This window comes from Neolamprologus brichardi, chromosome 13 (assembly GCF_056152115.1).
Source record: "Neolamprologus brichardi isolate AB-2024 chromosome 13, ASM5615211v1, whole genome shotgun sequence".
Taxonomy (NCBI): Eukaryota; Metazoa; Chordata; class Actinopteri; order Cichliformes; family Cichlidae; genus Neolamprologus; species Neolamprologus brichardi.
Window position 1 is genome coordinate 651,181 of NC_142116.1, and position 68,900 is coordinate 720,080.

Here is a 68,900-nt window from a genome sequence, read left to right on the forward strand (position 1 = left end):
TAATGTAAATATAATATGGCCAATATTATAGTTATTGTCAGATTATTATGATATGTATATATATTTATGTATATATAGATAAAGATATATATATATATATGTAGAGGCTTTAAAACCAAGTTAACGCTGAAAGTACAGACATCACTAATGTCGCACAACATGTGGCCAACAGCAATGGGTCGTGGAATTTCAGTGGTACAGACTGCACTCCAAGGGCGTAGATTTGGCGTGGACGGAAGGGGCGTGTCCTCACCAATAATTTGATCTCTTCGAGTAAAGAACAACAAGAAAAAAAACGATCTGTCAGCGTCTCATTCACCCAGCGGTGCAGGAAGAGTTAAATTACGTTCTCTACTGGAGTCCTGCGTCATGTGACAAATATGGCCAATGTGATTGGCTGAGCCTTTCAGGGAGCTCTGTTTAGTTTCAGCAGCGGCAAACCTGCTGCGAGGAGGAGAGGAGGACGGCAGCAAAGAGGAAGAACCCGGATATAAGAAAGTGTTTTTCAAAGAAACCTGTAAGTCACTTAAAGCCAAATTCACTCATAAAATGTGTCACAATAACGTTACAGCTATGCTAGGCTTTGGCCACATCAGGCTAAAACTGTAACCATGGATACCGTGTTTGGAAACTAACAGCACAACAGCAGCACTATTAGTTCTCTCAGTCTCAGAGCAGCGTTTCTCATTTTGATTGAAACTGTCAGAGAAAACGGAGCCTCGAGCAGCAGGATGTTAGTTTACAGGCTGTTAGGATTATATGTCTAACATTAAAATGTTGGTGACACAATAATTTCATCCTAATGACACTGACATATTTATAGGGTTAATTTTTGAGACAAAATATCACGAGGTAGTCATGATTGTGCAAATATCCACCTTGTAGTGCAGTTTGCACAAATTGTTGTAAAAATGCACTCAGCCTACAAACATTACTGACGAGTCAAGATCTGCACAAAGTGACAGAAACACTGAAGCAGCTCGTTTTATTCTTATTGTCATGTTTGTCCTGTTTGTCAGCTGACAGAGGCAGCTCTGCCATGTTGTAGCTCAGAGGTGAAGAGGTCAGAGGTCACTGATGATGATTTGGTGCTATAGATTAACTAGTATTTATTATCATGACAGTTGTCAGGCTGCTGATGTAAACTGATTCATTAGTGTTTATTTGACAAAGAATCTGAATTGTCTCACTTTTTATATGGCACCAATCAATGTGTTATTTTATCAGGTAACAATATGTCCCAGTGCAGTCAGAGGGGAGGAGCCAGGGTCAAAGGTGAGGCACATCAAGCACAGAATAATTTTAATCTGAGGATAAAATGCAGGTACTGAGGCTGGAAGAAGCTTCAGTGCTCTCAGAGACTAAACGCATAGCGTTTTTTTAAAAGCCGAGAAATGCGCCGTATTTGATAGCTTGCTGCGAGACCTCACACCGAGCACATCTACTGCGGGTGTGGTGCCTGTTATCGACCCGGAGTTAGCAACATCCCCCAAAAACCCGAAGAGGAGAGTCCTGGCCCCTAGCCCTGCCAGTGTAGCAGAAATGATGAGGATGATGATGCAGCAGCAGCCGTTCTTCTCTGCGTGAGTAGCTTCATGTTGTTCGTGTGTAATTTAGGTTGAGTAGGCTAACCACGTTATTACATTAATGCATGTAAGGTGAACTAGCAAACACCATCATAGCTACATGCGGCTGTCTTCTTGTTTGATGGCAGATACTCCCTTCACCCTGGACAAAAAGGCTAAAATGACCAAAGAAAAAGTGGAAAACAGTTAAACATGAGAGGTTTTTGGACAAAGTTTGTGTTTTTTCCATTGTTTAAGCACCAGCACCGTTTCAAAAGTACCGGTTTGGCACCGGTATCGGATAAAACCAGACGTCTCACATCACATCCGTCTCCAGGTGCATTAATCCTGTGCCGACACTTTTTGTTCGCCTCTTGGATCAGAGTTAAAATCCTCCTGCTGACAAACCGCGAGACCATGAGCTTAGCTCCTCCTTTAAACTCACCTCAGAAAACGAAGGAACACTATTTATATTTGGTTTGTAAACGGCGGCGCGACCACATGGCGGGCAGGTCGCCGTCTGTTCATTCTGGTAAACGTTTATTTTTAATTCCTCTCTTAAGCACGGTCTGATTGGCTCATATTCACATCAAACATACGTTTAGTTTTGGTATCATCGCTTTATTTTTGAGGCGCTGGGATCGTCCATATCAGGCAGCAGGCGTGCTGCGTTTCAGACCGGACAGAAAATGGGAAATTCCAGTTTCCAGAATGGAGAAGAAGCAGCTCAGTGTGAAAGTGAAACAACAGATTTATTGATCATCCACCCAACTTTTCAAAAAGGTTATTGACACGACACACATACTCTTTAATAAAGTAAAATTATTACAGGAAAAGGAAACATAAGTTAAAAAGAGCACGCTCTGACATCTATGGTACAGTTTCAGCGCCGATTCGTCCGTCCTCTGTTTTATGAAAAACTTCATCTTGATTCGCTGAGCTGGATTTCAAATGTTCGTCTCGACCCTACAGGAAGCAAACGTTTACAGTCCGATCTCCGAAACCCGCCGCAGGTTTCTGATGGATCGCAGAAGGATGGTGCTCGTGACGCACTCGTCACTGCACGCCCGCGGGCGGCTCCACGTCCTCCATTGGTTGGCTGCCGAAGCCGCTGTCGACAGTGACGTCTGATCGAAGAGAAGAATAAGAACGAGGTGAGTGGGTCTGTTGGACGTAACGAAACGTAAACAGCACTTCGATGTTCGATGTGAGACTAAAAACAGATTCCAGTCGTCGCTGTTCTGCACATGCTCAGTACCGCCCTGCTCTACCGCTGCGGCGTGTAAAACATCAGACCTGAGCAGAGCTAACGGACGCCTCCGTCAGTTACCTGTGTTGTGTTTGTCGTCTCGGAGCTCGGCGTTCCTCAGCAGTCGGACTCCTTCTGTCAGACCGAGAGACTGCAGAGCTTCAACCAGGCCTTCGACTGCACCTCCACCCAGCTGCAAACACACACACGTTTAATCTGAGCTGCAAACACACACACGTTTAATCTGAGCTGCAAACACACACGTTTAATCTGAGCTGCAGACACACACACACGTTTAATCTGAGCTGCAGACACACACACACGTTTAATCTGAGCTGCAAACACACACACGTTTAATCTGAGCTGCAAACACACACACGTTTAATCTGAGCTGCAGACACACACACACGTTTAATCTGAGCTGCAAACACACACACGTTTAATCTGAGCTGCAAACACACACACGTTTAATCTGAGCTGCAAACACACACACGTTTAATCTGAGCTGCAAACACACACACGTTTAATCTGAGCTGCAAACACACACACGTTTAATCTGAGCTGCAAACACACACACGTTTAATCTGAGCTGCAGACACACACACGTTTAATCTGAGCTGCAAACACACACACGTTTAATCTGAGCTGCAAACACACACACGTTTAATCTGAGCTGCAAACACACACACGTTTAATCTGAGCTGCAAACACACACACGTTTAATCTGAGCTGCAAACACACACACGTTTAATCTGAGCTGCAAACACACACACGTTTAATCTGAGCTGCAAACACACACACGTTTAATCTGAGCTGCAAACACACACACGTTTAATCTGAGCTGCAAACACACACACGTTTAATCTGAGCTGCAAACACACACACGTTTAATCTGAGCTGCAAACACACACACGTTTAATCTGAGCTGCAAACACACACACGTTTAATCTGAGCTGCAAACACACACACGTTTAATCTGAGCTGCAAACACACACACGTTTAATCTGAGCTGCAAACACACACACGTTTAATCTGAGCTGCAAACACACACACGTTTAATCTGAGCTGCAAACACACACACGTTTAATCTGAGCTGCAGACACACACACACGTTTAATCTGAGCTGCAGACACACACACACGTTTAATCTGAGCTGCAGACGTCTGCAGCTTAACGTGGAAGACTGCCCTGAGAGTCCCGCTGCTGCAGTACCCACATACTCCACCAGGAGGAGCCCATGACATTCAGTTGGTTTCAGTTCTTATTCTACAGAAAATCACCTCCAGGTGCTTCACGCCGTACGTTAGAGACTCGGCAGTAATAACAGGCGTCGCTGCTCACAGGTATCACAGGTGTGTCTGACAACCTGATAAACAGGAAACGTCCCTCACAGAGCCTTCCTCTGAATAATAAATGATGCTTCCTGTTTGTGTGGCAGAGCCGGGACAGGTGAGCTGTTACCTGCAGCTGATTTCAGGTAAAGACCCTAAAACGGTGGCGAGGACGAACTCCCTGTTAACAGGAAGAGACCTCTAATTGACTCGGGCAGAGGGAGAGGCGGACACGTGGGGTGCCATCACGTGAGGCCGGCTGTCAGACCCGATGCAGCCTCAGTGAGGCACGTGTGCGGTGGGCGTGGCTCTCACCTTGTAATGGCGCAGCAGCTGGCGGCAGGGCGCCGGACTGTCCTGGTACAGGTGAGTCAGCGTCATCATGCCCAACTTCTCCGCCAGTTTCTTCCAGGGGACGTCGCCGACGCTCAGCACGTCCACGAGCCGCGACAGCGTGTCCTCGTCGAGCCCCGCGCGCTCCCCCTCTGTGGCGGCATCGCAGCGTCACGTTAGCTTGTTTTTAGTAACATCTGAAAGGCGATCAGCTAAAAAGAGAAAAGCGACGAACCTTCAGCGCTGCTGGTCGTCGGTCTGATGTTCCCGCCGCCGCGCCGATCCGACTTCGGGCTCTTAGATGGCGACAACACTTTCCTGACCTGCAGAGGTGATGTAGCCACACACAGCTGTTAGCGTCCTCACAAACCGACGTTCAGAAAACGCCACCTGAGCGTGTACTCTGAATCGATTACCCAGCTGTTGGTCGATCACATCTGTCGTCTCTACATCTGGAAAAGATGCTTTTATTTTGAAAGTACAACTTACCTTTTGACATTTAGCCAGGTCCAGGGGGGTGTGGCCTCCCGCAGGTCTCTTGCGGGGATTGGATGTCTTTGGGGCGAGCTCTCGCTCTTTCTCTTCTTCTCTGATTGGTTCATCTTCATCGTCTGAGGAGGAGGAGCTGAAGAAGAGCGGCTCGTCGTTCTCGATGGACTTATCAGCACCTGAGGAACACCACCTTTAATCACCTGCTCGTTAAACGTGGCTCCGCCTCCCCATGTGTGCGCGTCTCACCTGCAGCGATGAGCATGGAGCAGAAGGTCGGCGAGCTGAGGCTCGCGGCCAGGTGGAGCGGCGTGTTTCCTCCAAACGTGCAGGCGTTAACGTCAGCGCGGAGCTGGAAACACAAAGACGTTGATGACATCAGAGTCACGCTGCAGGTTGATGTAAACAAGCTCCGCCCCCTGCTGTCGCGTTACCTCGGTGATGAGCAGGCAGGCCACCTTGAACAGGTTTTCTCTGACGGCCAGGTGGAGGGGGGTGTTCCCGCTCTTCTGCTCAGGCTCGTTTATTTTGGCTCCGCCCTCCACCAGCAGACGCAGGCAGCGCTCGCCGTCCCTCCTCACGGCCAGGTGAAGCGGGTGGAGGCCTGACGGAGAAACGTTTCGGTTACTTTCAGCCTTTTATATTTCTGTGGGGGTGTGTGAGGGGGGGGGGCGTTCTCTCACCGTGGAAATCGGGCATGTTGACCAGGTGGGCGTGGCATTCTCCCAGGTGAGCCAGCAGGAAGCGAAGAATGTTGTGGTCCCCGGCCAGCGCCGCCAGGTGGAGGGGGGTGCGGCCATCTTTGTCCACCAGGCTGGGGTCAGCCCCCGCCTTCAGCAGCACCTCCACCACCTTCACCTGCCGCGTGATCACCGCCAGGTGCAGGGGAGTCTGAGGAGGAGGAGTCAGGGTCACGTGATGAGCATGTTTGCAGCTTCCTGCAGCGCCCTAACCTGCCCGACAGGTGTGTGCGCCGCTGCGATCAGAGCACAAACAGGAAAAACTTCCCGGGACTTCACCTGCTGAAAACACCTGATCTGCCAGTTTCTGAAGGAACAGACAGGAGGGGGAGGAGCTTACCTGCTGGAGGTGGTTGGCGGTGTTGACGATGCCTTGCTGCTGGCTGCTGAGCAGCGTGTGGATCAGCTGCTGGATCACACCTGTCTGATGGTGGATGACGGCGAGGTGCAACGGCCTGGGAGGAGAAACAAACACGTGAAGCCATCAAACAAACCTCAGAGGAGAAACGTGCTCTGATTGGTTCTCAGAAACACTCACGTGTCTCCGTTTCCATCTTGGATGCCACACAGGTGTCTCTGGATGGCGAGGAGGACGCGAGCGTCTCCGGTGCTGCAGTACTGCAGCAGGGCGGTGGCGGTCTGCCGGGCGCTCTGAGAGACTCTGCTGTTGAGGGCGGCAGCTGGAAACGCAGCACAGGTGGAGGTTCAGGTGAGAGAGCGTGCAGCGGCACGCCATCGGCGTACGGCGAGACGAGAACACAGTTTAGCTTCTTACCGATCTGAAGGAGCTGCTGACGCAGCGGCGAGTCGCTCTGTCCTCCCGTCTGTCTGTCGGTCTGCTGCTGAGCAGCACCTGACTGAGGGGCGGAGCCTGACATCTGAGCCCCTCCCCCATTACCAAAGCCAGGGAAAGAGACATTAAAAAAGCCTCCCGTTCCTGCTCCGCCCCCGGCGCCGTTCATCTCCTGGTGGAACTGAAATCCTGCAGAAAGAAGATTCAAAACTCAGGACGAGGAACGCCTCGGCGCCGCGCCCGTTTGTCTGACGCCTTCCTCTCATGTTCATGCGAGGAAATCCCCCTCTGATGCCAATCTGAGAAACATTCCTACCTCCTCCTCCTGATCCACCAAAGCCCCCGGCTCCTCCTCCTCCTCCTCTTCCTCCTCTCCAGTGCTCATAGTGAGGCAGCGGCTTCTGCTTCTTCCTCAGCACCTCCTCTTTGTCTGCGAGGGAGAGAAGACGAGACGACGGTGACGGAAAACAAACGGCTGCTGCGTAACGAACACCTGAGTGAGTAGGTGAGGACTGAAAGTCTGTGCAACAGTTTCCACTGTGGGAAACCCCAGAGCTGTGACCTTTAACCCCAAACATCTGCGAGCCTCTGTGGGGATTTACCGGCGGCGCCTGGTTAGAACGTGCTCGTGCAGCGTGGCGGCTCACCTAGGACTTGCGGGATGTAGGTGAACTGTTTGGGGTCACTGCTGTCGCCCGCCTTCTTCCTCCTCAGCTGCAGGAAGACGGTGACGGGCCGCTCGATCTCTGTGCTGTGATAGGCCGGCGTTTTGAACACGATGGCGTACTGCAGAGAGGAGACCAGTTACTCAGTGTTAAGTGTTTTCTTCTTCGTGGCCTCTATTAGACCAGCTTTGCATGAGTGAAGGTTCGAAATAATCCTTCTTTACATTACACAGCCCCTCAGATCACCCTTGGCCTAAAATAAGCTGTTGTAGCTCCTCCCCCTTTAAGACAATGCCAAAGAGCCTCCAACACCACGGAGAACTGCCGTGTATGGTCTTCCTGTTCCACAGGGGGCGCTCTTGAGCTGGTAAAAGCGTCTTTAACAGTGAACTGAACACTAAAAACCACTGACAGCCGTCTGTGTTCACTGTCACAGCTGCAGTGCGTCACATGACGGCGTGCTGTGCGTCGGGGCTTTCCTGCTCATCGGAAAAAGCCACCGACACTTTATTAATATTATTTTCACAATTTTTAACGTCACACACCACAAACCCACAAACTGCAGGTTTATTGTGTTGAAGGCTGCTCTGTTGGTCTCTCGGCGACTCAGACGTTTCCTACGAAGCAGATCTGAGACGGCAGAGCTGCTCCTCGCAGCTTCCTGTTTCCCCCAAACGCAGCCGAACGCTGCTGGACGAGTTCAGCTGCCTCAGCTTCAGCTTCAGGCAGCTGAACTCGTCCAGCGGGCGATGTTTGGAACGAAGCGTCTGCAGCCTGATTGGAGGATTTCCCCTCAGAGCGCGCACACACACACACACACACACACACACACACACACACACACACTTACCTGTTTGTGGACGTCCGTGGGGGAGAAGTCCCCAAACGCCTCCCAGCATCCGTCCTCGTCCTCCTCGTAAAACCGGATCTCGATGTCATCTGAGGAGCACAGAGGCATGATGGGATACGTCTGCAGCGGCGGTGAAAACAAAGCGCTGACGGTTTGTCGTTTACCTTTCTGGACTTTGTCGCAGAGCAGGAAGATCTCGTCTCCTCCGAGCACCGAGCCGCACGTCTTGTCCATGCGTGAGATCTTCAGGTTGGAGGCGTTGGGCGACTCTGCAGGAGGAACAGACGTCAGAGCTGAGCGGCTCGTTTTCAGCTTCGTTACATCGTTGACTTTAATAAACAAACTGGTTACTTCAAACACGTCTGCAAACACAGCTCATCGTTACAAAGTTCACAGCGCTCAGATCAGCTGAGCAGGACGCTCAAGCCTCCGTCCAATCAGAGGCCCGAGGACGCCGCAGCACAGCGAGCTCTTGTCTAAGCAAACCTTTACTCACTGCTGTCGTAGATGGGGTTGGAGACGACGGGCTTCAGCGCTCGGGTGAAGGCGCCGGTGCTGTCCTGCAGGTAGGCGGTGAACTTTAACCTGACGATGTTCAGGTCCATCGTCTTGCCGAGCTCCTTGGCCTCCTTCACGATGGCCGACTCCTCGACATCTGCAAACACGCACGAGTGCGACACCTTTAATTCTGCTCGTCTGATCGTTACGTTTACGGTCTGACGTTTGTGCGCGGACATGACAGCGCGGCGTGTTCTGACGCTTAAAGAAACAGGAAGTTCACAAACTGAAAGGAGGATTCTGACTTTCTGTTTCTGAACGTCTGAAACCAAAACGATTTCACGATCACAGCAAACCACGAAACGACGACTCTGGACTGCTCAGGTGAGTCTACCTGTCAGGTGACAGTGCGGTCCTTTCAGCCGCTTCTTCTCTTCTCTCAGCCTCCGGCTCAGAACTTCAACCACACCCTTCTTGGTCACATGGAGGATCCCCAGGTTGCTGAACCTACAGGAAGTGACATCATCCATTATGCACAGTGTGTCTTTTCTACATAAAGGTCGTGACTGCAGCGAAACACAGTCAGCGATGTGTTCAGGGTGTTTTCATTACAGTAAAGATTCCCAACACTTTACAGAAAGCTGCGACTTCCTCTTTGGACTTTTCCAGCAGCACAAACGCACAAACGCACAAACACACAAACACACAAACGCACAAACGCACAAACACACAAACGCACAAACACACAAACGCACAAACGCACAAACGCACAAACACACAAACACACAAACGCACAAACGCACAAACACACAAACGCACAAACCTGCCTCTCTGTCTTTAAACTGACACTGAATCCAAACTTTAACAAAACAACAAAAACACATTTAACTGATAAAGAAAATGAAATAACAATAAAATAAATATTAAATAAAAAGATTCAAAGACTGACTGAAGCTGACTCTGAGGGGGTCGTTGTGTTTTTAATAATAATAAGGCCAGGGGGAGGGGCTAATAATGCTGTGATGTGATTGGATACTGACGAGGCGGTGAGGTCGTTGGGGCCAATGTCGATGGTGCAGGTGCCGTTTTCGACGCAGTGGCGTCCAACCAGACTGTGGGCGTGGACGCGAGGAGGGTCGGTGTGCGTCACCAGCTGGACCTCGACCCGGGCCAGACCCACGTAGTTATTGATCTGAGGAACAAAGACAGCGTTACGGTCTGCACGCCACAGGCGGGCGTCAGGTTGGACTCCATGAACAGCTTTGATAAAAATGTGGATGTTCTGGTTACAGGTGTGTAATGATGCAGGCTGGAGGTTCTGTGTAACAGGGTCATGAATCACATTGTTATAATTACACAAACTGTTCCTGTTATACCTGACCTTTAGGACCTCCAAGCCTGTAGTTATGTTCATTATCAGTTAGAGCCCCTCCTCATTCTTTTCTTCTTCTTCTTTGGTGCAATCCTATAAATACAGTGTACCCCTTTTGCCTCTCCCCTTTTCTACAATTCCCCTGTGGGAGAGGTGGGTGTAATTTCTTTCCAACACTGTAAAACACACATATAATTCATATTTAGTGATTTTAGTTCAATTATTGTCATTATTAAGCCTGTTTTTGTTAGATGTTATAAGTGTGTAGTATGTGTGTATCATAAATGTGTTTTAGGTGCCATAAATGCTAGCATGGATATATACTCCTTGCTAGCTTGGAAGTTGAGCTAACCCTCTTCCCCACTGTTTGTATTTGGTCGTAGGAGCTGGAGTGGGCAAATGATTTACTTGGAGGCCTTTCTTTCTTTTACCTTTTTTGATCAGACACAACGCAGAATCACACCGGTTACATCTGCAGTGTGAACTTTGAGCCACGTGTTGCACAATTATTACACAAACATCAGAAACGTTTAAAACCTGCTGTAGGACACGAACGATAAAGAGCCCAGCACGGAGCCCAGTGGGACACGCCGGCTCTCTGAGGATAAACATGTTTGTTATTGATGAGAGCTCCTCCGAGCGTCTCCACGGGGAGATCAGGTGTAGCACCGAGCTGTTTCCCCAGACGATCCCCCGGCTCTCCCACATTTCCTGTCCCGATAAAAAAGCTCCAAAAAGTCTTTAACTGTGACTGTGGAGAGAGCGCACGAACAGGGACGCTCATCCATTCACTGTTCGTGAAGAACATTTGTTCCTCAAACTGTGAAGATCGGTACAAATGTGGCGCTCGCCCCCACCTGCCTGGAAACTCCACATTTCCCGATCAGCACTGATTGATTATCGGATCGTTTATCCAGAAATAAATGTCCGACTGAGTTCAGGTCGACGTACAGAAACATTGAATGCGGCGAGGCTGTTATTGCCGTGTGTTACCCACCCTCACTGTGGGGTACGTCCTCTTGTTCTTCTCGCTGGAGGCCCCCGGGAGCCCGCCGTGTGATGGCCCCTCGCACTCGTAACGGAAACGAAACCCCCTCTGTGAACACACACACGCTACAGATGAGCACAGCAGTAAAGACGAGGGAACATCTGGATCAGTTTGAGCCGTCACGCTCACAGTTTCACTTTCTCTTTGTGATCAAAGCAGCGCAACAACGTTTACAATCAGACGACGTCTGAAACTGTCGTTTCAAACAGCTGCTGTGTGCACGACTCGTGATCTTAAACTTTATTGAAACTTTATTCTGAAGAAAAGCTAGAAATGCGACTGCACATCAGAGCGGCGTGCAGGCTGTGCTGCTGCGAGCGTTTGCGTCACTGCTCTGGTTGCGTAAACTCGGCACTTCCTTTGTCTTCAGAGCAGAACTGAGCGATTTGCATAGAGACAGTCAGCAGACGCAACCTTTGGCAGCAGAAACTCCCCGTTCGTGCTCGCCGGCTCTGTCCCGCGTGCTTATATGACTGTTGGGAAAACCCGGGATAAAAGGAAGTGACTGTTGTGTTAACGTGTGGATCAGCCCACCGGGGAAGCACCGAGTCTGAACCAAATCTCTGCTTCCTGTTTGAGCTTCAGGTCGCAGCTTTGAGCTCATCATCACCTCACGCTGTTCAAACACTTTGTTTGTTTGCTTTGCCATGCACACAACAACAAACACAACAACAAACACATTTGTGTGTCGTGCTGCTGGTGTTACGTCATCACGCTGCATCCTGCCACAGCTGTAGACGTTGTATTGTCAGAGTTTTTCTACTTTAAAACATCAGGATGAGATGTTAGTGTTATGATGTAAACTCAGGCTCAGGGGAATCAAACTGGACAAAGCAGAGACTCTGATCCCTGCGCGACACCATCAGCAGCACTTAATGAACGTTCATCGGTAATGCTGGCGTCTGTTAATCACGCCACCTGACCAACAAAGGAACAATCACGTTTAAATTGTTAAAGATCTGAACCACCAATGATCCAGGTTTATCAGGCCGTCTGCGTCTTATTGCTGCGCTACGTTGTTGACGACTGCTTCGATCTTTATCTTTGTCACCTCCGTGTTTCCGCTGCTGCCTCGTCGTGTTTGTAGAGAAACAGGAAGTACGATGTGAGTCTCACCTGTTTGGGCTCTTCGATGATCTGGATGTACGGGCCGTGAGCTACAACACAAACACAGGTGAAGAAGAAACACTCGTCAGGCGCTGTGACTGATCGTTTCTCAAAGTCAACTTTCACTATTTCATCAGCGAGACGCAAAATGTTACCAGACGAGTAAATTCTAGAAGGTTGGAGATGACCAGGTGTTACTCTGTTACTCGCTGGAGTTTCTTGTAACATGTTACAGCACTGATGCCCACTAACACACTAACACACACACATACACACACACACACACACTTCTGGGTATGAAACCCAGACTGTACATGTTTCTAAACTGAGGGGGGGTACTGGGGCGCCCCCGGGGCAGGATCAGAGAGTCACCCTGAGCTGTTTGAGGTTGTAACAAAACCTAAAGATGGTGAAAGGCTCTGGACAAGGCTTGGGTTCAAATACACTCGTGTGTTCTCAGTCAGACCCGTCACCTTTGACCTTTTTAAACCAGATGTTGTGACACCCAGTGAGATGCTTCAGACAGGAGGTCAGTGTGTTAAAGGCAACAAACTGACTTAAACAACAGAAACACAAACGAGAGTCTGCAGATTGATGCTGTTTCCTCTGCATCTTTTGATTAAGGAGGCAAAAACGAGCTGCGACCTGCTCCATAGTCTGACGTGACGTCCTGAACGCTCACCTGTCTCAGGCATGAAGGGCTCCGTCTTTATGTCCACTGGAATATAGTCGTACGGCATGAACTGCTGCAGCTGCGGACGAACAAGCAGAAACATCTTTAAATGGTAAATGGCCTGTGTTTATATAGCGCTTTACACATCCAGTCATCCACACATTCACACACTGGTGATGGCAGCTACATTGTAACCACAGCCACCCTGAGGCGCACTGACAGAGGCGAGGCTGACACTGGCGCCACCGGGCCCTCTGACCACCACCAGTAGGCAACGGGTGAAGTGTCTTGCCCAAGGACACAACGACTGAGACTGTCGGAGCCGGGGCTCGAACCGGCAACCTTCCGATTACAAGGCGAACTCCCAACTGTTGAGCCACGATCGCCCACGCTCAGACCGTTCAGCACCCTCACACTGCTGTCGGTGTGAAAGCACACGTTACAGGTGTGATGTAAAACGGCAGCGGGCCCAGTGTCGATCCCTGTGGAACACCTCCATCACACAGGAAGCGGCTCGTTCGTGGCGCCTCGCTCTGTGGCGCCTCGCTCTGTGACGCCTCGCTCTGTGGCTTACGATTGGTCGCTGGCGGACATTCCAGACTCCAGTTGCCTAGGTAACCCTTGCAAAACAGTTTCAGGGGCTTCATAACGTTCCTGTGAATCATCGATTTATCGGCAAACTGACACATCTCTGGTATCAACATGATGATCAGTTAAACGTGAATCATTAGCCTGTAAACCCCCTCGCAGGCCGCGCAGGCCCTCAGGTTTCTGCTTCTCAACGAGTTTCAAACGAATCGGTGATTTCTTACCGTAACTTAAGCGCTCTGCTCTTTAACTGCCTCCACGTGTTTTACACCTTCCTGCATGATTCAGCTGCACAGAATTCCCTCATAGAGAGAATGAAGAACATTTTTGGGATGCTTCACCAAATCTAAGCTTGTAAGCTGCACATTAATCCTGAGTCTGCTGCCGTCCTGACAAACGCACCGCGCTGAGCTCGTACTCCAGCTGCTAACCTGAAGCAGACAGTGCAAACATCTGGAGCCTGTTTGTGGTGGGGCCTCCTCGAACAACTTTATTCAAACGCGTTGTTGTTGCATCAAAGCGAAAACCGACTGAAGCTCTGCGAGGCTTTGTTGTGTCACCTCTCGCCTGGTTAAATACAAAGCTGCGCTTCTCTGAATCCTCTTAAACTGGAAACGGTGTCGTTGCTCCTGAGTCAACATCCAACACTGATCCTCGCGCCGTATGAAAAGTGTCTGGACTGGTGTTGTGTCGCTGCTTCCTGCTGAGGTCTCCACAGGGTTACAACAAACCGCACGCTTTGATTCAGGCTTTGATGTAAACGCGTCTCTGCGTCTAGACGTCAAATAAAACTTCACAGATGTGCAGAAAACCTCTGAATCCATTCAGGGTGATGTAATCAGAGGAGACCTGAAATCATCTCGTGTCAGAACGAACGGTTAGAGCGAGGCTCGGGCACGCTCGCTGACCAGCTGGATTAAAAACACACTTCCTGTGGTGGAGAGAATAAAGACAAATGTAGAGAAGTACTTACGTCGTGCTCGTAGCCGCCGATGAACTGGGCTTCAGTCATCCTGCAGCACAAACAGAGACAGAAGAGAAGCGTAGAGAAGTCAGAGGCGTGTCGGAGGAACCATCGGCGAGCCGCGTCGCTTTAAGCCCCTCAGGCTGAAAGTCCCGAGAGGCGAACAAAGACACGAGCGCAGCAAAGCGATCCAAAGTTCAGCAGTTTCACTTTCACGCACTCAAACGCTGCACGCCGTCTCTCCTTCTCTCTGCTGTTTGTCTCTAATCTCCCCCCTCGCTCTGCCCCCTCCCCTTCCCGTATCTCGCTCTGCTTTCAGTCACTTCCTGGAAGTGGCTGAGCCGAGGAAAACCCCCAGAATCCCAGGCCTGCTGAGAGAGGAGGCGGGGCTACAGCTGCTGATGTCACTCTGCTGCTGCCGGTGAGGCAGACGAGGAAGAAGAGCAACAACAAACATAAAGAGAAACAGATAAACATTCGAGCTGAAGAATAAAGACGGAGTCGACATCCTGAGACAGTTAAACTCTAAATAACTCATGAACGACTTCAGCTTCGGTTAGAAGCAGCTGTGTGGAGAATAACCACAGCCGCACTCTCACAGCTCATTTCACCTCGAACCATCAGAGCGTAAACAGCTGATGAGGTCTGCAGCACGGTCATGAGAGAGCGCCCGACGGCGTTCAGCCGTCAGACCCGAGCAGTGTAACACCGAGACAAATCAGCTGATTAGAGCTGAAGCCCAGCGTGAAGCTGGAAGCAGCAGACGGGGACGAACCTGCAGAGGTTACAGCTGTGTACGGCGCTCTGTCACGGCGCTCTGTCACGGCGCTCTGTCACGGCGCTCTGTCACGGCACTCTGTCACGGCCGCTTCCTCTTTGCTCTCTTTTCTGTCTTTTTGCTGGTTTCTCCTTCGACTTCCTGTCCCTCGTCTAACGCCTCTGACTCAAAACTGATGCGAGGCTCACTGCTCTCCCAGCTTCAACCCGCTGCGACGGGACAGCCCCTCTCAGCGCATCGGCCAATCAGAGCGCTGTGCAGAGACAAACCCACAAAGGTAGAGTACGAGCGAGATGAGAGAAAACCCGAGGGGAAGTCTGCAGGAATCCACAGAGGTTATTTCTTTCATGTTTCCCTGAAACCGCTTCAGTCATTCGCTTGAATTAACCTGATGAAACATTTCTTCACCTGCGGCGTGAGAAGCACCGAACACGACGCAGACACACAAACAACAGCTGAGGATGTTTGTGACCTCGAGCAGACGTCCCAGGCCGCTTCCAGCTTCAGCTTGTTTCCCGAAGCATCCGGACGCTCTGCAGCCGAACAGCTTCGGTCAGAAGAACAGCTGACAGCAGCTGCAGGGATCTTTAAGACCTGCAGTTTAACTGGTGTGTGTTATCTGGCTTCATGGATACATTCATACATCTTCTTCCCTCCCTGAAGGACAGCACTCGCTGTCTCCAGAGGGCACGCAGCGTCCTCCGGGACGGCACACACCAGGACACCGGCTGTTTGAGCTGCTGCCGTCTGGCAGGAGGTTCAGGCTGCTGAGGTCCCGAACAAACAGACTCAAGGAGCCCTGATCAGTGCAAACAGCTGACCTGATTGGCTACCTGCCTGAACTTTTGGGGGCGGGGGAGGTAACAACAACAACAACAATAATAACAATAAAAATGTGCAATAAAACATGCACTCATCCCTTTTATTTCTTCCTTTTAGTTACTGTGTTGTTTGTGTGTCGTACTGACACGGGACAGTTTCGTTGTACTGGTGTTCCAGGTGTGACTGTGCAATGACAACAAAGAGTTACCAGTCAGAGTCATCAGCATAGAAACGATGCACAACATGTGGCAGCACATGCAGTGAAAAGACGAGTGGTCCCAGACCTGAACCCTGAGGCCTCAGAGATCAGACGGTTCAGGAGATCCAGATCATGTGATCCTCTGTATCAGAGCAGCACCATCAACAACACATGCCATCATTAACAACAGACAAAAGAGCAGCTGCTGGAAAACCACGTCCTCCAGACGAAGAGCAGGACGAGGGTGGAGATCTACAGGTGGAGCGTTTCATGCTTACGTAGACCGTCCCTCAGACTCACAAACATTTCTAAATGTTCAAACAGACGAGACGGCGATTTACAGGCAGGAGGACTCGACCTGTCAGTAACATTAGAAACGCTCAACGTGATGGATCAGAACGTTCGAGCCGATAAGAAACTGAAATAATCTCAAATCAGATCCAGATTATTCACAGAGCTTCTGTCATGGAAACAAACATCTGGTAACCGCCTCGAGTATTAAAACCTTAAAAGCTGAACTTTTCCATTCAGATAAATCAGATTGTTTCCACCAGAGCAGAAATATTTATCACCATATACATTTGAAAATTTGCAATAACGATATAACTGACGATATAATTTAAAAATACTTTACAACTCCTCAACTTTATTAGTGCAAAAAACCCATCACTGTATTTTCACTTAAACAAGCAGCTGTTTTTTATCTGCATTAAAGTTATATATAAACGTAACAGTGCAAATTCCTTGCTGACAGTTTAACCAAAAGGCATTTCCAGTGGAAACTGGCCGACATGTCCTCAGCATAACCATGTATAATATCCACAACACTTAAAAAGAGGTTATACACACACAATACGGTAACATTATGTTGAAGCACAGTACGTATCACTCCGCGAGGCTCCGCCTACGATAGCCGTAATGCTCCGACAATCCATCAAGCGGTGCGGCTTCGTAGCTTAGCAAAGTCGTACTGAAACATCTGACAGATTTTCGAGCGCCGTGCACATAAAATCGTCTCGAGGTCAGTAAACACAACCAGAGTTCATACATAAGGCACACGGGATTATAAGGGGCTCTGTCGACTTTCAGAAAAATCAAAGGATGATTTTAAGTGTCGTATTTTCCAAACAACACGGTAATAACGACGGCCCGCTAGCATGCGCTACCAAAAATAGTGCTTTGTTGTGTATCTGACGAAAGCTAAACCAGTTCCACACCAGTGAAGCTGCAGCATTTTTACAAACCAGTTCAGGTTCATCTGTTTCATTCAACGATCCACTTTCGCTCTTCTCGTTCTGCGTCACTGCCGTGATTTTTCCGCGATGTGCGTATGAAAACAAAGGCACTGCGCATGCGCGTTTCACCCGTATTCTATCGCCATATTTCATTTTCCTATCGTTGCCCAACATTACACCGGTGTTACCGTGAGCGGTGTGATGTGACGCAGCACTGGTTTCCACACTGATAAACACATTTATGTTCTTTTTACTGCAGTGATGCGAGCGTCTGAATCCACTGTTGTTCTGTGATGAGAAGTTCAATGGAGGCGTGTAAAATCAGGAAATATTTGCCATGAGTCAGAGAATATTCCCCACATATGAACTTCTAAATAAACAGCAACAACGTCGTCTTTGCTGCCTGTTAGCAGAACAACTGCCAGAAGAACTTTAATAAACCAGGGTGTGTGTCGGCTTCACGGGACACAAACGCTGCTCTTTTAGTTTCTGAACTAGAACGACTCGAATACACCTGTTATTATTCTCACAACAACATTATTATTTCCTGTTGTTATTATTATTGCATACATACACTGAGCTGATACAGGAGTGATGAAGAAAACCGACAGCGTCTGACAGGCGCAGACAGCATCACTTATAATCCAAATCTGAGGATGAGATGGTTCGTCAGTTTTATTTTCTTATCCTGACTCGTATTAAACTGGCCCCTGCTGTAAACATCAGGCGCTTCCTGCAGCTTGGCTCTGATTATGAGGAAGCAGCAACAAACTGAACGTCAGTCTGCATCGCTTTCAGGTGAGAGCCATAGAGAGTCAAACTTTCCGGTGCGCTGGGATGTTTTGTAGCAACCGCTGTTTCAGAAACAACCTCCATGCGCCTTAACGAGGTGTTAGTCATCAGCTGCTGGTTGTCACGGAAACACAAAACAGATCGAGGTCTCAGCTGGTCGGATGATTTATTTAATCTAAAACAGGCTGCTGTCGGCTTGGGACCGACGCATCAGCCCATCCTCCGTCTCAAACAGGCTCCTGTCGCTTTAAAAACATACTTTTCTCTGATTGGACAACTTGTGGAAGCCTGCAGAGGGGCACTACGTACCTACATGTGAGCTGTGCTGAATGATTTATGCAATCCACGACAGAAAGCATGACGCGCTTCAGAGCGGCGGTTTAAAAATGATTTCTTTCCTGCAAATCAAGTCAGGGGCGAGGGGGTGGAGCCTACAGCCGGGGGACGCAGACACTATTTCCTCAGGTGATCGAACACAGCTGGAAACCCACACAGACACGTGGAGGACAAACACACCCGAGTGCACCAAGCGTAACGCTGTCACATTTTCACGACCTTTAACCTTTTGATTCATGTTTGTGTTTGTTCTCATTCATCAGCTCACGGTCGATGTTTCACTGTCAGAGGGTAAAAACTCGTTTGGAGGACCAATCACATCGCTGCTCTTTATGTGTGTGTCTGTGTGTGCTGTCCAAAGCGCTGTGCGTGCAGTCGGTGTAACGTTGAAGTGAAGTCGTCTGATTAAAAATGGTAAAAGAACATGGACCCAAACGTCTTGGGTCGCAGCAGATGGCCCCGCCCCTCCCTGAGCCTGGTTCTGCTGGAGGTTTCTTCCTGTTAAAAGGGAGTTTTTCCTTCCCACTGTCACCAAAGTGCTGCTCATAGGGGGTCATATGATTGTTGGGTTTTTCTCTGTATGTATTATTGTAGGGTCGACCTTACAATATAAAGCGCCTTCAGGCGACTGTTGTTGTGATTTGGTGCTTTATAAATAAAGTTGAATTGAATGAATATTACTAATAACAACAACAATAATAATAATAGTGCCATGACGATTTAAAACAAAACCCTGGCGCTGCGGCGAGCAGGACAGGAAGTGAGATACACAGCCTGCTTTAACGTCAGTGCACAACATACAAAACAAACCAAAACAAAAATCACTTTTTGGAGCTTCAGGGCTTCCGTAGAAACCACAGAAACATTCCTGTGCGTCGCTGCGGTTTGAGCAACAGGATTCCAAAACATCTCACAACAAACAGGAAACGCATCACAGCACATTACGGGGTTAACAGCAGACGTACCGCAGGGCTCCTGCCATGGCTCAGCGCTGATGATGATGATGATGATGATGATGATGATGATGATGAGGAGGAGGAGGCAGCTGACCTGTTCTTCCTCCTTCAGGGATTTTCCTGTGGATGGTAAGCGAAGGGTTAATGACACAGCTCGGTGCTGATGGAGTCACATCAGTGGGAATTTCCACCCTCCTCCTCTCTGATGTTTGGGGACGATCAGGGAGCTCAGGCCCAACAGTCCGCCTTCACCACAGCCTCAGTTTCACAAGGTTAGCTTAGCACAAACACTGAGAACCAATGGAAACTGTTAGCCTAAAAACACAACAGAGCCCCTGAAGTGTGCCTGTCAGCTGAGAGGAGGAGCAGCTCTGGAAAGGTCACATTTACATCTGCTTTCATGTGTTTTTGGAAAAATGTTTTTCAAAAGTTTTTCAAGCTACTCAGAAAAATTCATCTTTCAAAGAAAATGATGAATTTTTTTCAATGATTTGCAAACCAAACGAGGCGTTTAGGCGCCGTCAGAACTTTCTGTTCTACAAACAGACGAGGAAGACTTTCTGAACTTGTGACTCTCCTCGGCCTGATTTAAACTCTCCTCAGCTTCTTTAATCCGCTTTGATATTTTCACGTCTGTAAGGCAGAAATTCTCCTTTCATTCATTTTTCCACAGCGGACAGAAAAGTCTCATTTTAATGCAGCACCATCAGCACCATCAGCACCACACCTGTGCTCCGCGAGCGTCACGTGATTGTTGGCTGCTGTCTGTTGTATATTTGTGAGTCTGTGAGCACCTTGAGGCGACTGCTGTTGTGTTTGTGCTTTATAAATAAAACAGACAGGAATATTAAATCTTGTGAACATCTCTTTTGATCATATTTACAGTAATGACGTCTGCGGATGTCATCAGAGCGCCTTAAAGGAAAACTTCAGGGTCAGAGTTCAGTGTCATAACGATGAATGTTCCCTAACCCTGCAGATGTCTGACGTCAGCACGGCTGTTTCACGGGTTCGTTTTGGGGAAATGTGCGAGCAGAGCCACACGCGTTGGATCCAACGTGAACACCTGGATGGAGATGATGCAGGTGTGGTGGAGCGCCGACGGCAGGGCTGGCGTTCAGCACGCTTCCTGTTAGAAAGGCCTTGTTTCCTCTGGAACGTCTTTCAGGTACATCTGAGACGCAGGTGGGCCACGCTGAGACCACCACACGCCACACTGGAAGTCCTCACTCCGCGGCCCCTCGGCAGGCTTCCGGAAACTGGCGAATCTGAGGGCTCGGTGTGCGGTAAAGGATCATTTTGACCTGTGAAGCAGCTCAAACCCCAGGAGCCGAGCGGCTATTTAACTGGATTCTTTGCGCCTGACAACAAACACGAGCCTGGATTATAGAAGCAGAACGAGCCGGTTTAAACATCACAGCGCAAGCGCAACACCTCAACACGTCATCTGTATCAAACACAACCAGCGCTGAAACAACCCAATAATCGATCATCAATAATCCTCAGTGATCGAGTAACAGCTGCTCACGTCACCCCGAATGTTTGTCACGCGAAAATGAGGCACATTAAAGTCCGGCTGTGGCGGAATCACCTGTTACAGGTTCCAGCGCTCGGTTATTATTTTATTTTATTGATCAGCAGTTTGACTTTAAATGAAGTTAAAGAAACGTTACCTGCGTGCAGCTCTCAACGTTCCCTTCAGTCTGGAAACTCCAAACTGGATTCAGCAACAAGACCAAGATCACAACCCCGAGGTCACGTCCTGCTCCCGATTTTCAAAATAAAGGTAAGAACCCTGCACCTCTGATGTGAAGCGAACAGGAGAGAAATCTGTGTGAAAAACATTCAAACGAGAAGAGAAAAAAAACAACAAAAAAGGAGGACAATAAAACAATAACAGTCTCAAAAAATATTCAGGAAAATTAAAAAAACAGCATTTCAAATGTTTTTTTAAATTTATATATCAAACATTCATATTATCTTAATTATTATTTATTTCCTCTGAACTCACCGACTGTAATACAGTCAGTTCAGAGATATCACTGTTTTATTTGAATTTTTAGATTTTATGTTTATTTAAAATTCTCCAGATAATTTTATACAAATTATTAAAATAATTAATTTAAGGAGAAAAGCAAAAAGATACAAACTTTTTTACACAAACAGAAAAATTAGAAATATAAACAAAAAAAGAAGCTTTTAATGCTTTGTATAAAAAAATAATTAAACTAAATTATATTTAACTATTTCACTATCCTTTCAAAATGTGCGGTAAAATGATGCTTTTGTTTTGATAATCAGGAAGTCATGTCCCGCCCTCCGCGACAAACTTGACTTAGCTCAGCTCGGTTGTCATGGTGACCGCAGGCAGGCAGTCAGATTGGAAAGCCCCAGAGCTGAAGGGGAATTCCGGCACCACGTGGCAAACTCTACCCACTGATTGGTGGACGGTAAAGGGGAGCCACGCCCACCCAGGCAGAAAAACAAGAAAAAAAACAAAAAGGAAACTTGTTTTTTAAAAAACGAATAAAGTTAAAAACTTTACAAAAATAGTAAAAACAAATGAACGATGATAGAGAGAAAAATACAAAGACATGAAAAATATTACATATATTCTTTTACTGCTCCTATACAGCTGTGAGTGTGTGTGTGCGTGTGTGTGTGCGTGCGTGCGTGCGTGTGTGTCTGTGTGTGTGTGTGTCTGTGCGCGCGCGTGTGTGTGTGTGTGTGTGTGTGTGTGTGTGATTGCACTCAGGTGTTATCACGTTCACAGCACTGTGGCATGAGCTGAGCCGGCCTGTGCAGGTCAGTCGGGAAAGTACCCTCTTGTGTATCTATGAAATCCCTGATTCGTCATCGCTCATCAGCTCAGGCTGAAAACGGCGTGGAGGGAGGTGCACGCTGTTTCCCGCTCTCCACCTGGATCATGAATCCAGGTAAACGTCTCAGGTGTTTCTGCACCTGCAGCGAGTGCTGACGTCATGCTCAGCCGATGAACCAATCAGATTCTGTCTTCAGCTCGTTCTTCAGACCCGTGTCCATCCTTCAGATAGTTTTTCTGTACTTCAGCAGGTAAACTTTATCAGACAACACTGTCAGGACCATGAACAGCAGCCAGTGATGCAACACTGCCACCTTCAGGTCCAGCTGTGAGACGCCACCTGCACGTCCACATGTCAGTCACAGCAGGGAGCAGAGGCCGTGCTGCGACAGCGCCCCCTGCTGGCTCCTCTGCAGCACTCCTTACATTTTACGACCCAACGTCACCATTTATTGACTTTTGGTGGTCAGAGTGACTCATTCTTCCTCTTCTGCATCACAAAGTTGATTTAATATTTATTGTTTGTTTATCAGCATGTAAACAAACAAACGTCTGTAACGAGCCAACATGTGCACACGAGCTCACTCCAGTGTGTGACGACCAGCTCTACACATCAAACACTTTGATAACATCGTCAAAGGAGCTTGGAAAGAAAAGCGTCTGGACTTCTTTAAGTTACTTGAAGACGTTTCACCTTCATCCGAGAAGCTTCTTCAGTTCTAAGGTCAAATGGTGGAGAGTCCCAGATTTAAGCCTAGTGGGAGTTTCCCCCCACAGAGGGACAAAAGGACCCCTGATGATCCTCTAATCACATGAGCCAAGGTGTGAAACTTGTCGGATGAAGGTGAAACGTCTTCAAGCAACTTAAAGAAGTCCAGACGCTTTTCTTTATAAGCTCCTTTGACTACGATGACCTGGATGACTGAGAACCTTCAGACTCGTTGATAACGTTGTTTTCTTATCAACCTGCAGGTTTGCCTCACAGCACTCGCTCCATCCAGCTTTTCAAAATGATTTGGCAACATGACAAAAACAACTGGAAACAAAACAAACTTCAGAGATTTTATTTTGACACCAATACAAATGAAACTTTTGCATTTTTTAAATGATTATTTTCCAACTGGACCTGCGGCCAGACCGGACCCTGCACCTCTTTGGTTCCTAAATATAAATCGTATTTGCACTGAAACAAACACTGTCAGCTGGAGACTGAACAATAAAGCTTGATTTAAAAAACGAATCGCATTCAGGCGTCACTTTGTTTGGATTTTATTTCTCTTTAACGTAAAAACTCCACAGAAGGAACAAGTGTTTGACCCCGAGAGGCAAGGCTGCCAGGGGGCGCTGTGACGGCGAGCTCGCAGGGAACCGTCTGTGTTTGCATAGTTTGTAGTTTCCACAGCAGGTTTCTGATTTTTCAGACATTTCAAAGAAGAAGAAACAACTTTTGGTCATTATCAGGAAATAAAAACTAAAGCTGGAATGAATCAGACGTCTTGACTGAACGGCACTTTATCGGCGCAGATTTCCCCTCATTTAACAAAAACGAACTTTTGTGAAACTTCAAATTTTTGAATAAATTTTGTTTTTTATGTGCAAAGTGAAAAAAACTTTCTGCAGCTAAAGAGGAAATCTTCTAAATTAATCTACAGATTTCAGTGAAAAATAAATCTCGTCTCTTTGGTTGAGTTTTTCCTGACTGAATGTTTTGGGTCTCGAGCTCCGGCGGCTGGACCGATGATGAAGTTTTCTCTGCTGTAAACGTCGGCGTTCAATTGGACATTTTTAAATTTCATGATGGCTGTAAACTTATTGCTCTTAATAAAGTGACTGTGGGCAGAAGAACATTAAAGCGACAGTCCTGAGGCACATGCGCACGGCGTCACAGTAGAAGAAGAAAAGCACGACACATGGTCAGAAGTATGTGGACACCCACAACGAACTGATCTGGGATCAGTGTTTGCAGCAGCAGACGTTCCCTCCACGATACGAACCGGGCCGTTAACGGAGCATCAGCCTGAGGGAGGCGACCTACAGACCACTGTCACTCGTCCAGAGTTCAGCCTCGCTTCAAGTTTTTAACCTTTCGACAGATAGAAAACGATTCATTTAATCCTGAATTTATAATCTGTGTGATCTGTGACAGCACCGATCCCAGCGTTCCCACAGAGCGCCGTCACTTTCCCACATTTACAGACATGTCCCGCAGCACGTCTCCAGGTTTATTCAGTGATTGCACCTGTTTCTAATCATCCGTGTTAAACCGACACGTCAGCTCAGTTTGTTCATGATTCAACCAGAAAACATTAATAAAACAATAAAAAAAACAAATATTCTGTTTTTTCCTGAAGCTCGTTTCATGACTCGTCAGCTCGAGGCTTTCAGGACCGCGACGATCCAGAGAAAGGAAGCATTTCATCTGAAAGGCTCCGCCCACATCATCTGTGGCGTGTCCACATACTTTTGGCCAGTGAGCTCAGATAATTTGTCATTTCCGTGCAGGAAGCAGCGATTCAGGTAAGCGACCGCGGCGTTAAAGCTGCCGACCGCAAGTTTCTTTGGTTTTTTAAAGTTTAAATTCAAAGAAGGACACAGACATGAGGAGGAGGAGGAGGAGGAGCAGCGACTGCACCAAGACGAAGCATCCCAGAGAAATTCAGACACACGTGGAAACTAAACTCAGGTAGGACAGACAGACGGACAGGTGGATGGAGGCGGGTCTATGTGATGATGAGGCCGGCCTCGCGGTAAACCTTGAACACCTTCTCGATGGCGTTGACGTACGCCGCCGTCCGCAGGTCCAAACCCAGGTCGTACTTGTTGGCTGTTCTCATGATTTGCTGCATCGGAGAAGAAGAGACAGGAAGTGACTCAAACACGTTTGTTTCATGAAATCAAACATTACAGACTTTTATCAGCGAGCACGCGACGCATTGATTCATCTGTTATTAACCCTTTAAAGCCGGTCGGAGCAGCACGCTCTGTTTTGCGTAACTATTTTTAAATCCCGGTAGCTCTGCAACCACGTGAGCTAGCGCAATAATTTTTTTTGCATATGAAACCGGAGGAGTTGTACTTACATCTTATGCCATCAGCTTGTCCTCGGTCACAGTTTCCTTCCACATATAACTTTGCAAAAACTGCATAAAAAGCACTTGCAGCAACAAAAACATAATATTCCAGAAACACGCTTTGCTGATCCGATCAGCTGTTTGTAACACTTCCTACGTCCATCAGCGCGAACTATCGCATGTCCGCCATGACCTGCCCGAAACAGGAAGTGACGTCATTTTCGCGGAAATGTAGTTTTTTTACCATCAGAGCCTCATGAGCCTATACTGGTGTTTTTAAAAGTTATGTTTGACTTTATGACTTTCTGTGTGGTTTCTGGGATGCTTAGGACTCATATTGCACTGCTGGAAATAGTTTGTTTTGATGCATATGCTGCTTTTTTGCAAATTTGCACTATAATATTTATTTTCGTTTTTCCTGCAGTGTATAAAAATTGGTGTATTTCAAAAATAAAACTATGAAGACACTCAAAATAAATTTCCTGTGGTGGGAAACTATTTTGTGCAACTTTTTTGTATTTACAGTTTTGAGGGATAAGCCTCTTAAATTTCTCTAACTAGAAATATATGTTAAAAAACAAAAACGATTTTCAATTTTTTTGTAGTTTATTGCACTTTTTTGCAATTTATGTAATTACTATGCACTTAATGCAGACATATTATTAAAATCTGGGCTATAATGGTTGTATTGATGTATAGCAACTTGAAATGCTCCCAAAAATGGCTCCACAGCATGTAAACATATAATATAAGCTCTGGTGGACTTGGTTCTGTGGTAGGTCTTAAAGGGTTAATAAAGCATCCGTGTGTTTCTCAGGGTGTGGATTTATAATAAACCCGACACTGCGTTTAAACTGTGTTGTCTCGTGTCATAAATGATACATCAGGAGCTCCTGGCGATGTGCTCGCTTCCCTTTCCCCCCTCGGTGGGAGGAAGCGTGTAGCGGCTAACGCTCGCCTGCTTCGTTTTGTCACGTTCAGATTTGTTCAGCAGGAAGCGCGGGAGAAATCTGTCGTTCCAAAGATTTCATTTGCTTCGACAGTTGAAACGACGAAAGTTGCAGCTTCTGTTTAACTTTTGTGTCACTGTAGAAACGAACCAACAAAATCAGGTCGGGGTCACGCCCTTCGGGGGAGGTGTGGCCTCTGAGGGCGCTAATATAATAAATAAAACTACACGTACATCTGCATTTACTCTGACGTACTCTTCATAACAGTCAGCTTATAATCCAGGTGTTTGCAGATGTGAAAGTTTAACCTTTGGGTCGTCTGATCACCGCGTGAAACCAAAACTGGGATGAAGTCGCTCATCATCATCGTGTATATTTAACACGCATCTTTATCTCCGGTCCACATCGACTGTGACAATAACGATTCTGTCATCACCTGCGTTATCATTTATTTGGTCGCGGTGACGTTGTAGGACTTCCTGCGTGCTGCAGGTTTGGCGTGCTTACCCGGGCAGAGCGCTCCATGGTGTAGGCCAGACCCGAGTGAACGATGTCCTTCTCAGACGCTCCCTGAAACCACAGAGCGGAGCTTACACACCTGAGGAAGAGGAGGAGACAGTACTCGAGTACTACGAGTATGTGTGTACTCACGGCGATCCGAGCCTGGAACTCAGAGGTGGGGACGACGGGGACGGCGCCGCCGTGTTTGCCGAACTTCCTCTCCAGACTCTCCTGGACCGACACTGCAGGGAGACGAGAGCGTTACTGACAACGATCGGAGCGTTGGTGCGAGGCTTCCTGACGGACGCTCAGACTCACTCAGCAGGTGATAGTTGGAGTTTCGCTCGTATTTGAAGGTCAGTCGCCCGTAACTGACGTGGTTCAGGTTCTTCAACCACTCGAAGTAGGAAACCGTCACACCGCCAGCGTTCAGGTACATGTCCTGACCCACGAGAGCAGAAGAGAGGGGATAACAGACGTCTCGTTTACTTCAGTCTGAGACGAATTAACCTTTGACAAAGGTCACGAGCGTTCGCACTGACCGGGATCACCAGGATGTTTCTCTCCAGGAAGATCCGGTCAGCTTCAGGTGTAGTCGGCCCGTTGGCTCCCTCTGCGATGATCTGAAGGTGCCACAGACTCCAGGTCAGTTTACTGATGGAAACCCACAAACGTTTCCCAGGACGGACATTTTTAGTGCCATTTATTTAGATATGAATTTATCTGAGATGTTTACGGCTTCCAGCCTCTGGACCGGCACCGTTCCTCATGTGTGCACGAGACAGCGGTATACAGGGGTGCATGTGGAGTTCCTCAGGGCTCCATCATTGGCCCCATCACACTGTGATGAATCTTATATTTTAATATAACATTCATCACAGCGTTCATCTCCAGCTTTAAGGATGTTTCCCAAACAGTCAGAAAATCCAACAATGACTATTTTTAAATCAAACGTCTTGTTTCCTCAACTTCTGTTTGTTTCTCTTTATAATTTTCTGCGTTTTGCACTTTTTAAAGGTTTTTATTTATTTTTATTTGTAGGTTTTATTTATGTAAAGCACTTTTTTCTCTTCACATCTGAGAACATTCACTCCTTTAAATTCATACATACGCAGTATATTTATAATCTACTAAACCTTATTTTCTGTATAAGTTTGTGGGTTTTTTCCTTCTATGATTTTGTTTTCCTGCCAGTGCCGTTATTCCCGAGAATCTGAATAATTAGACTGAACTAAATATTGCGTGCACGAGTTATCGTCGCACGTAAACGTGATGAGCTGATCTGGTAACCGTGGCACCTTGGCCTTGATCTTGTGGGCGTTGCTTTTGGTCAGCTGTTTCTCGCTGGCGGCGGGGACCAGGATGTCGCAGTCGGCCTCGAGGATGCTTCCTTCGTATGGCGTCGCGTCAGGGAAACCCACGATGGTCCCGTTGGCCTGGAAACGACAAACCGTTCAAACTGATGAAGACAGCAGCTGCTTCACACGAAACAAACCAAAAAACCAAAAATGACACAATAAAACTGGACTGTTTACACTGCAGTGACACAGTGCTGCCAGCAGGTGGCACACTGCTCCTGTTTCTGTGAACCCACCAGTTTGTAGTCCTCCAGCTCTTTGGGGTTGATGCCGTCGGGGTTCCAGATGCTTCCGTCCAATTCTCCGACTCCGACGCACCTCGCTCCGAAGCGGTGAAGGTAGCGCATGGAGTGAAGCCCCACGTTACCGAAGCCCTGCAGGCGGAGCAGAGGGCGCATTAACCAGGCGTCTGCCTCACGGTCACAAATCACACAGCGTTCTCCTGAATAGGAAACTGCACATTTTTATGTCGAGTTATTAGAAGCCGGGTCAGCCATTAGGTGGACAGACACAGCACTGGTTTATACTGGGCACCAGCACTGTATGGGTGGAAAAATAACTCAGATTGTGTGACAGTGGCTGCATTACTGTGGCGAGGACACTCATCCATCTCTGTCCAAGTCATTGAGGGAAATGTTCCAGTGTGTTCAACCAAAGTCAGAGCCAGAAGATAAAAACAGGAAACACGCTCACAAAACTTCAGGAAAAAGCTGATAGCTTCAGTTTGCCCTCTGACCTCACGTGGTCCTGAGGCAGTGACGTAGAGGAGCGCCACCTTCAGGGGTAAACCCGGAGGTGCGTCTGTAATCTGACTGAAGTCCTCGGCGGTTGTTCTGTGACTTTTGTGGCGGAGTTTTTGCAGCAGCAGATCCTGTGTTCACGACGTCGCTGCATCTGCTCAGGTCTGTTTTCAGTCAGCGTTGTCTCCTCGTGGTCCTTCTGCGTCTCAGTCGCTGGATGATTTACCCAAACACCATCAGCACAGAGTCTGGGCGGAGCCTCCTCCCTGCTCTCCACCAACACTTGTGCTGAACGCCATGAAGGGCATCCTGAGGTTTCTTTGTTGCGGTCGCCTGTTGATTAAATGAAAACATGCGGCTGGACATGAGTCAGCTGAGGAGGGAAGGATGGAAGAAGTGACGAGGAGGAAGTTTCTCTCATTTGTTGTTCATAAATGGATCCAGACGGAGCCGTCTGCTCTCATACTGTAAATAAAAGATGGACACGGACAGCGTCTGAGGTGAAGATGCTGCAGTGTGATGTAAATCATCCACAGCCGAGTCAGTGTGGTCAGAGCAGGCAGCCACATGCACATCTGCACGTTGCCTCATGTTCGCCGTCTGATGATGAGAGCTACATCACTCGGACCCAAACAGATGAGGAAACGTCACTTCGGCTCAATCTGCTCATCATTTATAACGTGAGCAACACTTCTTCACATCGGCCCACTCCCACTGACGCCCCTCAGCTCTTCTGTGAGAACTCTACACGGAGGTTTCGGGCTCGTGGTCATCGTGCTGCGTTCACTGTTCATCCTGCTTTCAAACGAAGTGTGAGAAACTCGTCAGAACGCTGCAGACGTTCTGTTGTGACGACGGCGGAGCGTACCTGGATGACGAAGGTCTTGTCCTGGAACCCGGGGTACATCCCGAGCTGGCTCATGTATGACGCCTCGTTGATGAAGTTCTCGATGCCGTGGAAGACTCCCCGGCCGGTGGCGGAGATGCGGCCGTGAATTCCTCCCTGACTGATGGGCTTCCCGGTGACGCAGGCGTGGGCGTTGATGTCCTGAACATGGACGACACGCCGAGGGGTCAAAAACAAAAACAACAGCCTGATTCTGAAAGAACACATGAAATGCTCTCGTGACCGTTTTTACAAACACGTGTAGGGGTGGGTCGTATATACGGTAGAAACGATATAAATCTGGCCAACGGTCGAGATTTTGACTATACCGCTCTACCACGATAGCGCATGTTGATGGTGTCATCAAGCTGCGCCTGTTTCTGCTTGAAAGCATGGCAGCAGCTGCAGCAATAACATCTGCAAATTATGGCGACAGTCACAGCAAAGAGACGAAGCACTTTTGAAATATGGGGAAAGCCGAAAACTGCGCTTCCTCCACTTCCCTATCATTGATTCATTAATGCTGAATTCTCTCACAGCGGCTCTGTTCCCATGCAGCAGTATATGAATGACTAACCTCGTATTGTGGATGAATCAGTTGTTCTCCTGACTGAAGTTTGGCCCGTTTACAGCATCCTGCCATGTGATTACATTTGTCCCTGACCACCAGAATCCCTCACGTTAACTTTTATCAGTGGAGAAAAGTTAGCGTTCATCCTTCAGCTTCACTGTGTTTACGCTAACATAGCTGTGTCGCTAGCAATCACGTAGCTCATCATTAAATAGCAGCTAGTCCAACTTCAGTAACCCTGCAAACATCACTGCTGTTTAGTTTTCTGTCTTCATTTATGTTGGAAGTGATAACAGAGCTGTACGTTTGAATTAGTTTCAGAAATCTCTCAGTCAGAACATGCTATATCCTGTTTAGGTGGAAGCTAGCGAGCTAACTTCCTGCTAACTTCTAACTCCGTTAAATGTAATAAATCTTGTTTTCATGGATGTTAAACTTCATAAATAACCTGATAAAGCAGCAACACTGATCGTTTTATTAAAGATGAAAGAATTTAGTTTTTAACTCTCTGTGTTCGTTTGACTTTGGGACCTGAAGCGATGGAGTTTAGGACCCAGATGACTCCGCCAGGCTCCTGACTCCAACAACCCATCGGGCGGTGCGGCTTCGTAGCTCAGCAAAGTCAGACTGAAACATTTTTGACTGAGCGCCGTGTAGCACAGAGAATCTGTTCGAGGTCAGTAAGCACAACCAGAGTTCATACTTAAGGCACACGTCGATTTTTGAGGAAATTAAAGGATTTTAAGTCCTTATAGTGTGTAAAATACGTTATAAAGAAGAACAGAATATATCGTGATATATATCGTTACCGCACATGATTCAAATTATACCGCCATATGGATTTTAGGCCACATCGCCCAGGCCTAACGTGTAGTCATACGCATTTGGACGTCACGTCTTTTTTGCTGGGTCAGTACTCACAGTGTGTCCCATGACGGTGGCGAAGGTGTCGGCGATCCAGGACATCTCGCGCTCCCCGGTGCTCATATCCGGAGCAGGAACGTCGATGCCGGGTCCTGCAAGAGCGCATCGGTTCAGGGAGGACGCGAAGTGAAAATTAGCCCACGTCAGCTGACGCTGTCTGAACTTCCTGTCAGTAAGATTTAAGCCACTCTGCAGCCCACCTGCTGCTCTAACTGCTGCTCTGAGAGCCGCACCACCTTCAGTGGAGCTGACAGGTGTGACATCGCTGTGTGACATCACTCACCGATGAAGCCCTTCTTGGCGAGCTCGATGGTAAACCTTCGGGTTATCTTCTCCAGCTCGTCGTCCTGAAAACAATTTAAAAAAATACACATTTTTATTTTGATTTCACCTTTCAGCTGCTGGCTGGAGGACACACCCCAGTCTGACCCCGTTAATCTCAGCAGGCACTTATAGGACAGCACGAGTGCACGCCCACATCTGTCTGCTCTGTGTCTGACGAGGGAAACCAAAGAGCAGCAACTGGACCATGAAGGAAAGCCCCCACTTCCACAAGCTACGTGTTGCAGTGTGATCAAAGGGAAACGCTTGGCGTGATTCTTGTGATCCTCCACTTTATTTTTCCATTGCGGCATTTTGTAGGCGGTCCCTGAGCGCTGTGGTCACGGCGGGTTTGAGTGAAAATGAGCCCGAGGAAGCTTCTGCTGATGTTCTGGTTCCTCACGGGTTTGTCACGATTGGTCGTCGCCGCGAGTGGCAGTTTTAAACCAGACACAGGATCCGTGTCTCCAGGGGGGTTGAACCAGCAACCTTCAGGCGAACAACAGCAGGAACCATTAAGAGGCCCTCGGGCATCCTGGAGTTTATTTCTTATGTAACCATGAAAGTGAAGCGATGCAAACATCCGTATGTTACAGTAAATATGGCGTCCTGTAACTGCGCTTTCATTTTTATTTAAACGATCATTCTGTCTTTAAACAAAGAAGAAAACACGATAAGCAAAACGAACTCGTGTGTTTTTTCTTGTGGTAGAAATCAAACGCACCCTCTTCCTCTGCAGCGACGACTTTCACGCCCGCAGGTTGAAACTCACTCCTGCAAGTCTGACCTAGCACTCAGCAGGACAACAGCTCTACTTTTAACATTTCATCATGTCTGTCTGTCCACTTCCTGTATTTCTCTCATATCAAGAGGTCAGAGGTCAGCAGTCCTCCCAGATATGCTCGTGTCAGCTGATCGATGTTTTCCAGCAGAGAAAGCAGCAAAGACCGAAGGTCGAGCAAACATTTAGAGAGGGAGGGGGTGACAGAGGGCCCTGAAATCAATGTGGGGAGAAAGTCACGAGTCATCACGTTTCAGAGTGAATCCCGGCGTCTCTCTGCCAGCTGATGGCTCAGCGTTTCCGCTCAGGTCGGAAAGTTTACTGTAAAACAGCAGACGGCTGCTCCGTCTACAGTCGTGGAGCCATTACAAACAAGCTGATGAGCGGCGCCGACTGCAGCATCGTGGGAAATTCGCACACTCGCGCTTCGTTCACTTACCACAAGACGTTAGGTTTCCATGGCAACACAATCGCCCCAATATTTAGTTTAGTTTGAGGCCGAGCGCTGATCAAGAAATAAAACCACAAGGGTCACCGAGGAGGGCCGGCTGGCGTGGAAGCGTCACACTTACCGAGTAGTTCTTCGGGTTGATCTTCACGCCGGCTTTGGCTCCACCAAAAGGCACATCTGGAAACAAAGTCACTTTAGTTCACAAGACAACAAGCGGCAGAGTCACTCAAACACAGCAGACGGGGTTCAGCGTGCTCTCACCTACGACGGCACATTTGTAGGTCATCAGCGAGGCCAGAGCTTTCACCTCGTCCACAGACACCTCTGTGCTGTAACGGATACCTGCAGCAGACACACGGCGTTATTTCATGAGACTTTCAGTGGTTAAAGTTCTGCCAGCCCACCTGCACTACCTGCTTTGCCCACCAGGAGGCCTCTGCCCACATCTGGAAGTGTGTTTGAGCTTTAAGGTGGACGAGCAGCTATGTGAACATTTATAAAGGCGGCCTGAGCCGCTGAGGCGAGCAGCATGGAAAATAAAACGGTCAGAAAGTGGAGGGAGGTCAGCGTGGAAGTGGGCCAGCAGCTCTCACGCATCACTGCAAACACAGGCTGCAGGGACAAAATGGCTGCGCTTGGAGGCGAGTGGGAAGGAAAACAAAAACACACGGAGGCAGGTTGAAGTGTGAAAGCAGCGGCGGGAGGAAGTGACAACATGATGGATGAGGAGACAAAAGCAGAGAAGGAAGATGGTGAAGGGAGAAATGCAGAAGTGAGAAGGACGGCGTGGAGGAGGAAGCAGAGAAACTCGTGTGACTCAGAGTGGGCGTGGCCGCCTTGCCTCAGACACGCTGCTTTATAGGAAAACAACCACACCCTGGTCTCTTTGTTCGCACACAACACTGGATGTGATGAGTAAAAGCTGTAAGCTGGACTCGCTGAAAGGCCTGCAGACACACAGCTGACGAGTCACGGGAAAGACTGCTGTGACCAAACCATCAGCACACCACAACTCCCAGTCTACTGATTCAAACACGCCTGTGGCTCGTACAGCGCCTCTTCTCTACCGTCACCAAAGCTCTTTGGGACAAATAAATAGAAATAAAATGAACCCTCTGTCATCCAGCAATCAACTCCAACTGCAGACTGTATATCAAAGATGGACAATGCCATCATAAAGGCCACTGTGGAGTGGAGTTACCAGCGAATGACTGTGAACAGGAAGAAAAAGCCTTTTGTATTCACCCTCAATCACTGATGAGCAGGAGTGAATTACATATAAGATTAATAACCCAAAGCTCGTATAGAATCTGGGCGATCGTGGCTGAGTTGGTAGTTTGTCTTGTAATCGGAAGGTTGTCGGTTCGAGCTCGTTGTGTCCTTGAGCAAGACACTTCACCTACCGCCTACTGGTGACGGCCAGAGGGGCCGATGGCGTGATATGGCAGCCTCGCCTCTGTCAGTGCGCCCCAGGGCAGCTGTGGCTACAACTGTAGCTGCCTCCACCAGTGTGTGAATGTGAGAGTGAATGAATAGTGGCATTGTAAAGCGCTTTGAGGGTCTCGAAAAGCGCTTTATAAATGCAATCCATCATTATTATTATTATTACAAATATCATTAATGACGTCAGGTTAAAACGTCTGTGAGGAGCGTTTGCAGCATCTTGTTGAATCGTGAAGACTTGAATATCAGCAAGATGTGCATAATAAAGTGTCCGGAGACTGTATGTTAATCACTTCCATCATGTGAGTGAATTTGAAACATAAGTTTAACTGATTAAATTATGTGCCGAAGCGGCAGCCGTGAATAAATCCTGAGTGATTCATCTGACTCTGTGATTTCAGAGCGAAGCAGCATCATGTGATCCTTCAGGTTCCTGCGAGTCTTCGGGGAGCTGCAGGAACTCTGAGGACAGTTAAAGGTGGAGGCGTCCATGACGACAGCTGAGGCGGGTGTGAAAAAGCTCTGAGCTGATTGGACAGCTCAGGTCTGTTTGTTTGGTGGTTCAGGTCACATGAACGCATTAAACAGGATCTCTGTGTTCTCGTAAACCGTCTAACTACAATCTACCTGAGGGGAACATTTCCTAATAATCACTTCCCTCCTTTCTATGAACTTCTGTCCAAGCTCCGCCCCCCTGGAGGCTGCTGACTGCTTGCGGTCGTTTACTCGGCTGGATTTTTTCCAGGAAACCTTCACTGGGCCGCTCGAGGCTCAAACATGCACCAATTTGTCAGCAGAAACATGAGCCGAGTAATCCTGTAATAGCAGGAAAAGCTCAGGCCTGTGTGTGATCGGAGCCAGCAGGCACGGCCTCACAGTGGAAACCCCAGTCAAACCAGTGTTTCCACTGTGAGGCTGGGAGCTCAGAGCAGGACAGTTGTCCAGCACACAGGAGGAAACTGGTCTTTAGTGTCAGTGTGGGTGGATTAAGGTGCAGCTCAGGCAATAACCTGACACCCCGCCAGCGTCATGAGCTGACATGTTAAAGAGTGAGTGCGGCTCAGGCTAAGGTGTGTCACAGCACGTCTGCATTCAAAGCAGCTTCAAATCCTCTGCTGTGCCATCGTATCTGTTCAAGTCTCCTAACGTGGGCTTTCGTGCTCCGAATAAACCGAGCATTTCGTTCACGACACCTCCACCTGTCAGACCCATGTGACCCCGTCTGCTGGCCCTCAGCACGTTTGTGCAGTGTGAACATCTGGACGCTCTCTCCACATGTGCTGCAGAGTCTGAACCTCAGACCAAACATCAGAGTGATGGCACAGAGCTCAGAACAAAAACACGGCGCCCTGAGCACCCATCAGGACGCTCCGTGCGCTCGAACCGGACTGACAACATTCCTGGCTGAGGCGGAAACATCAGCACCAGGAGACAACGCTCCTTTCAGCATGTACATGCACGTCACACACACACTAATCCTGTCCAGCAGCTTTTGCAGTCAGAACTGTGACCTGCAGCAGGCGGTGGACCCGCTACAGGCCAGCCACCCCGGTACAAGCCAGGAGCAGAAGCCTCCAGCAGGGAGCAGGGCCACAACCCACAGGGCTCATGGCTCAGCAAGCCCCAGACATGCACACACGCCTCACTCTCACCCACCCCAGCTCTTATACTACAGCTTTTTTACAGTGCAATATTTGCATTATTGTTCATTGCAGTTTGCTTGACGACGTTATTGGTTTAACCAGCTATCTCTGAACCTTTACCTCAACCATCTGATGTTATTAAAGCTGTGTTTCAGGTTCACACAGGAAATCCCAGCTCTGGGGATAAATGCACATTAATTATTGAGAGGAGAGTAAAATCCTAAAGTGGCTGTCTCGGGCTGGTGTGAATAACATTTCCTGCACATCTGATTTTAGTTTCTTTGCGCATGCACAATGTGGTTTTAGCTGGTTAAAAGACGGGAGTCTAGTTTTAAATCAAAGTAAAAGCACAAAAATCTAGTCTGTCTGAATCTGGATCAGGCTGCTTTCAAACCCTTTACATTCATTTTTCATGTGGGTTCAAATCGCGTCACGCCGGCTCTGCGTGAACGTCGCTTCACGTTGTTCAGTGAAACTTTTTTCCGCGGTGCTAACAGGGGCCGGGCGCGGGAGACTCACCTCCCTTGCAGGGCGTGCGGTGCTGGCTGTGCTGAGCCCGGTAGCCCTCGATCACCTCCCACTCCCCGCTGTCTCTCTTGATGGGGAAGCTGACGCTCAGGACGTGGTTGCACGGCTTGATGATCCGCAGGATCCCGCGGACCCGGCTCCTCTTCTGCTCGGGAGTCTCTCGAGTCTTCAGGTCTTCCACCAGCTTGTCCTCCACGATAGCGGCGCCCTTATCGAAGAAGCCCTCCACCATAGTGAAGAAGTTCGGGTCGTCGGCCGGATCCACGGCCTGGCTGTAGCCGCGGTGCCGCAGCAGGTACGCGGACGCCGGCAGAACAGAGTCAGCAGCGGCGGGGCACCCCGAGGCCAGGACGCCGCCCGCTCCCCGGGTGAGTAGCTCTCCGAAGTACCGGTACATTTTCACGGTTTGTAGAAGTTCGCCGTCCCAGGGAGGTGAGACGAGACCGCGGGGAAGACGAGGAAATGGAGCCGCGTAAACACAGAGCTGTACCGCAGCGGCGGCTCCTCCTTCCCGCCGCCCCTTCCTGTCAAGCTACACCGCCGCGTGCGGCGCCGGGCAAGACGCGCACGTGCGGCTCAATTTCATATACAAAACCCCGCACGAGACTGTAACGGCAGCGCCGGGAAGGAGGCACGTAGCTTAGCTTATCGTTAGCTTTTGGCAACACCCGGAAAAGTTGTTTAAACTGAACAACTTATTAAATAAAGTGCAGAGAAGCACACGGAGAGGACCAAATACCGCTCTAAAACAGAAGCATCCACCCAAAAATGGACATTTTGACGGTATTTAACACGTTTAGAGTTAATTTGTGGCGGTTTAAGCTAGCATCGCCACAGTTTTGCATATCCGGTCGTCTGGACTCAACTTTCCAAATAAAAGCCCAACGTTCACTGCAGATTTCAGCCATTTTCTCCTGATACAGTGGTCCCTCGTTTATCGCGGGTGTTACGTTCCAAAATAACCCGCGAAGTAGCCAACTTTAGTTTTTTAAAATTATTATAGGTGTTTTAAGGCTGTAAAACCCCTCACTACAGGCTTTATATACTTTTCTCAGATACACATGAACCTTTTCACACTTTCCCCTCTTGTTTAAACACTCTCAAACTTCATAGAAAAAAAGTCCAGTGTTGTAGAATGAAACCAAATTGAGGGTACAAAACGACATTTTTTGTGTTTGTTGGGGAGAAAACTTACAAACACACAGTCCAGCAGTTCAGAGTTACACTGTAGGATCGAAGATTTACATACATTTGACAAGCTGAACGCATTCTGTACTGTACAGGAGACACGGATTGATTGATAATGGTCTACAGTCGATCAGGGCGCAGAACACAATGCGCTGTAAAAAACAAAAACAAACAAACAAAAAACCCAGCATGCAAAACTGCACAAAAAACGTATGTGAAAGTGCAGAAGTGCGAGCAGTAGTTCAGTCCAGCGCTCCCCAACATAAGGGTCAGGCTCCTGCTAAAGGTCTCCAGCTAAATCTGTGGGGTCGTCACACTTATGATTTTTCTGTTCAGATTTTCTGACCTTTCTGCAGCTCACAGACACTTATTTGAAAACAAGTCCAGAGTAGAAATGTCAGCGTTTTACTCTAACTTCAGTTTGAGCATCGATTTAAAAAACATCGAAGAGAAATTAAAGCAAAATCCACAGAACCAAAAAGGCGAAAAGTGAAAGTGATGGATGTTTGCATCACATGTGGCCAACAGGTTACTTTTTGTTCACGAGCTCAGGTTTGACCACGTCTACACGCTCACTTTACACTGTTCTTACTTCTTTAGTGACGTGCTGATGTCAGCATGCGACATGCTGACAATCAATCTGGCCAATGCGGAAACAGTGGGGTTTAGGGAGGCGGACCTCAAGTAGACGCTAAAACACGTTTGTTAGAGAAAGGGCTGAATATCACAAAGACTGTACATAAAAGACGGACTCTATTTTTAAAGCATTTTACACTCCATTTGTGTCCTGTTGTTGATGTTTTATTTGTTCTTTTGTTTTGGCTACCATGATATTGTCCATAGCAACACTAACTTCAAAGCAAAGCTCTCCAGAGAGTAGTTCGGTGTTCTGAAAGGATAATTGGAGGTGAGCTTCCCTCCCTCCAGGACATCTACAGGAAGTGCTGCCTGAGGAAAGCGGGGAGGATCATCGAGGACTCGAGTCACCGCAGCCATAAACTGTTCAGACTGCTTCCATCAGGAAGGAGGTTCTGCAGCATCCGGTCCCGAACCAGCAGACTGAGAGAAGCTTTTTCCATCAGGCCATCAGACTGCTGAACACTTCATAGACACACACACACACACACACGTAGACATACATATTTAGTATACACATTCAGTAATATGCATACACTCTTATATTGTACTTATATTTATTCATATAATTCTCAGATTTAGCCATTCTTATATTTGCTTGTTCTTATGTTATTGTTCTTTGCACACCTCTGTTGCTTGTGAAGCTCGCACACAAGAATTTCACTCACATGTACCAGTGTACCTGCACATGTGATGTGACGATAGAAGTGATTTGATGTTGTGCTTAGGGGAAGTGGGGAGCTGGAGGTTGCCATTTGAACACACCCACTGGTAAAATGCTGCCACCTGGTGGTGAACGTTGTAGTTAACTTCAGAAGGGAGTGATTAGGAAACGTGGTTTTAAGCAATCACTTAAACTTCAGACAGTAAACTTAAGTGAGACAGCTTTACAACGTGCTTTATGCAATCTTAGTTTAGCAAATGTTAGAACAAAACTCTGAAAAAGTCACTATGAAACCCAGGACTGTGTGAACACAACATTTACACGATAAGTAAATATTGTCAGTGCAGATTCCTGTTTACAAAAACATTGTCTGAAGATGATTTTACAGTGTTAGGGACAAACCCCAGCTCAGATGCTATCAGCCAATCAGATACTGGCTCATCATATATTTGTTCCCTCATTTTTCTACTGCTGGTTAGGATGTATGCATGGCGTTATTTCAGTGCCTCTATTCTGAGCACACACTTCTGAGCACTTTTGCAAACCTCATTTGGGTTTTGGAAGAAATGCATTCTGGGATATTTGCCTGGGTTTGGCTACAGTAGCTAGCGAGCTGATTGGAGACCAAAACAGCCAATCAGAATTTTTGCATCCAAGTCTGTGATTGGTTGGTTTTGTGGCACAAATATAACGGTGTACAGAGAGTCGAGCGCAGGAAGCAGAGATGTTGAGAGCGACACGCTGAGAGCAGGTGTGCAGACGTCTGTGAGCACAGAGATCTGAGCGAGAGAAACGCCAACAGCTGAGCCAGAGGGGCTGTTATTGTGTTTGTACGTGGATAGTCGCAAACACTGTAATTCATTTCTTGCACGCAGAAATTAATTTTGTTCACTCAAATTAAACTTTTGCTTGCTCAAAATAACTTTCTCCACAACACGCAACATTTGTGCAATTTTTTTACGTGCGCTCAGAGTAGAGGCACTAAAATGACGCCATAGTAATGTACCTCTGACACCACGAGTGGGCGGTAATGTGTCCATAAAACAATTATTCACAAGACTGTGGCTCACTCACAAAGTTAACCCATAATTAACAAACTAAATGCTAACGCTACCCAAGCTAAAGGCAGCTCAATGCGAAATGCAATGAACACGATGATGCTTAGACTATGTTGCCCCCTGCTGGACATCAGAGAGAATGCAGGTTTAAACCACTCAGAAGGTCAGAGAGGGAGCGCGCTCAGCTTTGCTTTGACTCGCTGAAAGAGCAGGCTTACAGTACCTGAGTGACCTGGAGGGACGACAGGGAGAAGCTCTATGGAGAGATCGAGGTCCGGAGCTTCAGTCAAAGGTGGACATGGAAGACGCTTTGATGGAAATGCTGTTTGAAGAGTTCGCTCCATGACTCAGCCATGATTTCTAAAGAAAACGCTGCAGCTGGAGGTCAGACAGAGAAGCGTTAAAAATGACGTCTCAACGTCTTAAAGGTTAGAAGACAAAGTGTCTGAGGCGCTTTACAGAGGGCTGAGCAATGAGGTCAAACAGCTGGAGGTGTTGGACGTTCAAATCCAGGAGCAGCACAGAGCTCTGCTCTGCGAGGAAGGAGAAACATGAGCGAGAAGATGGTCGACGAGATCTCCAAGAAGCTCAGTGTCCAGCTGCAGGGTGAAACCCCAGAAGAAGAAACGCTGGAGGACCAAAACAAAGTGCAGGAACATCAGTCACTGAAGGAAGAAGAGAACACGATACCCGTGTGAGGAAGAGGAGACTGCACGAGCTCCGAGCGATGCGATCCTACGGGAGGAGCGTGAGTCTGCAGGTAAACCAGACACAGGAAGAGACGCCAGCAGGAAAATGCTGTCGGCCATGTTTGGCTTCAGCTGCTAACTGAGCAAATAAAAAAAGAACGTCATTAAAAATGGCTTTATTATGAAAGGGCATTTCCTGTCTGTGTTTTCTCCAGTTCCAGGCCAGAGTGAAATTCTAGGATTTGAATTGGATGTTGCTGATTGGCAGGTGTCTGCAGTCTGAGCACGTCACCGTTTTCTGTTGTGTGAATCAGAAAATGAACGTGAGGTCGTTACGGTTACTCGGTGTGGGGGAGTGGCTGCGGCGTCAGGTGCTGCAGCGTGCTCACCTTTGACCCCGATGCTAAAACAGAAGCTGTCGGTCTGGATTCAAAGTGATTTTAGTGCTTTTGAAGGCTGCGGGTCTAAAACGTGTCTGCGCCTCTGCAAACCTTCACCGATGGGTGACCCTCCCCCGGCGTCTCGCGCTCTGATTGGTGGAGCTGCTGCAGGGCTGTTTACGGCCCTGTTATTGTTCCCAGCTGTGAAACACACCATCCGTGTTTCTGCTCGCTCATTGTTGTGTAACTTGTTATTGAGTTTGAGAGACGTTTCAGTCCTAACGAAGCTTCGCAGACGTCCTGACTTCCTGTCAGAGTCCAGACTTTCTGCAGGTCTCACAGTCTGAGTCTCACAGACGGGTCATTTAATCAATATTTTGTTGGTAAAACTTATTTATTATTGTTTACTTTTTGTGCTTCTGTGCATTGAGCTGATTTAGCTCCAGAATAAAGTGCATCATTTTACGTTTTCTTTAGATTGAGAGAATTAAACATTTTCATCATTAAATATCTTCTTTTAGCCCAAATCAATACTGACTTTATGAGAGAGAAACACTGCTGACAACTAGTTTTCAGAAGTTTAATTATTTGAAGGACTTTTTAAGGAAAAACAACAAATCACAGCAGTTTGCAGGAACACTGGACCAGGTGACCACAGTTGTTGATGCTGACTCACGTTTCCTTTTTTCAGCCCCGTTTTGAAGGAAATGCACCAAATTTATATAACTGAATGCTTTTTATTTTTCACAGTCATTTTACGAGTGGAGCTCTTATTTTGAAAGGCTCTGTGCAGCAGCTGATGATTAATCGGTCACTTGTGAAAAAGCATCCATGCATGCATTTAGAGTGAAGTGGTTAAACGTCCGTCCGCCTCTCCAGCAGGGAGCATGTGCGACCAGAGAAAGATCCACGTCTTCCTCGGGGCTCCTCCGCCCGCCCGCAGCCCAGCCTCAGAGCCCGGAGCCGGGTTAGAGGAAGGCGATCGTGCTCCTGCTCGCTGGAGACACCTGGAGCTCACCTGGAGGGACGGGCAGCTCAGACCTGCAGGTGAGGCGTTCAGGGACCAAACGGGGGGGAGGAGCACTCACTGCTGCTTTGGTCTTATTAACTGAGCTGTAAACGTGCAGGCAGCCACAGGCCATGGCTGTGAGGATGCTTTGTGTCTCTTTATGGGCTGCAGGTAACTTTTAAAACTCACCTGTTAGATTTAGTGATCAGGATCACTCAGGAGGCAGAATCGTCGACGCTTCTGTGAACGTCAGACTAAGAAAAATAATCCAGGACGTTTGTAATTTTTCAGGTGATCCTGGAAATGAGAGCGGAGAGGCGAGTGTACACCGTGATCCCACAATCACTGAAGGCGATCGGACAGGAAACAGAGACGCACAGGAAGGAGAGACAGGAAGTCTGAAGGAGGATCTGTTTCAGGAGTCAGACGCCGGACGGGACGATCAGCCATCAGCTTCGGTCCACGAGTACCTGGACCGCTGTTTCCCTGCCGCCCAACCGGATCATCGAAAACCTGAACAACCGCCAGCCGCCGCACCTCTTTCCTCACAGACTCATTACCTCGCCACCTGGACTCTGAGCCAGGCGTTGATCCTGAGACGCAGTGTCCAATCAGCATCCAGCCCAGAGAAAACCCCGCCCAAACACACCCAAACGCCCCCCTCCGTCTCGTCCAGCACCCCAGAGCTCTTCAGCCCAGCGACGCCATCGCCTGCAGCCTCTGCCGAGCTCTTCAGTCACCCCCGTCTGACCCCGAGAGTGGAGGAAGGCGGTGTTGTCCTTGAGGCCACCACCGACGGGGTCCTCTGTTCTCAAGAGTCCACAGCTAACGCCAAGTCCCCCGCCAAGTCCCCCGCCGAGTCCCCCGCCAAGTCCCCCGCCGAGTCCCCCAGCAGCAAAAAAGCCAGAATCTCCCCACAGTCACCTGACAGAGGTGCCACCACCACACTCCTGGCCCGATGTGACAAACCAGGCGTGCGGTACTCAGTTCTGGTGGCGGCGGTTCACCCCTGTCACCTGAAGGAAGTCAAGGTGAGTCCAGGTGTGTTTCCAGGTAACACCGGTTTGTACCACAACGTGCTACAGTGGGATAATGCAGCGTCCAGTTTAAGGTCAAAGGAAGAGAAAGAAATGTATGATGGGAGCAACAGCTCAGCAAAGAAACCATGTTTGGTTAGAAAGAAATGAAACATAAACACCTGGATAAAGACATGAATTCTAATCATGAGCACGAAATGTTTTAAACTCTACTTTCTCTGATATGAGGTAACTTTAGTGACCAGTTTAGGACAACCTCTGGAAAGCAGTGATGCTCTGGTCAGTAACTGGTAACAGCAGGGTAGGGACCAGAAACATGAAGGATGATGTCATGACCATGTAGAGGTTTGTATATAAAGAAAAGAAAGCGAGCACGAGCCCTGCAGAGCAGGACGGTGACTGTCAGGCTCGTCAGTGACGACCAGTGTTGGTCAAGTTACTTGAAAAAAGTAATCAGTAACTAATTACTGATTACTTCCCCAAAAAAGTAATCCCGTTACTTTACTGATTACTTATTTTCAAAAGTAATTAATTACTTAGTTACTTAATTACTTTTTAAAAACACGATTTACAACCTGAATAGGTGATAAAGTGATAGATCTTTCAGCCCAATTCTACTTTTTCTGCATAATCATACAAAATGTAATCAAATGGAAAAGTCTCTTTTTAAAACTTGTTTTATTAGTTTTAATCTTTTAACTTTATGCATCAAGCAAACATTTAATTATCTGCAACATTCTCTGACTGGAAGAAATTAGTTTAACATTTAAACCTATTTCCTGCACATTCCAGCACATAAAATAAAATATTTTGTGTGTGTTTACACTCAGTCTTTCAAATAGATGCAAGTAAAACACAGCAGAAAATAAATAAAGTCAAAGACTAGCGGTCCTGTTGCTCTATTTTCACCTGTAAAGCAGGAGTGGGGTAGGCGGAGGGTTACCCTGGTGCAGGTGTGCAGCGGTCAGTGGAAGAATCCGCGAGTTTCTCTGTGAGTTTCCCATTACGTCGTAGCTACTCGGTGCTTGTTTGGAAGTTTAGGGTTTTTTTCTCTGTAAAAAGAAGTTTTCTTCCCACGCACAACGGACACTAATGTTTTTGTCACTTTTTATGGAATCAAACTCAAAGTAAGGTCAGTACTTCCACGCTTTAAACGCTGCACGCTCATACTCTCTCTGCACTCGATATATGATCCATTGTTGATCTGCACACAGCTGTTGTCACGAACGTCGCACTCGCTTACGTCACTGTCATGAGACATTCTCGCAAAAAATCACGGTTTTAGTAACGCAGTAACGCAGCGTTCCTACGGGAAAGTAATGGTAATCTAATTACTGTTTTTGCAATAGTAATCCCTTACTTTACTCGTTACTTGAAAAAGTAATCAGATTACAGTAACGCGTTACTTCTCTGGTGACGACTGCTGAAAGACGGCGTGGTCGAGCATAAAGGGCGGTGTCATCAGCATACAGGTGAACAGACGTGAGCTCGAGCCCTGAGGTACACCTTTAGTGATAGAGGGGGGCGGAGCTTAGACTAAACTCTATCCATCTGCTGCTGAAATATGTCTGATGGTCAAAAACTCCACGAATGTTTGTTTCATGTCTGCAGGTGAAGTCGGGGCCGTCGGCGGGCGCCTCTGTGCCTTTAGCGTCTATTGTAGTGACAGACCAATCTGGCGTTGAGATGAAGGTGGTGCTATGGCGGCGGGCTGCATTCTGGGCGTTGACTGTAGGTCCTGGAGACGCTCTGCTCATCACAGGTACAAACAGCTGGTTTAGTTTGAACGCGATGCTCTGTGTCAGGGATGAAGAAATCTGCCGTCTTCCTCCCACCTTGGCCTGGCAGCTTTGTCCATCTTTAATTTACAGTCTGCAACTTTTCTTCATAAATGGGCGGGGCTGTCACCTTCAGATGGTCGCCGCCCTGCCATGAGGCGAGTTGTGTCCACGTGCGTGAGCTCTGTGTGTTTTGTCAGCGCTGCAGGTGAACGAGGACAGGTGGAGAGGCGAGACGGTGCTGCAGTCGACCTTCAGCAGCAAACTGCTCAACGTGGGACAGATCACTTCCTCCTCTTCACCACCAGGTAAGCCGAGCCTTCGTCCAATCACGTGCCTCCAAAGCTGACCTGCTTCAGTTCCCTCTCTCTCTCTGTAGTTTCCCAGCAGGTTAATGCTCGCTCTCTCAGGTGTCTGTGCAGCTTTCTCCGAGAGCGCCGCCCCCTCTTGCTGTCTCTGCCACGCCGCCCCCCTCAAGACCTGAACCGCCTCCCCTACGCCACCCTGAGGTCACTGAGGGCAAACGCACTGGTCCACGCCCTGCTGCGAGTCACGCATACACACATCAGCCCAGGTGAGTCTCACCTTACCTGTGCTGCTCTTATTGAAGCTCTGAGTGTTTCAGCAGTCGAGTCGAGTCTGTGATGTCGATTATTTAAGTCGCCTGAACTGTTCGCTGCACGCTGTTTTTCAGAGTGGCGTGCTGAGGCGGAGTCTCGCAGCAGGTCGGCGGTTCAGCTGAATGCTGTCCTGACTGTGGAGCAGCCGGAGGACCAGCAGGGGGCGGTGTTACTGTGGGGAGCAGCTGTGGACTGGCTGCCTCGCTTCAGAGACAAAGGTAGACGTCCATCTTTGATGTACAGCCTTTGTTCGGGAACAAAGGCTGTACATCAAAGATGGACACAGCTGTCGCCAGACCCCACTGTGTGGTGAAATCTCACTTACACTCTGGTGTCTGTGGGACGAGTACTGCAGTACTTCTACTGTCGGGACGAGTACTGCAGTACTTCTACTGTAGGGACGAGGGCTGCAGTACTTCTACTGTAGGGACGAGGGCTGCAGTACTTCTACTGTAGGGACGAGGGCTGCAGTACTTCTACTGTCGGGACGAGTGCTGCAGTACTTCTACTGTAGGGACGAGTGCTGCAGTACTTCTACTGTAGGGACGAGTGCTGCAGTACTTCTACTGTAGGGACGAGTGCTGCAGTACTTCTACTGTAGGGACGAGGGCTGCAGTACTTCTACTGTAGGGACGAGTGCTGCAGTACTTCTACTGTAGGGACGAGGGCTGCAGTACTTCTACTGTAGGGACGAGGGCTGCAGTACTTCTACTGTCGGGACGAGTACTGCAGTACTTCTACTGTAGGGACGAGGGCTGCAGTACTTCTACTGTAGGGACGAGGGCTGCAGTACTTCTACTGTCGGGACGAGTACTGCAGTACTTCTACTGTAGGGACGAGGGCTGCAGTACTTCTACTGTAGGGACGAGGGCTGCAGTACTTCTACTGTAGGGACGAGGGCTGCAGTACTTCTACTGTCGGGACGAGTACTGCAGTACTTCTACTGTAGGGACGAGGGCTGCAGTACTTCTACTGTAGGGACGAGGGCTGCAGTACTTCTACTGTCGGGACGAGGGCTGCAGTACTTCTACTGTAGGGACGAGGGCTGCAGTACTTCTGCTGTAGGGACGAGTACTGCAGTACTTCTACTGTAGGGACGAGGGCTGCAGTACTGCAGTACTTCTGCTGTCGGCCTTCGGACGCTCTCACATGTAGCACAGCTGCTGAGAGGACGTCTGACCTGCTTCTAGCACCAAACTAACAAACGGTCACTTTAGCTTCCAGCTTTACTTTAAGAGTTTGTTGCTGTGAATCACACCAACAGGAAATCTCGTCTTCTCAGGGGCTGTTTGGGACTTCCGTGTCCTCCTGGTAAGGGAGGGTCTGACCTCTGACCTTCTGGAGCTGCACTCCACCCCCTGGAGCACCGTTCAGACCGTGGACCCGGCTGACCGCCGAGTGCAGGACTTCCTCCGGACACGACGGTGCCAGAAAGGAACCAGCGGCACTCCGGAGCTGGACTTGGACACGCTGCTGTCGCAGAAGTACAGCGGTGAGCGAAACTACGAAACCTCGCCTGAAACGTCCTCAGCAGATTTATCACCGTGTTTAAGGAGCCGCGAATGTTTTCTTCTCCGCTCCATCAGGTGACGCGGAGCTCGGAGTCCAGGTCATCACCTTCTGCTTTCAGGATGCGCCGGCTTCCCAGAATGCACCTCAGCCCGTCCTGGACGGCTCCACGTCACGGGAAGGCATCACGGCGGCGCTGAGCGGTGACATCACTTACACCGGCTGTGGGCGCTGCTCTGCAGAGCTCGACACAGACGCCAACGACATCTACAGGCCGTGTTACCCCTGCCTGCCCCGCACCGCTGTACGCCGCTACTACAGGTACTGATGACATCATCGGATGATTAAATATAAAAATAAATAAATGAATACAAGTTTCAGAGCCTCACAGATTAAAACACCAGCATGTGTTGGTGTGTTTTTCAGACCAGGTGTGCTGACAGTGAGTGGGCGGGGCTCCATCCAGGTGTGTGTTCAGGTACCTCCTGATCCTCTGCAGAAGATCCTCAAGGCTCCGCCCGATAAACTCCATCGTAGCTCAGGTGAGACGGTCGTTCAAAGAGTGAAGCTTTATTCCAAGCAGGCAGCACAGGCGTGACCCACAAGCCGCCGCCACAGCTGGGTCGGCGTCCAACCACAGAGCCCGACCTCCTCATCGGTTTCTCTGCTGCTGTCGGCAGCGCCGATGCAGAGCGATGGAACATCTCCGACTGGCTGAAGGAGCTCAGCTTCCTCAGGAATCAGCTCGATGTGGATGGCGAGGTTATCACACTCCTCCACCACATCCTCCAACTTCACCATCTCTCTGGTCAAAGCAGATGAAGCACAAACACATCCACTAGTAATCAGTCCTCCTTCTCCTGCCCGTCACTAACCCAGAGTGTGTCTGCTGGTGTCGACCACTTCCTCTGACAGGTGAGCTGAGGCCTGTGCTAATACAGTACACGTAAATCTCACTGAGCAGCTGTCTCACCTGGCTCAGCCCTGCAAAGGTGAGTCCAGTCCAACCGTCTGAGGGCAGGAGGAGCTGCAGTTACAGAAACTGTCCAGCAGAGGGAGTCGCTGCACAGGAAACCTGCTGGAAAATGATGAATATGCAGGACAGTCAGAGGATGTTGATTCAGCTGAACATCCTGGCTTCTTAGAAGTCATTTAATCATTGTAATGACACAGTGTTGGTGAAAAACATGGATTTCCTGTGTCATCTGCATTCCTGAAACAAGTTCCTGCACAGACGTAAATGTGTGAAACAGCCTGAAGTTCGCAGATCTTAATGAGTGGCTGTGCTTCCCTCATGAATGACTCCAACATGACTGCTCGTTCCTGTCAGCGAGACGATTATAAAAGGAAAACAAAGGTCAGCCGTGGAACATGTCAAAGTCTCTAAAACGGGAAACGCACAAGAAGACCAATCCAAACCAGCGGGATAGAAACGGAGCTCGGAGTGGGTATAGAGGAGCCATGGTGGACCATGGGTGGATGCATGGGTGGATGCATGGGTGGATGCATGGCTGAATCGGGGTCTGTTAAAGCTCTTCTTCAGAGTCTGGCGCTCAGATTGAACATTTCAAGTGAAACGGGAATAAAATGGTGATGAGGCTCCATCCTCCATCTTTTCCATGGTGGAACCGACTTCATCGTTATAAAAGCTCAGAGCTGCACCGTGATGATGACATCATCGTTAGTCATACAAATTCTACTTTTGAGGTGTTTGATGAAGCCAGGGTGTTAAAATAGTTTAGTAATAATAATGATACATTTTATTTATGGCCTCCTTGAAGACCCTCGAGGTCACCTTACAATAATATATCAACAGTAGCAGCAATACAATAAAATATAGCAACATGAAATGTAAACAAACAGTGTTGTTGGTTTGGGTCAAAGAAAGAAAGCTGAGTGAGCATCCTGGTGATTTCCTGTAACTGCTGTCACGTGTGCACGTCCCGCGGCCGGCTGAACGTGCACGCACAGACTCAGAGTCATGAGGCCCTAAAGGCAGCGCGAGGTAGAAAATGTCTGTAACCCAAAACATAGGATCCGTTTATATCGCCTGTTTCCTCTTTCTGCACTTGTTGTAGTGCAGTTTGCTCGTGTCTGTGGTAACTGCACTTTTTAGGTTACAGTACACTGAGCAGCAGAATATCAGTCTCAGGGGGAGGAGTCAGAGGAGGGAGGAGTCAGAGGGAGGAATCAGGGGGAGGAGTCACAGGAGGGAGGAGTCAGAGGGAGTTCACAAGGAGTTCTTGGTCAGATCCTTCTTGTGATTCTCGGCTCATCCTGTCTGCATCTGTTTTGTTCCTCAGCTCCGGGGTCGGAGGTGAAACACATCCAGGTGGCAGCAGAGAGGATCCACACCCTCCTCTCCCTCCCGAGGAAGACCTTCATCGCCACCATCAGAAGCAACTTCCTGTGCGATGAGAACAGCATCCCCATCAGTCAGGACTTCACGCTGCTGGACCTTCAGTTCCTCCCTGAACCCCGCTGACCTCACAGTGACTGCACACCTGATGGCAGCTTTGGGATCTGTCCTGAGGACAGGTGTGACATAAGTAAAGAACAGGGCGGGGCTTATCAGAGGTCAAAGGTCAATAAAAACTCATTTTCAATGTTTCAGTGATGTTTTCATGTTTCACATTGATACCTACCAATGATAAGTACCCTATATTCTGGAGAGACAGGATCCAATCCAAATGAAGTTGCGTGGAACGCGGGACGAGTCCTGCTCGCCCCCGTTACTCTTCAAAACGGGACAAAATGTCGACACTGTCAGCAGGAAGAGGAGAGGCTTTGTACAGCGTGTAGAGCAGCTGTCACCAGTAGAAACACAACAAACATCTATACTTCAGTTTGGATTTAGTCTGCTTTCATCTGGTCAATTCAAACTAAAGAGAATTAGATGATTAAACTCAAACTAAATCAAAACTTTCTTTCTTTGACTAAAGTCCAGCTGGGATAAGCACATTTACTCAGGGCCTCCCTGATGCTGTGTCAGTGGGGATGGTGTTCGCTCTGTGTTGTGGCGTCCTGATGACGCCCAGTTTGTGCTCCAGTGGATGATGAGAGTCAGACCATAGATACTGACCCGTATGTGTAGGTTTACACGTCAGCTTGTAAATGTCCCCGTTACTACGGGGCGCCGTTTGTAACGGCAACATTTTTCCACATGTAGCTCAAAACCTCAAAAACATGTTTTTTCAAGTCATTTTTTACAACATTTAGTAAAATATTTGTAACTTTTCATATTTAAGTTATAAGCACAATGTTAAATGGACGCAAAGTAGTTGGTGCCTGTCGTGGTGGAGCCACCAAGCTGAAGAAGGAGTTAGTCTGTGGGTCTCACAGGTATCGACAGGCCAAGCGGAACGCAACGCGGGCGGTGGCGGAAGCAAAAACTCGGGTGTGGGAGGAGTTCGGAGAGGCTATGGAAAAAGATTTTCGGACTGCCTCGAAGAGATTCTGGCAAACCGTCATTCTGGCAAAACTGTCGGGCGGTGGAAGGAATACTTCGAGGACCTCCTTAATCCCACTGACACGTCTTCTGTGGCGGAAGCAGAGTCTGGGGATGACCCGCCAATATCTGGGGGCGAGGTCACTGAGGCAGTTAAACAACGTCTTCGTAGCAGAGCCCCCGAGTTCCTGAAGGCTCAGGATGTTGTAGGGCTGTCCTGGTTGAACACTTCTCTGCAATGTTACGTGGGGATCAGGGGCAGTACCCCTGGATGCCAGACTGGGGTGGTGGTTCCCATCTTTAAGAAGGGGAGCGGAGGGTGTGTTCCAACTACAGGGGGATCACACTCCTCAGCCTCCCTGGGAAAGTCTGTGGCAGCGTGCTGGAGAGGAGAGTTCATCTGTTAGTCAAACCTCAGATACAGGAGGAACAATGCAGTTTTCGTTCTGGTTGCAAAACACTGGACCAGCTAAATCTCACAGTCTAAGAAGGCTAACCTGCCACTGATATTAATGATCATAAACTGACCTCCCAGCCCATTGTTCCTTCAGTGCGCTGGTTTCAGTCATTGTGCAAATGTCCTGTTTATAAGATTGAAACCTGCAGTCAGCTGAGACTGAAGACGTCACCTGGATGATGACGAAACGTTTCTCCCACTGAAAACGTCCAGAGGAACAGAATCGACCTTTTTGGACACACAATATCTAGACTAGGGCAGGGCGATATGACCAAAAATATTTATCACGATATATATTTGAAAATTTGTGATAACGATATAACTGATGAGATAATTGACACGAGACAAAATACTTTACAACTCCACAACTTTATTAGTGCAAAAAACCATCAATGTATTTTCACTTAAATAAGCAGCTGTTTTTTATCTGCATTAAAGTTATATAAAATGTAACAGTGCAAATTCCTCGCTGACAGTTTAACCAAAAGGCATTTCCAGTGGAAACTGGCCGACATATCCTCAGCATAACCATGTATAATATCCACAACACTTAAAAAGAGGTTATACACACACAATACGGTAACATTATGTTGAAGCACAGTACGTATCACTCCGCGAGGCTCCGCCTACGATAGCCGTAATGCTCCGACAATCCATCAAGCGGTGCAGCTTCGTAGCTTAGCAAAGTCGTACTGAAACATTTGACAGATTTTCGAGCGCCGTGCACATAAAATCGTTTCGAGGTCAGTAAACACAACCAGAGTTCATACATAAGGCACACGGGATTATAAGGGGCTCTGTCGACTTTCAGAAAAATCAAAGGATGATTTTAAGTGTGACGTATTTTCCAAACAACACGGTAATAACGACGGCCCGCTAGCATGCGCTACCAAAAATAGTGCTTTGTTGTGTATCTGACGGACGAAAGCTAAACCAGTTCCACACCAGTGAAGCTGCATTTTTACAAACCAGTTCAGGTTCATCGTTTCATTCAACGATCCACTTTCGCTCTTCTCATTCTGTGTCGCCGCCATGTGTATGTAAACATAGGCAGTGCGCATGCGCGTTTACCCATATTCTATTTTATATTTCATTTTCCTATCGTTGCCCAAAATTACACCAGTATTACCGTGAACGGTATAATATAGCCCAGCCCTAATCTAGACATCTGCAGAGAAACACATTTCTTCATTGTCTCCTTTGTTCTTTTAATCCTGGACCTGCATCATCCAGTAATCTCATGCTGAGCTACTCTGTCTGAAACAAGCTGCTTTAGCTTAGCTCTCACTTAAATATTTAAAACCGGTCAGAGCAGCACGCTCTGTTTTGCGTAACCATTTTTAAATCCCGGTAGCTCTGCAACTAGCGCAATAATTTTTTTCTGCATATGAAACCGGAGGAGTTGTACTTACATCTTATGCCATCAGCTTGTCCTCGGTCACAGTTTCCTTCCACATATAGCTTTGCAAAAACTGCATAAAAAGCACTTGCAGCAACAAAAACATAATATTCCAGAAACACGCTTTGCTGATCCGATCAGCTGTTCATAACACTTCCTACGTTGGAATAGACGTCAGCGCGAACTTTTGCATGTCCGCCATTACGTGCCCGAAACCGGAAGTGACGTCATTTTCGCGGAAATCTAGTTTTTGTTGTTTTTTTTTTACTATCAGGGCCTCATGAGCCTATACTGGTGTTTTTAAAAGTTATGTTTGACTTTATGACTTTCTGTGTGGTTTCTGGGATGCTTAGGACTCATATTGCACTGCTGGAAATAGTTTATTTTGATGCATATGCTGCTTTTTTGCAAATTTGCATTATAATATTTATTTTTGTTTTTCCTGCAGTGTATAAAAATTGGTGTATTTCAAAAACAAAACTATGAAGACACTCAAAATAAATTTCCTGTGGTGGGAAACTATTTTGTGCAACTTTTTTGTATTTACAGTTTTGAGGGATAAGCCTCTTAAATTTCTCTAACTAGAAATATATGTTAAAAAAACAAAAACGATTTTACATTTTTTTGTAGTTTATTGCACTTCTTTGCAATTTATGTAATTACTATGCACTTAATGCAGACATATTATTAAAATTTGGGCTATAATGGTTGTATTGATGTATAGCAACTTGAGATGCTCCCAAAAATGGCTCCACAGCATGTAAACATATAATATAAGCTCTGGCGGACTTGGTTCTATGGTCGGTCTTAAAGGGTTAAATATTGAAACAGTATAAAAACATTGAGGCTGCAGAGCTGACAGTTGTTCAGACGTCACTGCTGCTCCCAGTGTTTCATCGAAGCATTTTAATGCCTTTGTCTTATTTCTGTGACGTTTACATTTGGGTTTGAAATGTTATTTAAATGATTGAGTTTATAATGAATCAAAGTGTATGTCAACATAAGGAAAAACATCAGAAGTAAATGGAAAAACCCACATTTTCATAAATTGCCATCAATTTTTATTTAATTGTTTGTTATGACAGTATTTATTTCAAATTGCTTTTATTGATTTTCAATGATCATATATTGAAATATCTATGTGTAAGATTTTTATTTTTCTTAAAATTAAAACTAATATATGCTTTAAAACATCCGGCATGGAGTTTACGAGAAGCTTCTATGAGACAAAATACTGACAAACTGACCAAAAGAAGGAAAAGTCCAGTAAAACATTTAGATTGATTCATTCATAACATCTTTGCTGGTGCAAAACACAGAAAACACGGTGAGTAAAACACGGTGAGTAAAACACGGTGAATAAAGGCTGATGATGCATTAAAATCTTTAGTTCTGTGCAAAACTGAAGATCAGAGAAAATGTGGGCGCTCTCGTCCTTCTGGATCTTCTCTGAGTGGTTTGGTGGAAGTCGGGTTTTCTTTTGCTTCAGTTCCCTTTCAGCTCTTCTCCCAGCTCGAACAGATCCTCCATCAGATCTGAGACAAACCAAGGAGACAGAGGATGGGTTACGAACTCTAAACAGATTATACGTGAGTCTGAGCTGCTGACGTCAGTCGGAGGTTCACTAAACACAACTTAAACCAGTGAGTGATGAAGGCGTAAAGTCATACTTAAACCAAAAACATGTGTGTGAATATATCTGCTTTGGATTTCTGGCCTCATGCAGAATCCCAGTACCTAAAAACCCTTCAACTTTTATTAAGGCTTCCTGTGAATGGCTGACTTCAGGAAGCCTGCTGAGGGGCAAAAACTGGTGCTTGCAGCGAGCAGCCTGCAGCTGATCCTTTCTTTTGTCACTCCTCTGCTGAGGCATGAAGTCTTCCTGACATGTTTTCTTTTAGCAACAACTTCCTGACTTTAAGCCTTCATGGCTTCATCTTCAGTGAGCGGACAGCTGAGCACCAACAGGAGGCTCTCTTTACCCCTACCTCTGCCTGCTGTGGCTCCTTCCTGTCCTACAGGTGCAGCTGATCCTCCACTTCCTCCTGCACCTCCTTCCATCGTCGGTCCCACGCTCCCTCCTGCACCTCCTCCCATCGTCGGTCCCACGCTCCCTCCTGCACCTCCTTCCATCGTCGGTCCCACGCTCCCTCCTGCACCTCCTCCCATCGTCGGTCCCACGCTCCCTCCTGCACCTCCTCCCATCGTCGGTCCCACGCTCCCTCCTGCACCTCCTCCCATCGTCGGCCCCACGCTGCCTCCTGCACCTCCTCCCATCGTCGGTCCCACGCTCCCTCCTGTAGTTCCCGGTAAATTCCCTTCGGGTACTGGTTTCTTGCCCCCACTACCATCTTTGTTGGGCACATTTGGGAGGGGCGCTCCTTTATCATCTTTGTCCTTATTTTTGTTCTTGTTGCCTCCAAACATGGAGAAGATGCCGCCTCCTCCTCCTCCTCCTCCTCCTCCGCCTCCTCCTCCTTTCTTCTCACCTTTGTTCTTGTTGGCTGAGTTCAGAGCTCCCTTCACTGCCCCCTCCACCAAGCTACCTGCTCAGAAAAAACAAACACTTTAGGTTCAAAAACATCTGGATCTCCACTTCCCACCTTCTCTGCAGCTTAGTTTTCCAACACATTTTCCTCATTTAATGTTTTGAAGGCTCTGAGGAGGAACTCAGTAACGTTCCCAAAGATTCACCCAGAGCTGAGATCCAACAGCTGTCTCAGACTCTGCAGGCCTCAGTAAAGGTTCATGAAGCCATACTTGTCCATCAAATGTGGGTTGTTTGGAGGGCTGCAGGAGAAATATTCTTCTCTCTAACACGGCAGCTCAGCTGCTTCTGAACAAACACCAAAGTGCAGATGTTTGCCATCATGCACAGCAGCACGAGGAAACAAACAGCTCAGAGCAGCTGTGAGCAGCGTGATGATCTGAGTGCACCACGAGCTCCTCTCTACACCAAAGTATTCTAGAGTCGGCGTGAGGCCGTCTGTCTCGCAGACAAAGCTCTGAGCGCAGCTGCAAACCTGCGACAGCACGTCTGCAGGGAGCTGCTGCAGAGCTCAGAGCTGAGCATGAATGAAAAGCTGAATGTGCTGAAGCGACGCTGTAAAGAGGACACAGCACATGTTTACATAATGAAACGCAGCAGGGAGTCACATGTCTGCTTATCAGTTCGTCACCTTGGCGATCTCTCGCTGGACGACATTTTCTTTTTACAGCGCCACCCTGTGCTGCCGTTTGGTATCTAACATTACAGGACACAACAGACACCTGCAACTAATTGCTGCTGAATCAGGGGGCGGAGTCAGTGTGCTGTAGTTCCTGTCAAATAAATGCTGACACGATGCAACGCGTCACACTTTTGTTCTTCTGAGGCTGTATCGACTCATTCTAGACCCGATAATGACCAGATGACCTCACCTCCTCCTCCTCCTCCTCCTCTGGTGGTCACTCAGCCGTGCCCCAGGGCTTCACCTAAGAGGTGCCCGGGAGGAACCCGTGTTATGACGTGGACAAGTGGCCCCTCCCAAATGACTGACTCCTCACACAGACGGGTTTTTCAGTTTTTCTAGCAACTCCTCAGCTCTGACTCGTCCCTGACGAGGGGGGCGTGGCACTCGCATCACAGGTACGATCAGTTAACAGGTCAGGTATGCATAGTTAACAATCATTAATAAATGCTTAAACACATAACTTGATCAAGTTAATTTAATCTGAAAAGGGGAATATTAACTAAAACTGCAGCCTTCTCACCTGCACCAGGTGAAGCAGGAAACCTGAACAAAAGGACGTAAAAATGAACAAAAACTAAAGAAAATATGAGCGTTTTTTTCTTGAAATACGCAGAATAAACCTGCCTCTCTGAGCCTGCTCCTAACAACAAAGCAACAAAACTGACCAAAGGAGCCAAAGAGGAGGTGAAGCCCGGCAGGAAGGAGCTGCTCTGACCAGTCTCACCAACAACAAAGGCTGCGAAGATCTCAGATTTTACTATGAAACATCACTTCCTCTTTAAATGTCTGCAGGAGAAGAGTTTATGCGCCAGTTTCACTGTTTCGAATCAGACCATAAACGGGTGGTTCGGTTTTTTACTCACCCGCTTTTTGGCCGGCTATCTGTGCGAGGTTGTCCATCTCTGCGGCGTTTCTGTCTCTGAGGCGCAGTCAGCTGTGCTTTAAGTTCAGCTGTCAGGTGAGAGCGCGGCCGGCGACGCCCCTCAGGTGGCTCAGCTGAGGAATCGGGTGTGTCTGCGGAGCAGCCCGACCTGTTCCACCGGCTCATTCATCGTTCACAGAAGTGCTCTCCTCCTCTGTACTGACGTTACTTCGTATGTTTCTGTGCATCGAAGTAAACACGAGCCAACACAAACGCCCATCACTGAATGTGAGCTCAAAGTGTATGAACGGTGACTCACCTGAAAACAAAAGCAAAGTCAGTGAGTATTTCTATGATACTTTCTACTTCTACTCTATTTCTGCTCTGATGCTCAGATGTTATTTGTAGTCTGTAGCAGTGCACGTGCACAGTACACAATGTGCACGTGCTCCCCTGTAAAATAACAAATCTGACCCTAGAATAAAACTAGTTCATGCATTTATTACTTCCAGGCTGGACGACTGTAATTCATTATTATCAGGAAGTCCTAAAAACTCACTGAAAAGCCTTCAGCTAATCCAAAATGCTGCAGCAAGAGTCCTGACAGGGACTAGAAAGAGAGAGCAGATTTCTCCTGTTTTGGCTTCCTGTTAAATCCAGAATTCAAAATCCTGCTCCTCACACACAAGGTCTTAAATAATCAGGCCCCATCTTATCTTAATGACCTTGTAGTACCATATTACCCTATTAGAGCACTTCGCTCTCGCTCTGCAGGCCTACTTGTTGTTCCTAGAGTATTTAAAAGTAGAATGGGAGGCAGAGCCTTCAGTTTTCAGGCCCCTCTTCTGTGGAACCAGCTTCCAGTTTGGATTCAGGAGACAGACACTATCTCTACTTTTAAGATTAGGCTTCAAACTTTCCTTTTTGCTAAAGCATATAGTTAGGGCTGGACCAGGTGACCCTGAATCCTCCCTTAGTTATGCTGCAATAGACGTAGGCTGCCGGGGGATTCCCATGATGCATTGAGTTTTTCCTTTCCAGTCACCTTTCTCACTCACTATGTGTTAACAGACCTCTCTGCATTGAATCATATCTGTTATTAACCTCTGTCTCTCTTCCACAGCATGTCTTTATCCTGTCTTCCTTCTCTCACCCCAACCAATCACAGCAGATGGCCCCGCCCCTCCCTGAGCCTGGTTCTGCTGGAGGTTTCTTCCTGTTAAAAGGGAGTTTTTCCTTCCCACTGTCGCCAAAGTGCTGCTCATAGGGGGTCATATGATCGTTGGGTTTTTCTCTGTATCTATGAAGCACCTTGAGGCGACTTTTGTTGTGATTTGGCGCTGATCAGTAGTTTTGTCTCGCCAGGGCGGAGCTCACTGTGGGTTCACGCCCCTCTGGCCTCATCAGTGCAGCCAGCATTTAAGCTGGGGAGTGACTTCTACTCATCGCGGGATCGTAGTGTGTGACTCGCGTCAGTGCAGCCTAGTTCAGAGTTCATCTCGCAGCTCAGCACATTCCTTCTAACGTTTCTTCTTTAGATCCTGGACCCGCCCTGGTGCTCCCTGAGTGGATTCCTGCTTTGAGTGTTTGGAGAGAGACTGATCACGAGTGGAGAGTGTCTGAAGAGGCGCTACCTGGATTCCCTGTCACAGTTTTGTGGATAGCACCTCCCCCATAAATGCCCACTGTGTGCCTCTGAGCGAATCGTGACACTTAGAGCAAAATGTCACCTCTGTAATATTCTTGATATTTATAATTGAGCTATTTGCTCATATTAGAGCTATGCTTATATTTTTGTAATATATTGTATTATTTAATGAGTTCGGTCTGTTACTGCTATTGTCTTAACATCCTTATGGATTATTAAAGTATTCTGATACCATTTAATTCAAAGCTTAAGTTGATTATTATTTTCCAGCTGCTTGTAATTAATTAAGTCATCAGCATCTGCAGCGATCTGATCCTGTAACGTCTGTAACTCTGATGGGATTAAAGTTTGGAATCTATTATTTCACTTTAGAGTGTGTTTATGTTTATTTTCATCACTTTCTCACTATCAGTGGATTAATAATCACTTCTATGCACATTCTCTCCTTACTTCATTCTAATTTTAATGATAATAATTATTTATTAAAATATCAAATACTTCATTATTTTGTTATTTATTCTATTTGAATATTAACAGTAATTTATAAATGTATTTCATAATTAATTTTTTTTGTTATACATCTAATTTATGTATTACATATATTCACGACCCCCCATCAGGTCACAGAAAGGTCATTGATTGGTCACCTGTGTCACAGGTAGACGGTCATACCAAACAGTACCTGTGCAACGTTTCAGTTATTTTCTCCTCACGTTTAGTTCATAGAAATGAATTATTTATGTGATGAGACTCAGAGACTCTGTTTGACCAGAGTAATAATTCCACAGAACTGATTTATTAATTTCATTTATTCAAGGACAACCAAACCACGAACATGTATTTAAAGTGTATTTAAGTTCAAGCATTTTAGTTTTTATTACCCAACAATCATATGACCCCCTATGAGCAGCACTTTGGCGACAGTGGGAAGGAAAAACTCCCTTTTAACAGGAAGAAACCTCCAGCAGAACCAGGCTCAGGGAGGGACGGGGCCATCTGCTGTGATTGGTTGGATTGATCCATGTTAATGCTGACAGCTATAATAATAACAAATGATTAAATGCTGATTATTAGAGATAGTTGATCATATTTAAGATCGAAGCATTAATCAATGGCAGGACTTCTTTGAGCAGTTTTGTAGGAATGGGGTCTAAAAGACACGTTGATGGTTTGGAGGAAGTAATTATTGAAGATAACTCAGATCAGTTGGAGAAAAAGAGTCTAACTAACATCAATGGTACTGAGAGTAGCTGTTGATAATATTACATCTGTGGGATGATTATTGGTCATTTTTCCTCTGATGGTTTGTGGCCATTTCCTTTCCAGCTCACGAGTTATCTGCCTGAAGCTGCGCGTTTCTGAAATGATGGATAAAAACGTGGATTTTTTTTGAGTCTTTATTCAGGAGTGGGAGTTGTTTCCTCGGAGGTCGGGATGTGCTTTACAGCTTCCTGCTTTAGTTTCCTTCAGATGTTTCTTCAGCCAATTCGAAAAGATCATCCAGCAAATCTGAGAAGAACCAAAAGTGAGAAGTTACAAATGAATCAGCGGCACAGCTGGTACACTTCCAAGGTTGCCATAAACAAAGAGGCCTCAGTGTGACGGAGCGATGTGCAGTCCTGCTCCTCATACGTACCTCCATCGTTGGCAGAAGCACTTTGTGGTTTTTCTTCTCCTTCCATCGCTGCTCCGCCTCCACCGCCAGCTTCAGGGAGCGGTCCTTCAGCGAAGAGACCCTTGAATCCGGACTTCCGCTCCTCCTCATCCTCTCTGTTGAAGAGTCCTCCTTTGCCGTCGCCCTTGTCCACCTTCTTTTTGTCCTTGTCGCCTCCCGTCCGTGAGAAGATTCCTCCTCCACCTTTCTTCTTATTCTTGTCTTTGTCTTTGTTCCCTAAATGCAGAGCACCCTTCACCGCACCCTCCACCGCATCTCCTGTACGAAAAGCACAACACCAGCATGGGTTTAAAATAACGGGTATACGACGTTCTTTCCTGTACTTCCACTTCCTGCTCCTCTTCCTCAGTTTCCTTTATAGCTGCAGAATCAGCTGTTGTCCCACTGCGACTCGTATAAAAGCTTTATGGATGTTAAACCAGGTAACTATTAATACTGATAATCAGTAATAATCACCTCAGCCGAACCCAACGAGAGTAATTTTCCAGCTCCGGAGGCCATCTTTGAAAAGATGATGTGTATCGTACTGGTTTAGGTTGTCCAGTCTGGACTTTGTCATGTAAGCTGTAAAAGTATTTTTCACACTTTGAAATCTGAGACAACAGCTTGAACATGAAAATATCAAAACTGTTGAAGATAAACGAATTAAACGGTCGTTTGTGTTTCTCACATCAGAGTGAATCAGCGTCTGTGATGTCTGAGTATTAAGAAAAAAGCTGTCGAGTCCAGTATTTGAGCGCACACTGAAAGAGTTGTTACTGTTGTCTGTGCAGCAGCTCCACTAAAAAAACTCAAGTTTCCACCTGACTGCAGCTCCGCCTGCTCCACCAATCACAGCAGGAGCAGAAAAACGAATCAGCTTCACTTCTTTTCCATTTATCATTATTACTGTTTTTGCACTCACCCACTTTCTTCCCGACAATCCCGGCCAGTGTGTCCATGTCTGTGATTTTCTGTGTTGCTGTGAGGAAACGTTTCCCTTCTCAGGCAGGTGGAGGCGAGACTGGAGGCGGTGACACCTTCAGGTGTTTGCAGACCAGCTCGACCTGTTCCACCTGCTGTGACCTCACAGAAATGTGAAACACAGAGTGGATCTGACAGCTGCTGTTTGTTGTGCTTCGGTTTCGTGCATTCGTTTGGAGCAGTGGTGTCCCAGCAGGACGAATCTGTCCTCTCCCCGCGTCCCGCAGCCCCCGCGTCCCGCAGCCCCCGCGTCCCGCAGTCCCCGCGTCCCGCAGCCCCCGCGTCCCGCAGTCCCCGCGTCCCGCAGCCCCCGCGTCCCGCAGTCCCCGTCACAGACATTTTACTCTTTTACTTTACAGCCAACTGTTTTTTGCCAATGCTTTATTTTTCATTCACATTTGAAGCCTGTAGATCCCAACAGGTAACCATTTCCCACACAGCTCTTTTCAGCGGATTTCTTAGATATGTGACATCCACACGTGATTGTCCTGCGTGTAAACACACGATTTATAGAAGATGATGCAGAACATAAACAGAATATATGAAGTATTTAAAATGAGCTCAAAGTTAAACACCTGCAGCAGAATTAATATTTTTACCTTTAATATTTCACCATCATCATCATCGTTTATTCGTATAGCACTTTAAAAACACACCAGGCAGACCAAAGCTGTGTCAGTTTCCTAAAGAGTTAAAAGCCGGGAATAAAATAGGTTTTCAATCTGGATTTAAAGATGACGCTTGTCTAACATTAAGGGGAAGCATCGGAGCTGCAATTGAGAACCCTGGTTCTCCCGAGTTTTGGCCGCGACATAGGTACCGACAGCTGCTCAGCTGAACGCCACGAGCGAGCAGGAACACGACAGGAGCCGGGGTCACCGGCCGGGGTCTGAAGGACTCAGGGAGTTTGAATAAGCATGTGTATTTTTGGTGCTGCTGCCCTTTGTTTCCATGTGTTTGTGTACAGATGGGTGTGTGTGACAGAGCACCGGTTCTTCAGGCCTGGTGGGTGTGTCTGCCAGGTGCCAGGTTTAACCGTGTGACTGAGCGCGCCTCGACGTTGGGTTGTTGCGCGAGACTCCACGTCGGCCTTCTAGCTTAGTTAAAGTCTGTGAGTGTGCGTCTACTGGCATTAAGAAGCGTGGACCACTGGAGGGCAGCGAGCACACGGTGTGCGGACACACGGGAGTGGCGAGCACGGACTTTTGAGAAGAAGACACGACACGGGAGCGCACGGGATATATTGTCATTTTGCTGCACTGTAAACAAACACGCTGCTCAGCATAAAGAGTCCAGGGTCCTCATCCCCACAGTCTGCCACACAGACCATGACAGCCAGACCATTTAAACATTTACAAACCAATAAAAAAAGACTTTAAACGAACCCTAAAGTCAATGGGAGCCAATGTAAAGAATCCAGAACCAGAGTGTGATTGAATTTTCTACTACCGGTTAAAAATTGTGCTGCTGCACTTTGCACTAACTGCAGGCGTGACAGAGTGCGCGATCCAACCCCTGTTAAAAGGGAATTACAATAGTCCAGACGTGAGGTGATAAAAGCATGAATAAGAGAAAGGAAGGCTTGACCTTCGACAGGCGTCTGAGGTGATAAAAAGCTGATTTTAACATTTACATGACCATCGAAGTGCGGAGTCAAATTTAACACCAAGATTAGTGATCGAACTTCTCAGATGGGAGGTCAAAACACCAAACATCTGGAGAATCAGTAGAACGATGCGGGCCAAATAAATTTGTTTCCGAATTGCAATCATTAAAATATAGAAAATTATTTGCCGTCCATGATTTGACATCACTAAGACAGTCGAGCAGAGATTGACATGTGGAGGTATCCAAATGACTAAAAGGTGAGTAAAGCTGACAGTCATCGGCATACAAACGAAATGACACTCAGTGTTTACGAAAAATCGCACCAACAGGGAGCAAACACAGCGAGAAAAATAACGGCCCGAGGATAGATCCCTGGGGGACACCCCGAAGCAGAGGGGCCACGGAGGGCCAGCTTAACACAAAAACTCCTTTTGGAAAGATTTGCTTTTATCCACGACAACGCCAAATCAAAAATTCCCACACAGGGGTGTAAGCAGGAGATCAGCAGGTCGTGGTCCACTGTGTCAAATGCAGCTGTCATGTCCAATAACACAAGCACAGCATATTTACCAGGATCAGTCGCAACAAGAATGTCATTCATGGCTTTAACGAGAGACCGTGAAAGGGCTTAAAACCGGATCGGAAGATTTCAGACAGCTGCGAGTCATTCAAGTAGTCCAACAGCTGGGTATGTACAATCCTCTACAGGGTCTTACTTAATAATTGAAGCTTGGAGAAAGGTCTAAAATTCGACATAACAGAATTATCAAGGCCACGTTTCTTAACTAAGGGATATGTGACTGCATGTTTAAACCCACTAGGAACTTGACTGGTTAACAGACTAGCATTGATAATACTCTAGATGTAAGGTCCAATGGTAGGAAATACCTTTTGGAGAAAGCGGGGAGTAACAACATCGTTCAGGGAACCACGGGTTTTAGCATGAAGCACCAACTCCTCTAAATCAAGCAGAGAAATTGGTGCAAAGGCAGAGAACAGGCTTGAGCAAGGAGCATGCATGGCCGGATCAACAATAGTTGGGGTCGGAGGCCTCAGGCGAGCAATCTTGTCCTCAAAAAAGGTAATAAACTTATTGCACATAGCCTCAGAGGACGGGAAAAGGTCGTAACGCTCCATGTTAAGTGCAGAATTTATAGTATTGTATAAAAGATGAGGGTTATGTGACTTGGTTAACTGCCCTCTGATAAGCTTTCCAGCTAATTTTTAGGGCTTCCAGACAGACATGCGATCTATCTTTTTTCCACTGTCTTCCTACATTGTCTCCTAATTGCTTGGGTACGATCAGTAACCATGGACTAGTCTTAGGTTTACATTTTCCTAGCCTCAAAGGGGCAACAACATCCAGCACAGATTTACAGGAAAAGTCAAAATACAAAAGTAGGTCATCTGCGGTGGATAACTCAGGAGGATAAGACATGAATTTGACAAATAATATGGAAAACTTTTCGGCACGATAACATCGAACAGGTTCAGCCCGATTTGCCAAAGCTTTGGAAGGAGCAATATCAAATAAAATAGGCATATGGTCTTCGACATGTTCATTGCAAAGAGATAAACCATATAAAACTAAGTCCAGTGTGTGACCACGTTCTTGAGTGGCACCACTAACAGATTGGACAAAATTAAAAGAGTTCACTAACACTCCATGTTATGTTTCGGGGCCGATAAACAATCGCACATAACAACGAAGGCGAGTGGCCCAGTTCGCACAAACAGAGTTCAAAGCTGGTGAGATGATGGGAATCGCTGCGTCAAGACTAAATGAGCCTTAAAAACAGCAGCAAGCCTCCACGACCAGAAGCTCTCAGAACATTAAAAAATAGAGCTGCCTGTTGTGCAGTTAGTTTCCCAAACACGGTATCCATGGTTACAGTTTTAGACTGATGTGGCCAAAGCCTAGCATAGCTGTAACGTTATTGTGACACATGTTATGAGTGAACTTGATTTTAAGTGACTTACAGGTTTCTTTGAAAAATACTTTCTTATATCCAGCTTCTTCCTCTTTGCTGCCGTCCTCCTCTCCTCCTCGCAGCAGTGTTGCCAACTCCTCAGTAAGGAAAATCGCTATTGGCTGTCCTAAAAGTCGCTAGAAGTCGCTAAATGACGTCATCGCCTAATTTGCATAATTGGTCATGCTAATGTAATTGTAACCTATGTTGTTGGAGAGAGAAATAACATCGTGGAAGAGACATAAAGTGAGTAAAAAACGTCCTAAATGCATTTAGAGTTTATTTAGAACTACAAATTAAATTTATTTTAGCAATTATTGTTTTTTTAATGTCACAATTCCAACCCTGCTCCTTTACCCGGGCTTGGACCGGCAAAAGTGACCCGAAATAGGCACTCTGGTGGAGTTACTTTGTGTGTGTGTGTTTATAAGTAGTTTTAAACCTGATCCACAAAACAGCATAAGAGTAAAAGAAGAACTGACTGCGTTACAGCACCCGCTGCTTGTTGAGAGTAAAAGCGATATGCGCTTTCACGTCTTTTTTTTAGCGACGGGGTCTGAAAACTCGCTAAATATAGCGACAAAGTCGCGAAGTTGGCAACACTGCGTCACAGCGCAGGTTTGCCGCTGCTGAAACTAAACAGAGCTCCCTGAAAGGCTCAGCCAATCACATTGGCCATATTTGTCACATGACGCAGGACTCCAGTAGAGGACGTAATTTAACTCTTTCTGCTCCGCTGGGTGAATGAGACGCTGACAGATCGTTTTTTTTCTTGTTTATCTTTACTCGAAGACATCAAATTATTGGTGGGGACACGCCCCTTCCGTCCACGCCAAATCTACGCCCTTGCTGTGACGTAATCAGCCTACAGATGCAGCCTCAGGAGGATGCAGACCCTGATTTGGGACACTGCTTAAATCTGACTAAACAAGACCGACAAAATAAAGCAGGAAGTAATGCACACTGAGACACTGGTGACAAAGCTCTTTTAATTGCGCCTGTTTATTAAGGCAGGACAAACAATATAATGATAATAATCATACAACAATCAGACATGAAGTGAAAGAAGATAAAACACAGCAAACATGATATGATGCAGTCGTCTCAGGAGGCTGCAGGTGGAGGTTTGATGAGGCTGAAGGAGGTTTTCTATTTAAACAACCCGCCAACGACGTTCCCCAGACCTGAGAGAGAAACGAGAAATTAATATAAGACGAACACAGATGGCTCGTCTCTGAAGCTGCAGCTCCTCTCACGTCCAGCAGAGGCAGCAGCGAGTCGGCTCCTACACACTGACCTCTGGATCATTTCCTCTTTCACCTGTACAGGTTTGATTTTGTTGGATGATAACACGACAGGATGCCGTCAAATTCAAAATGAAATCATATCAAATTTAAATATTTGGCCTGTTTTCCATGTTGTAAATCAGCTGAATTTGGCCTCACGTTGGCGTTGCTGTGGAAGGATACGCGTGGACCAGTTTCCCCTTTTTGTGTCTGCAGTATCTGATGGGCGGTGTGGGCGTGCGTGACGCGGGCGTGCACCTGCTGTGCTTCGTGTCTGCTCCCTGAGCTTCAGCGGCTGAGTTTGCAGAACAGGCTGAACAACGACGGCCGATAATTACGCTTACTTTGCATTGACGTTTCTATGACAACATGGTTGTTTGCATGTAAACAAGGCCGCCCTCACTGACACGGCCGTGCGGAAAATTCCTGTCAGTTTCACGCAGGAATGTGGACGGACAAACCGGGGAACTGTCGGTCACCTCGTCTTCTTAAGTTAAATATTTATGTTTTTTTACTGCAGACCGAAAATGAAACGACTGCTCATTCATAAAGTGACTTAGTGTCAGACAGAGTTATCGCTTCCTGATTGTGCGTCTGAACTAAAGTGTGAGTGCTCAGTCAGCTGATCACACAAACTTTTATACGTTTTTCTGTTTTTGCTTAAAGAGCAAAAGGATTTTAAAAAGCGTGGACAGTTTAGATAACTACAGAAGAAGTCAGATAATCATGATAATAGAATGAAACATCAAAATAAACAGAGGTCGTAAGTTTACATTCGTAATGAAGAAAAGATGAAACTTCAGACTCAACTGTTATAACCTAATTAAAAATCTTTCATTTGAGCTTCATACTTTGAACCTTTTGAAGGAAACTCTGAGGTTTGAAGCTGCTGCAGGCAGCAGAATAAAAACTCTTCTTTGAAATAATATTCAAAGCTGATGAAATCTGAGAGATTTTCCTCAAACTCACCGGCCTGCTGTCCCAGAGCACGCGCAATCCCATCATTTCCTCCGAGTTTGCCACCGAAGTCTGCCATGACTGCCCGGAGTGTTTGTGGATGCTGAAGCGTCTGTCTTACAGGACTCGTCCCCTCAGGTGATGGGATACGAGCGCCGCTCCCGCCCTGCTGAGGTGAGGCTGCCGCACAGGGCTGACCTGTCACACAGGTTTGAGGCCAGGCGGCAGCATCATTGATCTATTATATTATGTATACAGTGTCACGACAGCTGCTGCTGTGGTTGGTTACTTCAGACTTTTAATAAAAGACCTGCTCAAGATGGCAGCACTGAGGTGAAATACAGTTTCCTCTACACGAGAGACGAGTGCAAACCTCGCTCAGAAATCATTTATGAATGTGAGGAAAACAGCACGAAGGTGAAATACAGAGATCTATTTGGGCTCTCCTGACAGGTGACAGGTGTGCTCGCTGAGACCGAGTGAGGAGTTAATATGACGCTGAAGCTCCTCTACGGTTGACTCAGTCTGAGGGAGGAGCGCCGCTGCCCTGCAGGGTGGAGTTGATGAGCTTCAATCATCCCGACGATGCTCCGGCCGGGATCTGCTGACTTTGTAACAACTCAGTGTTTAACGTGGCAGAGCTGAAGTGACTGGATCTTCATGTTTTAACAAATGTGAAGTTTGTGGTCGTTGAGAGTCTGTTTGTGTATTATTTATGTTCATAATAAGCTCGCTGATAAGGGTTAATCAGGTCAACAGGACATCATCACGTACCTGCAACATCCCAGCCCTCAGCTCGTTGATGGAAACTCAAAGATTTATTTAAAAGGTCAAACAAGGAAAACAAAAAGACAACAAAGTGAAACAGAAGCTGCCCACATGTTCAGCATGACCTCAGATACCAAAGACCTACATTTACCTCGCAGTTTGTCAAACTGAGATCTTCTGCTGTTTGCAGGATTGCCTCACAGCTCTCGGTTCAGTGTGTGCAGACAGCGAGGTCACATCCTGGTGTTGGCTTGAACATCTGGAGACAGATGTGTGAACACTGATCAGAGCAAACGCGCAGCCTGCCTCAAGTTTTATCATCTCAAACCTTTTGGGGAGTAAAGCAGTGTGAGTTCACTCGTCAGTTTCTGCGAAGCTCGTTGTTGTTTATCGACCTGTCCGACCGGTCGATCGGCTTTGTTTCACGCTTTTCTCTTGATGGAGGCGCCAAGGACAATCCGGTGTCTGATTGGCTGAATCCAGGTGTTGCTCCGGGCAAGTGATTAACATTTATGGGTTTGACTGTAGCCGCCCTGCTGTCACTGAACGCCTCTCTTTGTTTACTTCACAAACAAAAGTGGGTTAAGTAACCACGGAAACCAGGTGATTGGATAGATCTCCAGTCTTGATGTTGTTCTTGTTGAGACATTTAAAGTAGTCACAACATTTCAAGCTACTTTACAATTTTGCCAGACCCGTGATCTTTGTGATATCTGCAGCTTGTGTTCATATCACCTCGCTGTAACCACGGTGACGGACCCGACCTTCCTGTTTCCTCTCTGTGGACATTAAGATGCACGAACTTGTTTATTGCTGGATCGTTCAGGATATGCAGCCGTTTTGTTCGGTGGTGAATAAGAACGCTGTGAGCTGCAGGAACATTATTAACATGTTATATTAAACAGCTGCTGAAGGGTTTGGTCAGTCGAGCATGTGGGAAACATTTCTGCCTGACGGGTAGGACTGTGGTTTCCACGTCTGCACCTGTTGTGGGTGCAGTGACTCAATAAGCTGCAGAGGTGTGCTGAGGGAGACCGTTCTCAGTCCCAACGCGTAACATACCGACGATTCGTCATGTCCGAGGTGTCCCATAGGAATACGAAAGCTGACCTTCTGTGTCCCTATGATACGCGCCGGATTCTGACGGGAATCCAATAGAATGACTGAGTTGACGTCTTCCACATTATGCTGTCTGTAAGATGAGCTGTAGTCATCCTCCAGCCTTATGCAGTCTTAATCCACGACTGATGGGAAACTCCAGGCCTTCCTTGAGCTGGTGATGAGACCGAGCAAAATAAAACCGGAAGAATCTAAAGAGCAGACACAGAGAAGCTACGTGGAACGTTCTCTGTACAAACAAAAGTACAAACAAAAGTAGAGAATGGCAGTGACATAAACTAAGAAAAACCTAAACTGGTAACGAGAAACATGCAACCTGAGACGAAGAACGAGAGAAAACCTGAACGTTGGAGAGAATGACAGCAGGAGAAACACCAACACAGGCAGGACAACGAGAGGACTGGGAGCAGCTGGGAATAATCAGACACCACGTTCTTACCACCTGAAGCTCTGCCGTCCTTACACAGTTGAATACAAGACTTTACAGTCCTCGGACTTTCTCACGTTCCACACTTGTGGGGTCAGCTGGCAGAGATGAGCTCGCCGTGTGGGTCAGCAGGTTGCATT

General features: G+C 47.3%; 5 protein-coding genes across 8 annotated transcripts; 1 reads left to right on the forward strand and 4 right to left on the reverse strand.

The window, feature by feature from the left end:
- Window positions 1-2,157: 2,157 nt before the first annotated feature.
- nfkb2 (nuclear factor of kappa light polypeptide gene enhancer in B-cells 2 (p49/p100)) lies at window positions 2,158-21,161 on the reverse strand. 4 transcript variants are annotated; one of them, XM_087849904.1, is made up of 25 exons: window positions 21,057-21,077; window positions 20,267-20,762; window positions 19,393-19,503; window positions 14,275-14,314; window positions 12,723-12,792; window positions 12,050-12,090; window positions 10,883-10,981; window positions 9,554-9,705; window positions 8,908-9,020; window positions 8,512-8,670; window positions 8,180-8,284; window positions 8,016-8,104; window positions 7,148-7,286; window positions 6,817-6,930; window positions 6,483-6,689; window positions 6,246-6,387; window positions 6,048-6,162; window positions 5,651-5,858; window positions 5,402-5,571; window positions 5,217-5,319; window positions 4,968-5,146; window positions 4,714-4,801; window positions 4,461-4,630; window positions 2,896-3,007; window positions 2,158-2,692 (listed from the first exon to the last, which is right to left on the reverse strand). In XM_087849904.1, the coding sequence occupies exons 3-25, from the start codon at window positions 19,407-19,409 to the stop codon at window positions 2,622-2,624; spliced, it is 2,703 nt and encodes a 900-aa protein (XP_087706030.1). In that variant the 5' UTR covers window positions 19,410-19,503; window positions 20,267-20,762; window positions 21,057-21,077; the 3' UTR covers window positions 2,158-2,621. The 4 variants fall into 4 exon arrangements, with proteins under 4 accessions (XP_087706030.1, XP_087706031.1, XP_087706032.1 ...); XM_087849905.1 differs by lacking the exon at window positions 20,267-20,762 and having other exon boundaries at window positions 21,057-21,161; XM_087849906.1 differs by lacking the exon at window positions 21,057-21,077 and having other exon boundaries at window positions 20,356-21,046.
- A 2,091-nt stretch (window positions 21,162-23,252) lies between these two features.
- On the reverse strand, window positions 23,253-37,194 carry LOC102783960 (glutamate dehydrogenase, mitochondrial-like). Its single transcript, XM_087849909.1, has 13 exons — window positions 36,364-37,194; window positions 33,020-33,100; window positions 32,880-32,935; window positions 31,489-31,552; window positions 31,203-31,297; window positions 29,693-29,872; window positions 28,321-28,458; window positions 28,025-28,162; window positions 27,269-27,349; window positions 27,045-27,168; window positions 26,877-26,968; window positions 26,733-26,795; window positions 23,253-25,044 (listed from the first exon to the last, which is right to left on the reverse strand). The coding sequence occupies exons 1-13, from the start codon at window positions 36,767-36,769 to the stop codon at window positions 24,925-24,927; spliced, it is 1,638 nt and encodes a 545-aa protein (XP_087706035.1). The 5' UTR covers window positions 36,770-37,194; the 3' UTR covers window positions 23,253-24,924.
- A 1,267-nt stretch (window positions 37,195-38,461) lies between these two features.
- On the forward strand, window positions 38,462-49,550 carry shld2 (shieldin complex subunit 2). Its single transcript, XM_087849907.1, has 9 exons — window positions 38,462-40,678; window positions 41,867-42,034; window positions 42,288-43,027; window positions 44,645-44,795; window positions 45,012-45,119; window positions 46,714-46,923; window positions 47,018-47,261; window positions 47,367-47,482; window positions 49,244-49,550. The coding sequence occupies exons 2-9, from the start codon at window positions 41,875-41,877 to the stop codon at window positions 49,423-49,425; spliced, it is 1,911 nt and encodes a 636-aa protein (XP_087706033.1). The 5' UTR covers window positions 38,462-40,678; window positions 41,867-41,874; the 3' UTR covers window positions 49,426-49,550.
- Window positions 49,551-53,282: 3,732 nt separating this feature from the next.
- Window positions 53,283-56,492, reverse strand: LOC148099814 (uncharacterized). Its single transcript, XM_087849657.1, has 4 exons — window positions 56,341-56,492; window positions 54,476-54,790; window positions 54,233-54,367; window positions 53,283-53,779 (listed from the first exon to the last, which is right to left on the reverse strand). The coding sequence occupies exons 1-4, from the start codon at window positions 56,375-56,377 to the stop codon at window positions 53,730-53,732; spliced, it is 537 nt and encodes a 178-aa protein (XP_087705783.1). The 5' UTR covers window positions 56,378-56,492; the 3' UTR covers window positions 53,283-53,729.
- Window positions 56,493-59,139: 2,647 nt separating this feature from the next.
- On the reverse strand, window positions 59,140-60,721 carry LOC148099815 (uncharacterized). The gene is made up of 3 exons (XM_087849658.1): window positions 60,567-60,721; window positions 59,624-59,920; window positions 59,140-59,496 (listed from the first exon to the last, which is right to left on the reverse strand). Exons 1-3 carry the CDS (start codon window positions 60,601-60,603, stop codon window positions 59,444-59,446), a joined length of 387 nt encoding a protein of 128 aa, XP_087705784.1. The 5' UTR covers window positions 60,604-60,721; the 3' UTR covers window positions 59,140-59,443.
- Window positions 60,722-68,900: the final 8,179 nt, after the last annotated feature.

Excerpts from the sequence above, each read along its gene's own strand:
- nfkb2 (XM_087849903.1), bottom strand. The coding sequence starts at position 17,331 with ATGAAACAGATGAACCTGAACTG. Across the intron at positions 5,859-6,047 it reads CCGCCAACCACCTCCAGCAG|ACTCCCCTGCACCTGGCGGT; the intron begins GTAAGCTCCTCC and ends CCTCCTCCTCAG. Across the intron at positions 2,693-2,895 it reads AGACGACAAACACAACACAG|ACGTCACTGTCGACAGCGGC; the intron begins GTAACTGACGGA and ends CTCTTCGATCAG.
- LOC102783960 (XM_087849909.1), bottom strand. The coding sequence starts at position 36,769 with ATGTACCGGTACTTCGGAGAGCTACTCACCCGGGGAGCGGGCGGCGTC. Across the intron at positions 33,101-36,363 it reads CCGCACGCCCTGCAAGGGAG|GTATCCGTTACAGCACAGAG; the intron begins GTGAGTCTCCCG and ends TGTCTGCTGCAG. Across the intron at positions 29,873-31,202 it reads CCACCGTCATGGGACACACT|GACATCAACGCCCACGCCTG; the intron begins GTGAGTACTGAC and ends GTCCATGTTCAG.
- shld2 (XM_087849907.1), top strand. The coding sequence starts at position 41,875 with ATGTGCGACCAGAGAAAGATCCACGTCTTCCTCGGGGCTCCTCCGCCC. Across the intron at positions 43,028-44,644 it reads GTCACCTGAAGGAAGTCAAG|GTGAAGTCGGGGCCGTCGGC; the intron begins GTGAGTCCAGGT and ends TCATGTCTGCAG. Across the intron at positions 45,120-46,713 it reads TTCCTCCTCTTCACCACCAG|GGGCTGTTTGGGACTTCCGT; the intron begins GTAAGCCGAGCC and ends TCGTCTTCTCAG.
- LOC148099814 (XM_087849657.1), bottom strand. The coding sequence starts at position 56,377 with ATGGACAACCTCGCACAGATAGCCGGCCAAAAAGCGG. Across the intron at positions 54,791-56,340 it reads GATAGCCGGCCAAAAAGCGG|GTAGCTTGGTGGAGGGGGCA; the intron begins GTGAGTAAAAAA and ends TTTTCTGAGCAG. Across the intron at positions 53,780-54,232 it reads AGGAGCCACAGCAGGCAGAG|ATCTGATGGAGGATCTGTTC; the intron begins GTAGGGGTAAAG and ends GGTTTGTCTCAG.
- LOC148099815 (XM_087849658.1), bottom strand. The coding sequence starts at position 60,603 with ATGGACACACTGGCCGGGATTGTCGGGAAGAAAGTGG. Across the intron at positions 59,921-60,566 it reads GATTGTCGGGAAGAAAGTGG|GAGATGCGGTGGAGGGTGCG; the intron begins GTGAGTGCAAAA and ends CTTTTCGTACAG. Across the intron at positions 59,497-59,623 it reads TGCTTCTGCCAACGATGGAG|ATTTGCTGGATGATCTTTTC; the intron begins GTACGTATGAGG and ends GGTTCTTCTCAG.